We start from the raw sequence: 72,089 nt of genomic DNA on the forward strand, positions 1-72,089 counted from the left end.
TTCTGCTTTTGCTTTCTCGTGGCCTGCTCTTGTCTCTGAGCTTGAATCCACAAGGTGCAGTTAGGAAGGAGGGGAAGGAAGCAGGACCGATGAGTAGGACACAGGTGGTGGAGCCAGAGGAGCGAGTTTGATCCAGCACTTCCTTCACTAGTGGAGTCAGACACCCCGTCAGTCACAGCAGAGGGGCTCACCGTCCCTGGCATTTCTGTTCCATGCAATAGCAGCCAGCACTGACTGACCACCTCCCTGTGCCCGGCACTGAGCTGGGTCCAGTAGGTGGCAGAGATGAATAAGAGATGGCCTCTACCCATGCCCGGACACAGTGTTGGGCTGTGGTTATGGCATGCCTGTGGGATCAGACAGACCCTATCCCTTACTAGCTGTGTGAGCTTTCTCCTCAGAAAAATTTTAAAATGTTGCCATTTTCCGCAAAACTCACAAATTATTACTATCAATATCTCACCTTCCCAGGGTGCTTACTGCGCTAGGTTAGGTGCCCGCATGGCCTCACCTAATTCATCTCTTAGGTTTAACATGTGGGGAGACGGAGCATGATGGCTGAAAAGAGGTGCCTGGGTGTTTTCCTCCCACAGAAAAGGACCAGAACAGCTAACAGATAGCTAAGTACTGATGCGAGTGTCTGTGGGAGAGCCCAGGAGTGCCACATGATATCGCACATCGTCCACACTGGTGTAAAAATCTGGGAGCGCCAACAGCAGGTAGTGTCCCATGATGTTCTCTTAGGAATATTCTGAAGCTGCGTTGACCCTGAGTATCTCCTTCAGCATCTACGACAGAAAAATGAAATGTTTACTGCATGTACGTGGAACTTCACAGTTGACAAAGCCCTTTCACTAGCATCATCCCATGTAAACTTCATAAAGCTGTAAGGGGTTGGTAGAGGAATTTTTTAAAAACCTAGATGGACAGGCCGAGACGTTGAGTGGCTTACTGAAGGTCACATAGTAAGTGGCAAATCATTTTGCTCTGTGTCTAGGGTCCTTTCCTCAATGTAGGGTTGTAACAAAGCAAGAAATAAGTCTTTTGAGGACGGCCATTAACTCCTCTGAATATGGGTAAACTTTTCATTACACATTTAGAGAGAAAGCTCAAAATGCCAACCTTCCTCTGAGAGTGGGAAAACATTAATAAATAGGGGCCATAGCTTTTACATATCCAGATATTAGAGTCATTCTAGCACGATTGGCTAGACTTAAGGCATGGTAGTTAGTAGAAAAGTTCCAGATTGAAAATAACTTGCAAAAATGTACATCTGTATATGTGTGTGTGTAAATCGACTTACAAAATATATTGCTGTAGGTGTTTGTGCCATTTCTTATTTACCCATTCAAGCTGATGTTTTCACAGCTGCTTTTATCCTGTCCCCACAGTTCATGCCACCGTATTATTTTTAATCACCTTATGCCTCATGTTCAGTGAATTGTAATCATTAACTAACACTATTTCATCAATAAGGCACATTCATGAATAAAAATTAAAGGTTATTTGAACATGATTCCAGGAAGAGTTCTGTCTCACATTTAGTGTTTGAACCTCGTATCTATCACATGAAGCATGAGACCTCCTTTTATTCAAAAGAACAATTTTGCATTTACTGCAAGCAAATAGTATAAAAGGAGTAAAACACTTCCCTTCACTGTGTGAAAGTGTGTGATATTTCCTTTGAGTTAGTAAGAAATCTCCTAGATTTAGAAGTTCTGGATCTTCTCCTCTTATAAATGAATGTCTATCCTTTACTGTTCCATAGTTTTTATCTCAGACCTTTGGCGTATTTCATAGACAGGGAAATACAGACAGTGGAAATAGGTGTAGAAGTAGACCACTTAAAGCCCGATCGTTCATCATGTGTATGTTGGGGGCAAGTGTAGGGTCCCCTCCACTGAGTTTCAACGACTGAGAGTTACAAAGAACAAAAACTTCAGAAAGTCACAAGGAATATATGTCCTCAATGAAAAAGAGACCATAGTGGAATGATTAAGAAGGAAAGTTTATTGACTTCAATTCCCCAGGAGATATTCAGCACCTTATTGAAAGAGCTGTCTGGTTTGGATTTAACGTTTGAATGAAAGTGATTTCACATCAACATTGGTTTCTTCTGGAAAGCCCCCATGTTATGCATGTTATTGATTAATTGATCGATTGATCGATTGATGGCATCTCTGAAGAACAGAGTTAATGAGGTTGACCAGTTGGTGTTCCACGTGACACAGGATGGAGGAGGCAGAAGATGCCACAAGGGCAGACATCTGTACGGTCTCAAAATGTCAGGATGGTGCGGATACTGCAATAGGAAAGAAAAGATATTGTGTTGACATTTAGACGATTCACAGTCTTCCATGGGAGAGTCCAAGGAGCCCTTGAGGTGTCCCAGTGAAAATCTCTCTGTTTTTCCAGCCACTCCATTCTCATTTCTTTGCATTTAGGTCAAGTCAAGTAAAAGGGCAGTTCAACTTTTCCTGCTCTGTCTTGTGTTTTCTCCGATCTTAAGCTCACTCGTAACATCCTGAGTGGCACTGTCATTTAGACTTCAATTCTATGTTATCATCCTTAGGGATTCATTTTTGAAAGCCCATGTGCCTGGCATAATGAGGAATATAATCAACAATGACTACTAATGTGTAATAACGTCCTGCTATTTGCAGATCCTTTTCTTGCATTTTTCAGACCTCAGCCTAAACAACAATGCTACCAGGTGGGCTGTCATATTATTTTCATGTAGAGATTATAAAAGCTGAGACTTAGAGTTGTAACTTGCTCCAGGTCACACACCTCATATGTGGTGTTGAGATTGAAAGGCAGAAACAATGTTGCACAAATTAAGAAGGTAGATAACTTGCAGGAAGGAAGTGATAATTTAAGAATGTTAGGACCATGTTGAAGGTCTAATAGAGCTCTGATACAAAGATGATTAAGGATTCTTAGAAGTAGATAATAAATTTGATTTGATTAGCTCTGAGAGAGTAAAAGATACGTAGATACAGTAGAAAATACAGGACAGTGTACAGAAGAAATTAAAAATAATCTGTAACCCCACAACCTCAGAATAAACATGGTAATATATACTTGAATTTTTATCTATGCTTTCTAGAGATACGTGCATTTTTTATTGTTCTATTTGAAAATACAGAAATATATTGTCTACCGAATTTTAATTTTCTATTTTATGGGTCTAATATGACATCCTGATAATTTCCCAAAGCATTGAAATTATTTCTTTTTACTGACATCATTGATTTTTAATACATTGTTGGAATTTATTTAAACATTCTGTTAATGTTGAACTATTAGGATTATGCCTATTTTTGATACTATATTTCAGGTAAAGATGCTTAAGCATATATACACATAAATATATCTATAAACATGTGCTAATTTTTGTAAAACACATTTCTAGAAATACAATTGCCTGGATGAAGTGTCTATGGTTTTTCAGGTTTTGTGATACAAATTACCAATTGCTTTTCCACTACATTGTAACAATTAATATTACTAGAAGCAGTATGTGAAAGTGCCTGTGTCGCCTTACCCTTACCAATATCAAATATGACTATTTGTAATCTTTTCTTATTGACAAGATTCATTTTATTTTAATATGCACATTCAACTATATGACATTCTGAAGAAGTGAATTTAGTCAAGATCAACAAATTCTTTTGCTGCTCAACACTGCCATTTGGTTTTATCATCTCCATATTTGCCATCATCTTTCCTATCTGAGGATTGTGATGATGATGATGAAGACGATAACTGGCACTGGATGATTAGCGTGTTTCACCTTCTTCTGGATGCACTCTTGAGAAATATTGTGGTTTAATAAGAAGTGAATCGACTTTGCCAGCAAACAGATCTACCTGCATTTGTGGCTCCCCTGAATACCACCTGCGTGATATTAGCCAAGTCATGTCCTTTCTGACTCCCAGTTTTCTCCTCTCTAAGATAGTGAAATTGGGACTGGCATATCAGACTTGTTTGGGAAACAACTGAGACGCTGCCAGTTAGACACTTAGTGGAGCAGCTGGCGCTATGTGGGTGCCAGTTCCTCTCCTTCCTCGGTAATATGTGTCCGATGAAGTATCTGGTTTACTCTGCTATGTGAGTGCCTAGGAAATACTGTCTGAAGTTGAAAACCTCGTGGAGAGAAGTTCTGGGTAGCAGATAAAGCGTGGACCACTGAGCTAGAAGGCAAGGTTAGATTGAACTGCTTGTCACTGGCAGTGCCTCATGCAAACGCAGGTGACAAAATTCATCTTTTAGGTTGTTGCAGTATTAAGTGTTGGAGGCAGGAAATAGAATTGGCTTATTTCATTCTAAGCTTTGGAGAAAACGTAACACTTAAATCTTTAAAACAACGTTTTGTGCCCTTCTGTTTATCATAACTTTGCTTTGTGAAAAATTTGTTGTAAACTGCAAAAAGAAATAACAATCATAGTATTTTTTCAATGGGAAACTGATAGCATCTGTATGGAATGCAATCCTAATGTACTTTCACCCACTCCCACAATGAAAAATATGGGGCTATTGTGAATATGATTTAAATTTATAGCCATTAAATATCAGTCTTATTTAGGTGGCCAGGCAGAGGCCTCAGTGACTCTATGTTATAATTATGATTGTGTGACAGTTCTTTTTAATCAAAGGTGTGTGTTCTCTTGTAAAGAAGGCTGAGTGGCTCTGGTCATTCACAGTCGCTATAACTAACATAATCTGACGTCAGCAGAATAGGACACACAAAACACTGTTCTCAGCCTCTCACAGTGCGATGTTAGAGGTTTCACATGCAGAGACTGAACCGGTGACGGAAACCAAGACGCTCCGGTTTGTTCTCATCCTCTCCATTTTCATTCTCTGTTCGTCAAACCCCTCCCATAAGAAGAAACTTAAAATCTACCTCTTTCCAGAACGAAGCAGGTCAAATCCTTCATTTATTTTTTCAAAAGGTAAAACATGGGTTATTAATGGATCCAATGAAAACTTCTTAGCCATAAAATCAGCCACGAGTTTAGGAACTGAATCTTTACTCTTAAAACCTGAGAAGAAGACAACGTCACTGTTAGATTCTTCTGGGAAAACGTAGGAGATTTGCAGATGCGACTTTTGAAATAAAATTAAGATAAAAGTTTATAAAAAGTGCTGCATTCCACAGACTACTATACTGAGGATTATGATTGATAGAGTGCTTCTATATCCTTTGAAGTCTTCAGAAGACTTTTAAAAAATCCCCCCAAATAAGCAAGAGTCCTTAGTTACTAGGCCTGTTATAGAGAATTTACAAAGATGTGATTATGCCCCAAATTAAGGAGTGCTGTACAAGGAGTGTACACATGTATTATCGCTTTAGGTTTATTGGGGAATTTTGGTGCCTTATGCAGTTATGAGTATAAAAAGAGGTGATGCTGAAATGACCTAATTAGTTTGTGGGAACACCAGAAAAACCTGTCCTAGTACCTTCTGTCTGCATTAGTTCCACATCTAGTTGATTAAGAGCCTATAGGTATAACAGGAATTTTAAGTTGGTTTTGACCACATTGCTTTTCAAAACCTGGACTGCCATTTGTAAAAGAAAAAAGTCTGATATTAATAAGAATTTGACCATTGAGCCTAACTACATACCACCAAAAATTGCTCCTTTCCAGGTGCGTCCCGTCAATAGCAGCGCTGGGTTCACTGAGAGGCTTTGGGAATCAGGAGGTACTCCTACAATGACACTTGTGCCACATGCCTCATGACAGCATAAGAGGGCAGCCAGCTGGAATAAAATCATTAGTTAGCATCTTTAAAGTGGACTCTCTGACAGTCCCTACTCATGCTACACAGAATCATGTGCTATTGACCTAGCTAGAGTGTCAATGTGTGCAGGGAAGAGATTATGTCTTTTGCTTCTTCATTTCCCTTGGTGCCGAGGATAGTGCTGTGGCTTTAGGAAATGCCCGGAAAGCATTTTTTGAACGAAAGAATGGATTAATGAATACTGGTGTTTTAACTCATTTCTTAGAAAGGGGCAAACTTCATGACAAATGTGTATAATTCTGGTTTCTGAAATAGGGCGCTGTTTCATCACCACGTGATTCTCAGGCAGTACAAGGAGTTGGTTCATTCATTTTTCATTCTTTTAATAGGGAGAGATTTTGAACATGGTACTTTGAACCAGGTATTGTGATGGTGAACAAGATATTATGGTCAAAAATGTTCTTTTATCCGTTTGATGTTCTCCCTTCTTCATGGACTGCTATTCTACTCTCCGCTTCTAGGACATGTTTTAAATGTTGTATTTCCCTCCCCAAAATGTATACTGGTTTTACTTTAAACTGCATCTATTAATCTGGAATCTCAAAATATAGTTGACAAAGACTCCTCCCCGTAGCCAGGGTTTTGAGCATATTCTGTAGTAAGAAAATGATTTAGGATCCCCGAATTTACATAATGATTAGTCCTTTGGGTTTGAATTACGACATTTCAACGAACAGATATTCCCAAAACTTGTGGCTATCAGATATTTGGTTTCTTCCAGTAAAGTAACAATCCAGTTCCCTATGAGAAAATGTAGGGAAAACAATTGAAAACGACCACAAGGAGAAAAGCGACAGCCTCAGAAATAGGTGGTCTCTCTTGGAACTTCACTCGTCTGTGGGTATCGTCCCAGCGCAGGCTGCTGCAGCTTCCCCTCAGGGTGCTGCTCCCATTACTAGCACTGCTGGGACTTGCTGGAGAACCTCAACAATGGGGACGTGTCGGTCTCTGGGGACTTTTCAACAGGATCCTGGAGAATTTCGATTAGGTGAAGGATAGCTAGAAATATGTCCCCCATCAAAATTGAATGTTTTGTAATTGCATGAAAGTAACACCGTGTATACTTAAAGATGTGTGCACTGCAAGATTGGAAATAGCATTTCCTATCAATAATGCCAGCTGACATTAATTGAGAGCTTACCACATGACAGATGGCACTGTGCTAAGTATTTTATACACATAATTTCTTGTAATTCACAAACACTGCAACGGGACATGTATCTCTAAATTTGGGGGCTAGTAAAATTTCTTGACTTTTGAAAAGTCTTTAGTCCGACATAGAGATTGGGTCCAGCCATGTGGAAGGCATGGTGCTTTCTAGGTGGCAAAACATAGTGATACATGAAAGCAGTCACTTTCTTTAGGACATGTTTTCCTTAAATATCACTTGGCCTCAAATCTCTTTTTTTTTGTGGATGGACAGTGTATGAAAAATCCCCCCAAATTCATTAAAACACATGAAAATTAGCATAACATTTTTTGTTAAGTATGTGGGAAAAAATAAAACTTGCCATATGAGAAAAGAATTTATGTTGTTTATATTTACTTCCATTGGAATGTTTTCACTAAAAATTAATAATGTAAATTTTTAAGGGCTTAATTAAAAATAACAAGCCCTTTTCTCTGTTTAAAGAAGAAATATTATTTGAGACAGGATAGCTTATTTTGCAGAATGAAAGATTTCTCATTAAAAACATGAAACAATCCAGGTAACAAAAAAGGGATGAAAAATTGACATTCATCTCTTAAAAATATTCTTTATGCGTAATATTTATATTCTACTTCTTAAGCATACTCCAGATTGCAGAAGGAGTAATCTCTAGGCATGTCATGGTACATACCATGGTGTCAAGCCGACCAATGACTTCAAAGGAAAAATCCACACCTCCATCGGTCATTTCCTTTAGCACCTCCTGGATGGGTTCCTTGTAGTCTTGAGGGTTGATGCACTCGGTGGCCCCCACCTCTCTGGCCTTTGCAAATTTGTCCTTGTTGATGTCCACTGCAATGATTCTGGATGCTCCGGCTGCTTTACAGCCCATGATAGTGGACAGACCCACTCCTCCCAGGCCAAACACAGCACAGGTGGAGCCCTTGGTGACCTGTGCTTTCAAAAAATGCACAGATGGATCAAGTAAAGACTGTTACAAAGTACCTAAGCTTTATAAGTAGCCATGTCTTGTCCATTATCAGGAGCTACTCAGACTGTGACGTTCAACCTACTGTCAAACCTCTCTGGGCTTTAGTTGGCTCGTGCTTAAATTGAGGAGGTTGAATTAGTTCAGTGGTTCTCATAGCTTGCTGCATTTAGATTCATCTCAGTGAGGAGCTTTACAAAATCTCAGTGGCCAGGTCATAGCCCATCTGAATCTGTGTAGTTGGAACACAGTCCCCAAGTAACTCCAATGGGAAACCCAGGCTGGGAACGAGTGGGCTGGATGATCTTTGAACTCTACAATCTTGAAGAAAATCTCAATGGCTAAAATCCATCTGTAGCTAGCTTCACTGTCTCATGCACACACAAAGGCAATTTTCAGAAGATGAAATAAGTGGAAAAGGTTACTCCAGGTGACTGAAAAACAATCTAATCAAACTCTCAACAATTCACGCTTCGATTGATTAACTTTCAGTAGTCATGGCCAATATAATGAGAGCAGAAATCAGCTTTGATGCATTGAAGAGTTGTCCTTAGCTTAATGCAAAGCCTAAATTGGGGACATTCAATGTGTAACTTTAAAATAATGAGAGGGTACTTCATAAAGCACAAGCAACAAAAGAAAATGTGAACAAATTATATTAGATCAAACTAAAAGGCTTCTGCACAGCAAAGGAATCAATAGAATGAGAAGACAACCTACAGAAAGGGAGAAAATATTTGCAAGCCATGTATCCATTAAGGGCTTAATATCCAGAATATACAAAGAACTCAAACAAGTATATGGTAGAAAAACAAATAATCCAATTAAAAAATGGACCAAGGAGATGAATAGACATTTTTCAAAGGAGGACATACAAATGGGCAACAGGTACAAGAAAAACTGCTCAGCATCACTAGTCATCAGAGAAATCCAAACCAAAACCACACTGAGATATCATCACACCCCGGGTAGACTGGCCATTATTAAAAAGACTGAGAATAGCAAATGCTGTTGAGGATGCAGGAAAGGGGAACTCCTCTACACTGTTGGTGGGACTGTAAACTGGCACAGCCATTATGGAAAACGGTATGGAGGTTTCTCAAACAACCACAGATAGGGCTACCATGTGATCCAGCCATCCCACTGCTGGGTGTATACCCAGAGGAACGGAAACCATCATGTCGAAAGGATACCTGCACTCCCATGTTCACTGCAGCGCTGTTTACAAGAGCCAAAATATGAAACCAACGTAAGTGTCCATCGACAGATGACAGGATAAAGAAAATGTAGTATATATACACAGCGGAATACATAAGAATGAAATTCTGGCATTTGCAGCAACATGGATGAGTCTGTAGAAAATTATGTCACTTGAAATAAGACAGACAAAGAAACAGAAATACTGCATGTTCTCACTTATAACTGGCTGCTAGGAAGGAAGGCAAGGAGGGAGGAAGGGAGGAAGCGAGGGAGGGAAGAAAGAAGAAATGAAGGAAAGAATGAAAGGAAAGACAATAATATGTTGAACTTTCAGAAGGAGAGAAAAAACCTAAGGATACTAGAGATTGGGGGGAGGCAGGGAGGGGTTTGGCAAGTTTTAGGTAGGGTAAAGGGCATAAAGAAATACCATGTCTTGTAAGAATGAATATGGTATTAATAAATAAAAAATTTAAAATAAAAAAAACTTCTTGGAAAGGTTTGTATTGTCTTTAAGTTCTGTTTTTCCGTAATCTTTTTGACGTACCTTCATGCAGCTTGAGACCAATGTGATCTTCATGGGTCTTTATCCCTGCTTTTTAAAATGTACTACTGAAAATAGTGCAACAAAAGTTGTTCTATTTTTTTAATAATGAAAGAAATTTATTATCATGAGTACTGTCAGCTTCTGTTGTGTGGGCAAGGTCACTTAGGCCCCGTGCTCCATCTGAAGAGGCAATGGCCTCAAGGGACTTAGTACTAAAGTCACAGAAATTTAGAAAAGATGTGATCTAAGTTGTTTACATTGGCTAGGAACTGTTTAGTGAACCTAGTTGCCTCTGGTCATCCTTTAGAATGGGTAAAATGCTGTTCCTGTTCTGTGTGATCTCGCTGTTACATTCCCTTAAGGGTGTCTATGCACTCATTCATTCACCCAGTGTTATTAAATACTATGAGGTACAACACCACTTTCTACCTTCTTTAGAAAAATACGAGGCTTGTGACTGTGATTTAAAAGTGCTAGTGATTAAGTATTAGAATTTAACATTCAGTAGATCTGAGAAATATATTCTAGTCTCAGTTCTTATAGTAACCAGCTGTGAGATTTTGGGAAAATAGCTTTGTGTCTGTGGACCTCAGTTACATAAAATGAAAGATACCACTAGGCTTTCAATGATCTGGAAGAGGAGCCCTTAAAGAATCTTACCTTGAAATTTACCACTTCTGAAGTGTGTGTACACGCATGTCTGTGTGTGCGTGTGTGTGACAGTAGGGGAGGACATGTACGAGTGACATCCCATAATGAGTGAAATAAAAGTACCTTTAAATATTCATTTACTTTCCTCCCAGGATTCCACAGAGTGGTGGACCTTCACTTTGGAGGTGCATCAAGTATTTATTTGGAATCTACTTTTGATCCTAATTCTGGGAGTGGGAAGCCATGGACTAGATGCTCCTCAAAGGCAAACGCACCATTTTATTTACTTTTGCTGCCTCAGAACTTAGCAGAACGTTCTGCACCCAATGCATGTAGAGGTGCTCTCTAATTGCAGAATGAATGACTAGATGAGTTCCCAGCCCCCAAATTTAACAGTCCCAGAGAGAACAAATATAGAAGAATAGTTACTGAAAATGAAATCTTTGCTTTTTCTTAACTAAGTATGAATGGTGATTTTCTAGGATAGACTCTCAACTCTTTGGGGACCATTTTTCATATCTTCTTTTAAAAAAGTTTTTATTGAATCCAAATTGATTATACGTATTTTTTGGGTTCAACATTGAGATATGTTGATCAAATCAATATTACTAGCATATTTATTGTTACAAATCGTAATTACACTTTATGCCCTTTGTCCAGTGGGGGCCGTGTTTTCTATTCATAATCCATACCACACAGCTATGAAGTGTCATCCATGAGTCTTGTTAGCAATTGCTTCCCGTTATGTTTCTGAACAGTCTGAGTGCAACTGATTCTACGGCCCATTGTCATTCCTACCTTGGCAACTTTGACGGCAGACCCATAACCAGTTGAAAATCCACAGCCGATGAGGCAGACTTTCTCCAGCGGTGAGGCTGCATCAATTTTGGCCACTGCGATCTCATCCACCACTGTGTACTGAGAGAAGGTGCTGACACCCACGAAGTGGTGGGCGGGTTTCCCTCTGCAGGTGAACCTGGTGGTGCCATCCTGCATGGTTCCACGAGGCTTGCCTAGACTGGTCAGTGGAACACACAGACACACAAGGGCATGAGACAGGAGCATAACTGATGTGTAAACTCATGGGCTGTACAAGGAGAATATTAGAAACTTACTCATTTTTCAAGCAGAAGTTGCTTTCTGGGTTTTTACAAATTCTGCATTTTCCACACTGGGGAGTAAAGAGTGGGATGACTTTGTCACCTGGAAGGATATAAAAGAAATTCATCTTTGATTTCTATCCAGGAATTCATAGAGCAAAAGCTGAAAGCTAACATATATACATAAAATAGTGTGCCTTTTAAAAGTCCCCAGGACTTAAGGTCCAATTACAACTATGTCATTGGTCATTGCCTGCCAACATTGTTATCAGTTTATACGTGCCTGAAGAGTTCCAAAGACGAAATGCAAATGTGGAAAAGGTTATGGTTTTAAAAAATCATTTCTTGAATTAATAGTTAACTCTTATTGCTTGCCTATGTTTCTCCTTGGGCCTTTACACACATAATCTCATTTAATCCTATATTAATTAAACCTTAAAAATTCTCAGTGTGAATATAAGTTTTGGTAGCAAGAGGGATGCCACAATTCCACTTGATGTTGGGGAGAGCTGGTATTTGGTAGTATTTGGGTTACAATGAAAATGAGAATTTTAATAACCAATATTTGGCTTTTGAAAGTGAATGGAAACTTTCTATTTATTCACCATCAAACTGTAAAAATATGTATATTAACGTACCATATAATTTGGATAAATAAATACAGAAAATAAAATACATAATAATTTGTAACCACTCACATGTAACCACCTCTAAAGGTAATAGAACAGACACTGTTTATGGCCCGATGCCTTCTGCTATGTTTCTTTCACTTCCTTCCATCTACTCTGTTTCATTGGTTCCATGTTCAAGAAATAAAGGCTATATTGGAAGAGAAATTAGTACATGGGCTCCTCTTACCTCCTATGACAAGATCACATTGATTCGGTTATAGCCTCACAGACACTATTTTGTGAACTCTGCTCAGACTGTTTTCATACACTGATCTGGGGACTCAGAACAGAAGCTTCCGCTGTTTCCCTTGTCCCTCCTGTGATTCTGTTCGGGCCCTGACAGAAGACAGAGCTCAGCACCACTACCATGGACGTTACTAGATTACGAACTCCACAGTGGCAGGCACTGTGTCTCTTTGATCCTCATGTGCTCCCAGGCCCGAAGCTGGCACCGGGCATCTAGTAGATCCTCAATGCAGAATCGCTGCAGGAGAGAATGCACGAGTGTTGAATGCGTGTGTGCCTGAGCCGGGCAGGGAGAGAGGGAAGGAGGAAAGCCCTCAAGTCCCAGCTTGGCCACGACCGTGTGCAGGTTGATCCATTGCTCATTGCCTGTTTTCTCATCTCAGGTTCCTGCATCACGGCACGTCCCCTGAGTGTGACTTCTGTACCTGGTTTTACTGTAGTCACCCCTTCTCCAATGCTCTCCACGATGCCCGCTGCCTCATGGCCTAGAATCACAGGGAGAGGTGAGGCAATATTTCCACTAATTACGTGGTCATCTGATCGACATATTCCAGTGGCCACTATCTACAAAGTAAAGAGAAGATGATTAGACTCAAAAATGATTATGACACTCCAGTGAATATAACACACTCAGTTTCCTGAAATTGGTCTTCTGTAGAGTTTTCAGGTGTGTTACTCATAATTACTACTCTTCCTAAAACCAAAAGACTTAGTTTATCTCCAAGATTATCTAATTTAAAACATTCCTTTACCATCTTTTCCTTAATACAGCAATTTAGAATAACCTGTGAATTAATTGACCCTAAAATATTTTTCTTACAAAATATAAAAGAATGTGTGCATTTTTATAGAAGTAGAAATTATAGATTAACAACAAGAAAATATCTAATGTTAATTGACGTTGGATTTTTGATCCGTATCCCCTTGTATTTATTTTTTCTGTACAAACACATAAATTCTCTTTTATTTTACTGGATTTATACTGTACATAGTCTTTCATCATCACTTTAAAAAAATTTAACAATTTTTAATTATGTCTTTACTTGACAACAAATGTAATTCCACTGTCGGGATGGCCATGTACAAAGTGCCTCTAAGTAAATTTTAGTGTGTTTTTTAATGTGAATTTTCTTTTATCTGAATTTCTAAAACCTAAAATTAAATGGAATTAAAGTAGTTGCTTTACCTTGATACGAACTTCATAGGCCTTAGGAGGTGCGACCTCCACCTCCTCAATGGAAAAGGGTTTCTTTACCTCCCAAAGCACAGCTGCTTTGCATTTTATTACCTGGAAAATTAAACAGAGAGATGATACCAGTAGTTCCCCACTTTTTTGTCTTTTACACTGTGTACATGCAACATTGAACCCCGAATCTGGTACCCAACAAATGCTCCATAGAAGTGAACATGTCTGATTACAAAGAGAATAAAAATACCTTTTAAAAAAAGGTGGGAAGCAGTATATGGACCAATTGAAACCACACACTGTACCCCACCAATATGTGCAAGTGACTGCTAAATTAAAAAAAATGTAAAACAATAATATAAGAGAAACAGAATCAAGTGTAATAAGACATTGAGATAAAATAGAATATGTACTTGCGCACCATATTTATGATTTTTTCTCCAAAGCTGTTTATTCCTGATATTTCCTAATGCTGTCCTGAAATTGGTTGATTATCCATAACTTTAGCTTGTAGGTGAAGTTGTAAGTCACCATGATTTGAGGACAGAGCCAGGGTCTGTTCACATAAAATATGTTGCTCCTTTGCTCAACGTTCTGCTGAAGCCAAAGGATCTAACGGTTACGTCCTTGCCTTCCTGCCTAGGGTGGCTTCTCTTTGTCTCTCTGCCTATTCTCCTCCTTTGATCTGCTCTGTTCACCACTTCTGTGTGCTATTCGTTTGCACCTCTCATGTGAAACTTAGCTTTGGCAGCCTGTTTTGTTATCTAATTTATGTGTGGAGACTCCTTCCAGATTAGATTTGAGCCAAGAATTGCAGAGGTTAAAGCTCACGGCGTGTGTGTGTGTGTGTGTGTGTGTGTGTGTGTGTGTGTGTGTGTTCGCGCGCGCGCGTGCGTGCACATGAACACACACTCACCCACACACATACATTCCAAAACTGGAGACCGTGTGTGAATTTCTTGCTAACACAGCGTACTCATAGACGTTCTTAAAGAGAAACGTTGAACCTCTATTTTCAGGACTTGGGAATGTACCATTAAATCTGTCTTCTGTGTTGTAAAGCATGTACATTAAGAGAGCTTTTTTCCAGTGAGAATTGACATAATTGCACATATGATTTAAAATTCAATGGAAATTTATTCTTGTCCAGTTCATTTTCAATTCAATATCTTTGTCGATTTTTTCCACACTACAGGGTGTTCGCCATGGTCCATGATAAAATATGAGAGCTCTTGGAAATAATATACTGACTCGAGTAGTGGGTAGGTCCTGAGTATCGGGTGCCTATGATTGGCAGGCATGTCGTGGTCTGATTCAGTTGAGTCACACACTTTAAAGATATTTAAACCTCACAAGGAGTCACAAAACTGGCTGTCCAGAGAATTAAGATGAATCCAGCCTTGCATTTTCACCACCCCATGGTAGGGAAAAGTTAAGAAAGGTCAAAGAACAACCACCACAACAATATTGATAGCAGTTACTATCATTTGTTCACTTATTTCTATGTACCAGGCACTAGTCTATGTGCTTCATGATTTTAATTTATGAAGTTCTCAGAACGACCTCACGAAGCAGATGTTAGTGTCCATCACTTGAGGACAAAATGCAGGAAGGTAAACGTACATGAAGTGTTATCCGAAGCTAAGTCACTGACGTTGCACCAGAGCGGGGAGCACTGACCGCCTCTCTCAGCACTTACCATTGTCATTACTACCCCTGGCTCACACTTCTGCTCTATGAACTCATTGTTTCTTTCAAGCTGAGTTTTGGGGGATTTAGTTTTTTCTTTTCATAGCTATTTTTCATTGGGAGGAGAATATGACATTGTAGATACTAATCAGTAATGAATAAAAATAAAGTGAGTTAGAATGAGGACACGGACAATCACAGACTCCCGATTTCCAGTCAATCTTGTTGATAGGAGCCTGTTGTGCCTCACAGTATATGTATGGAAACGTCAGAACCTTTAAACGGAGTTATCATAGTGAGTTATTTTACTGCATGAGCCACTCCTAACACAATAAGTGTTCTGAAAACGGTTGCACAGACTTCTGTAATTAAGCGAAGAAAAAACATTAGTTGATTATACTGAATGGCCATATGCATTTCTCTGTACTTGTAAACACATTGAACAAATAAATATATTTTATGGAATGCTTAGAACCAAAGATCTGTGTTCCTAGTGCTGATAAGTGATTTAAATTGTATTAGCATTAAGTTTCTGTAAAATCATGGTGACTTTTGTATGGAGCAGATACTGTTCAGTTGTTGAATAGGATTTCTGTGAATATTGCCTGAATTGTGCATAACGAGCTTCTTTTAATCAAAACGTGCATGTTGATGTCTTGTTAAACTGATGATTCTAATGCTTTGAGAACAATATGACTTTTGTAACAGATTTTACAGTAAGGTTAAAAGGATATTCTAAAATCCTCTGAATCAGCTTTATATTTTAAAAAATTAATTCATTATAAGATAATGAATTCCTTATAAGATAATTTATTCTTTGTAGTTTGTCTATCATTTGTATTCTGAGACAGTTTTTAGACTGTTATGGACAAGCTCATAATAATGAAAAGGTAATAGTTAACTTTTACTTTTTTCCTTTACAAACGTTTTCCTAACTGGAGCATGAGACATTCAATGGAATCTATTCAATGGAATTATTCTCCTCAAACTTATGTCAGACTTAACTTTTCTATGTTCATAAAAAGAATATGATTACAGAGAATCATTTAAATTATGGTTTGTTAATATGAAGATAACTTCTTGATTAGAGACTTCTAACTTTTGGTTTGCAAATAGACACAATTCCCTTGGAATAAACTGTTACTTTAACTACTGAAAATTTGTTTAATGTGAGAAATAAAGACTTGAATAGATACAGATTCTATGCATTCTGGCTAAAGTTATTTAGATATTGTAGTTCAGTATACAGTACATATTGTAACACAGATTGCATACTGTATTTTACTATACCTTGTTTCTAATTCAGATAATAATTTAAAATTATTTATCAAATACTGTATCCCTTTCTTTATTATGTTAATCACAATATATATTCAGTAGTAAAATCTTTTAGCTTACTTTTCCTGCTGTGCTCATGTTGTTTCCGTGTTCCTGCACACCAGGAGATGAATCCTGCAGATGTCCTCCTGGACCCAGCACATGAATATATACTGCACAGTTAAGTTGTTTGCTTGCCCAATTGCACATGTGATCTGGTTCTCTAAGCCACACCCATCAGCTATTCTCCGACCAAGTAAAATCAGGAAGAAAAGGGCCCTGAATTAGACTTCTACCTTAACTCTGTAACATGTCCTTTCATTTTCACTAGGTTAAATATTTCCCTACATGTAAACTTTAATCTCTCCCCTCTCTCACCCCTTATATCTCTCTATCGTCAGATAGCATGTTTTTCCTCTCTCCATGTTACATAAGTTAGGTAACATGGAGAAAAGGTTCTGTTTTCCTTTTCCCTTCGCCTGCTCTAATCTTTGAGTTTGAATCCACAAGGTGCAGTTAGGAAGGAGGGGAAGGAAGCAGGACTGATGAGTAGGACACAGGTGGTGGAGCCAGAGGAGCGAGTTTGATCCAGCACTTCCTTCACTAGTGGAGTCAGACACCCCGTCAGTCACAGCAGAGGGGCTCACCGTCCCTGGCATTTCTGTTCCATGCAATAGCAGCCAGCACTGACTGACCACCTCCCTGTGCCCGGCACTGAGCTGGGTCCAGTAGGTGGCAGTGATGAATAAGAGATGGCCTCTACCCATGCCCGGACACAGTGTTGGGCTGTGGTTATGGCATGCCTGTGGGATCAGACAGACCCTATCCCTTACTAGCTGTGTGAGCTTTCTCCTCAGAAAAAATTTAAAATGTTGTTATTTTCCACAAAACTCACAAATTATTACTAGCAATATCTCACCTTCCCAGGGTGCTTACTGTGCTAGGTGAGGTGCCCGCATGGCCTCACCTAATTCATCTCTTAGGTTTAACATGTGGGGAGACGCGGCATGATGGCTGAAAAGAGGTGCCTGGGTGTTTTCCTCCCACAGAAAAGGACCAGAACAGCTAACAGATAGCTAAGTACTGATGCGGGTGTCTGTGGGAGAGCCCAGGAGTGCCACACGATATCGCACATCGTCCACACCGGTAAAAATCTGGGAGCTCCAACAGCAGGTAGTGTCCCATGATGTTCTCTTAGGAATATTCTGAAGCTGCTTTGACCCTGAGTATCTCCTTCAGCATCTACGACAGAAAAATGAAATGTTTACTGCATGTACGTGGAACTTCACAGTTGACAAAGCCCTTTCACTAGCATCATCCCATGTAAACTTCATAAAGCTGTAAGGGGTTGGTAGAGGAATTTTTTAAAAACCTAGATGGACAGGCCGAGACATTGAGTGGCTTACTGAAGGTCACATAGTAAGTGGCAAATCATTTTGCTCTGTGTCTAGGGTCCTTTCCTCAATGTAGGGTTGTAACAAAGCAAGAAATAAGTCTGTTGAGGACAGCCATTAACTCCTCTGAATATGGGTAAACTTTTCATTAGACATTTAGAGAGAAAGTTCAAAATGCCAACCTTCCTCTGAGAGTGGGAAAGCATCAATAAATAGGGGCCATAGCTTTTACATATCAAAATATTAGAGTCATTCTAGCATCGTAGGCTAGAATTAAGGCATGGTAGTTAGTAGAGAAGTTCCAGATTGAAAATAACTTGCAAAAATGTACATCTGTATATGTGTGTGTGTAAATCGATTTACAAAATATATTGCTGTAGGTGTTTGTGCCATTTCTTATTTACCCATTCAAGCTGATGTTTTCACAGCTGCTTTTATCCTGTCCCAACAGTTCACACCACCGTATTATTTTTAATTACTTTATGCCTCATGTTCAGTCAATTGTAATCATTAACTAACACTATTTAATCAATAAACCACATTCATGAATAAAAATTAAAGGTTATTTGAACATGATTCCAGGAAGAGTTCTGTCTCAAATTTAGTATTTGATCTTCGTATCTATCACACGAAGCACGAGACCTCCTTTAATTCAAAAGAACAATTTTGCATTTACTGCAAGCAAATAGTATAAAAGGAGTAAAACACTTCCCTTCACTGTGTGAAAGTGTGTGATATTTCCTTTGAGTTAGTAAGAAATCTCCTAGATTTAGAAGTTCTGGATCTTCTCCTCTTATAAATGAATGTCTATCCTTCACTGTTCCATAGTTTTTATCTCAGACCTTTGGCGTACTTTATAGAAAGGGAAATACAGACAGTGGAAATAGGTGTAGAAGTAGACCACTTAAAGCCCGATCGTTCATCATGTGTATGTTGGGGGCAAGTGTAGGGTCCCCTCCACTGAGTTTCAACGATTAAGAGTTACAAAGAACAAAAACTTCAGGAAGTCACAAGTATATATATCCTCAATGAAAAAGAGACCATAGTGGAATGATTAAGAAGGAAAGTTTATTGACTTCAATTCCCCAGGAGATATTCAGCACCTTATTGAAAGAGCTGTCTGGTTTGGATTTAACGTTTGAATGAAAATGATTTCACATCAACATTGGTTTCTTCTGGAAAGCCCCCATGTTATGCATGTTATTGATTAATAGATCGATTGATTGATTGATGGCATCTCTGAAGAACAGAGTTAATGAGGTTGACCAGTTGGTGTTCCACGTGACACAGGATGGAGGAGGCAGAAGATGCCACAAGGGCAGACATCTGTACGGTCTCAAAATGTCAGGATGGTGCGGATACTGCAATAGGAAAGAAAAGATATTGTGTTGACATTTAGACGATTCACAGTCTTCCATGGGAGAGTCCAAGGAGCCCTTGAGGTGTCCCAGTGAAAATCTCTCTGTTTTTCCAGCCACTCCATTCTCATTTCTTTGCATTTAGGTCAAGTCAAGTAAAAGGGCAGTTCAACTTTTCCTGCTCTGTCTTGTGTTTTCTCCGATCTTAAGCTCACTCGTAACATCCTGAGTGGCACTGTCATTTAGACTTCAATTCTATGTTATCATCCTTAGGGATTCATTTTTGAAAGCCCATGTGCCTGGCATAATGAGGAATATAATCAACAATGACTACTAATGTGTAATAACGTCCTGCTATTTGCAGATCCTTTTCTTGCATTTTTCAGACCTCAGCCTAAACAACAATGCTACCAGGTGGGCTGTCATATTATTTTCATGTAGAGATTATAAAAGCTGAGACTTAGAGTTGTAACTTGCTCCAGGTCACACACCTCATATGTGGTGTTGAGATTGAAAGGCAGAAACAATGTTGCACAAATTAAGAAGGTAGATAACTTGCAGGAAGGAAGTGATAATTTAAGAATGTTAGGACCATGTTGAAGGTCTAATAGAGCTCTGATACAAAGATGATTAAGGATTCTTAGAAGTAGATAATAAATTTGATTTGATTAGTTCTGAGAGAGTAAAAGATACGTAGATACAGTAGAAAATACAGGACAGTGTACAGAAGAAATTAAAAATAATCTGTAACCCCACAACCTCAGAATAAACATGGTAATATATACTTGAATTTTTATCTATGCTTTCTAGAGATACGTGCATTTTTTATTGTTCTATTTGAAAATACAGAAATATATTGTCTACCGAATTTTAATTTTCTATTTTATGGGTCTAATATGACATCCTGATAATTTCCCAAAGCATTGAAATTATTTCTTTTTACTGACATCATTGATTTTTAATACATTGTTGGAATTTATTTAAACATTCTGTTAATGTTGAACTATTAGGATTATGCCTATTTTTGATACTATATTTCAGGTAAAGATGCTTAAGCATATATACACATAATATATCTATAAACATGTGCTAATTTTTGTAAAACACATTTCTAGAAATACAATTGCCTGGACGAAGTGTCTATGGTTTTTCAGGTTTTGTGATACAAATTACCAATTGCTTTTCCACTACGTTGTAACAATTAATATTACTAGAAGCAGTATGTGAAAGTGCCTGTGTCGCCTTACCCTTACCAATATCAAATATGACTATTTGTAATCTTTTCTTATTGACAAGATTCATTTTATTTTAATATGCACATTCAACTATATGACATTCTGAAGAAGTGAATTTAGTCAAGATCAACAAATTCTTTTGCTGCTCAACACTGCCATTTGGTTTTATCATCTCCATATTTGCCATCATCTTTCCTATCTGAGGATTGTGATGATGATGATGAAGACGATAACTGGCACTGGATGATTAGCGTGTTTCACCTTCTTCTGGATGCACTCTTGAGAAATATTGTGGTTTAATAAGAAGTGAATCGACTTTGCCAGCAAACAGATCTACCTGCATTTGTGGCTCCCCTGAATACCACCTGCGTGATATTAGCCAAGTCATGTCCTTTCTGACTCCCAGTTTTCTCCTCTCTGAGATAGTGAAATTGGGACTGGCATATCAGACTTGTTTGGGAAACACCTGAGACGCTGCCAGTTAGACACTTAGTGGAGCAGCTGGCGCTATGTGGGTGCCAGTTCCTCTCCTTCCTCGGTAATACGTGTCAGATGAAGTATCTGGTTTACTCTGCTATGTGAGTGCCTAGGAAATACTGTCTGAAGTTGAAAACCTCGTGGAGAGAAGTGCTGGGTAGCAGATAAAGCGTGGACCACCGAGCTAGAAGGCAAGGTTAGATTGAACTGCTTGTCACTGGCAGTGCCTCATGCAAATGCAGGTGACAAAATTCATCTTTTAGGTTGTTGCAGTATTAAGTGCTGGAGGCAGGAAATAGAATTGGCTTATTTCATTCTAAGCTTTGGAGAAAACGTAACACTTAAATCTTTAAAACAACGTTTTGTGCCCTTCTGTTTATCATAACTTTGCTTTGTGAAAAATTTGTTGTAAAATGCAAAAAGAAATAATAATCATAGTATTTTTTCAATGGGAAACTGATAGCATCTGTATGGAATGCAATCCTAATGTACTTTCACCCACTCCCACAATGAAAAATATGGGGCTATTGTGAATATGATTTAAATTTATAGCCATTAAATATCAGTCTTATTTAGGTGGCCAGGCAGAGGCCTCAGTGACTCTATGTTATAATTATGATTGTGTGACAGTTCTTTTTAATCAAAAGTGTGTGTTCTCTTGTAAAGAAGGCTGAGTGGCTCTGGTCATTCACAGTCGCTATAACTAACATAATCTGACGTCAGCAGAATAGGACACACAAAACACTGTTCTCAGCCTCTCACAGTGCGATGTTAGAGGTTTCACGTGCAGAGACTGAACCGGTGACGGAAACCAAGACGCTCCGGTTTGTTCTCATCCTCTCCATTTTCATTCTCTGTTCGTCAAACCCCTCCCATAAGAAGAAACTTAAAATCTACCTCTTTCCAGAACGAAGCAGGTCAAATCCTTCATTTATTTTTTCAAAAGGTAAAACATGGGTTATTAATGGATCCAATGAAAACTTCTTAGCCATAAAATCAGCCACAAGTTTAGGAACTGAATCTTTACTCTTAAAACCTGAGAAGAAGACAATGTCACTGTTAGATTCTTCTGGGAAAATGTAGGAGATTTGCAGAGGCGACTTTTGAAATAAAATTAAGATAAAAGTTTATAAAAAGTGCTGCATTCCACAGACTACTATACTGAGGATTATGATTGATAGAGTGCTTCTATATCCTTTGAAGTCTTTAGACTTTAAAAAAATCCCCCCAAATAAGCAAGAGTCCTTAGTTACTAGGCCTGTTATAGAGAATTTACAAAGATGTGATTATGCCCCAAATTAAGGAGTGCTGTACAAGGAGTGTACACATGTATTATCGCTTTAGGTTTATTGGGGAATTTTGGTGCCTTATGCAGTTATGAGTATCAAAAGAGGTGATGCTGAAATGACCTAATTAGTTTGTGGGAACACCAGAAAAACCTGTCCTAGTACCTTCTGTCTGCATTAGTTCCACATCTAGTTGATTAAGAGCCTATAGGTATAACAGGAATTTTAAGTTGGTTTTGACCACATTGCTTTTCAAAACCTGGACTGCCATTTGTAAAAGAAAAAAGTCTGATATTAATAAGAATTTGACCATTGAGCCTAACTACATACCACCAAAAACTGCTCCTTTCCAGGTGCGTCCCGTCAATAGCAGCGCTGGGTTCACTGAGAGGCTTTGGGAATCAGGAGGTACTCCTACAATGACACTTGTGCCACATGCCTCATGACAGCATAAGAGGGCAGCCAGCTGGAATAAAATCATTAGTTAGCATCTTTAAAGTGGACTCTCTGACAGTCCCTACTCATGCTACACAGAATCATGTGCTATTGACCTAGCTAGAGTGTCAATGTGTGCAGGGAAGAGATTATGTCTTTTGCTTCTTCATTTCCCTTGGTGCCGAGGATAGTGCTGTGGCTTTAGGAAATGCCCGGAAAGCATTTTTTGAATGAAAGAATGGATTAATGAATACTGGTGTTTTAACTCATTTCTTAGAAAGGGGCAAACTTCATGACAAATGTGTATAATTCTGGTTTCTGAAATAGGGCGCTGTTTCATCACCACATGATTCTCAGGCAGTACAAGGAGTTGGTTCATTCATTTTTCATTCTTTTAATAGGGAGAGATTTTGAACATGGTACTTTGAACTGCATATTGTGATGGTGAACAAGATATAATGATCAAAAATATTCTCTTATCCATTTGATGTTCTCCCTTCTTCATGGACAGCTATTTTACTCTCCGCTTCTAGGACATGTTTTAAATGTTGTATTTCCCTCTCCAAAATGTATACTGGTTTTACTTTAAACTGCATCTATTAATCTGGAATCTCAAAATATAGTTGACAAAGACTCCTCCCCGTAGCCAGGGTTTTGAGCATATTCTGTAGTAAGAAAATGATTTCGGATCCCCGAATTTACATAATGATTAGTCCTTTGGGTTTGAATTATGACATTTCAAAGAACAGATATTCGCAAAACTTGTGGCTATCAGATATTTGGTTTCTTCCAGTAAAGTAACAATCCAGTTCCCTATGAGAAAATGTAGGGAAAACAATTGAAAACGACCACAAGGAGAAAAGCGACAGCCTCAGAAATAGGTGGTCTCTCTTGGAACTTCACTCGTCTGTGGGTATCGTCCCAGCGCAGGCTGCTGCAGCTTCCCCTCAGGGTGCTGCTCCCATTACTAGCACTGCTGGGACTTGCTGGAGAACCTCAACAATGGGGACGTGTCGGTCTCTGGGGACTTTTCAACAGGAGTTTGGTTAGGTGAAAATAATTTGGTTATTTGAAAGATAGCTAGAAATTTGTTTAGGTGGTCTGGTTTGGTTAAGTGAAAGATAGCTAGAAATATGTTCCCCATCAAAATGGATGGTTTGTGATTATATGAAACTAAGATCATATATATTCAAAGATGATGTGTGCATTGCAGTATTGGAAATAGCATTTCCTATCAATAACACCAGCTGACATTTACTAAGGGCTTAGCACATGACAGGTGGCATTTGGTTAAGTATTTTATACACATAATTTCATGTAATTTACAAACACTGCTAAAAAATATGTTTCTAGTAATTTGGCGGCTGGTAAAATCTGTTGACTTTCTGAAGTCTTCAGTCCAGCATAGAGATTGGGTGCAAGCCACGTGGTAGGCTCTGTGCTGTCTGGGTGGTAAAATAGAGTGATACACGAAAGCAGTCACTTTCTTTAGGACATATTTTCCTTAATTTAAGTACTACTTGGCCTAAAATGCCTCATTTTTTTGGGCCAGATAAATGAGAAAAAACCAGAATTCATTAAAACATATAAAAATTATCAAACTAGTTTTGTGAAGAATGTGGGAGAAAATAAAACTTGCCATATGAGAACAGAATTGATACTATTTATATTTACTTGAGTTTGAATGTTTTTACTAAAAATTTATAATGGAAATCTTAAGGGCTTAATTGAAAATAACAAGCCCTTTTCTCTGTTTAAAAAGGAACTATTAGTTGAGACAGGATTGTTTATTTTACAGAATGAAAGATTTCTCAAAAATAAATGAAACAATCCAGTTAACAAAGAAGAGATGAAAAATTGACATTCAACTCTTAAAAATATTCTTTATACATAATATTTACATTCTGCTTCTTAAGCATACTCCAGATTGCAGAAGGAGAAATCTCTAGGCATGTTATGGTACATACCATGGTGTCAAGCCGACCAATGACTTCAAAGGAAAAATCCACACCTCCATCGGTCATTTCCTTTAGCACCTCCTGGATGGGTTTCTTGTAGTCTTGAGGGTTGATGCACTCAGTGGCCCCCACCTCTCTGGCCTTTGCAAATTTGTCCTTGTTGATGTCCACTGCAATGATCCTGGATGCTCCAGCTGCTTTACAGCCCATGATAGTGGACAGACCCACTCCTCCCAGGCCAAACACAGCACAGGTGGAGCCCTGGGTGACCTGTGTTTTCAGAAAATGCACAGATGGATCAAGTAATGATTGTTACAAGCTGCCTAGCTTTGTAAATAGCTGTGCCTTGTCCATTATCAGGAGTTACTCAGAATGTGACAGAATGTGATGTTCATCCTGCTGTCATACTTCTCTGGGCTTCAGTTGGTTCATAATTAAATTGAGGAGGTTGAACTAGTTCAGTGGTTCTCATACTTCTTTAAACATTAGACTCATCCCGGGAGCTTTAAAAAATTTCAGTGTCCAGTTAGTAGCCCCCCAGAATATCTGTAGATGGAACACAGTCCCTGTAGAACTCCAGTGGGAAACCCAGGCTGGGAACCAGTGGGCTGGGTGAACTTTGAACTCTAAAGTCAGTGACTACAATCTTGAAGAAAATCTCAATGGCTAAAATCCATGTATAGCTAGCTTCACTGTCTCATGCACACACAAAGACAATTTTCAGAAAATGGAATAAATGGAAAACGTTACTCCAAGTGACTGAAAAATAATACAACCAAACTCTCAATAATTCACTCCTTGGCTGATTAACTTTGAACAGTCATGACCAATATGATGAGAGCAGAAATTAGCTTTGACACATTGAAGAGTTGTTTTTAGCTTAATGCAAAGCTCAAACAAGGGAAATTCATCATATAACTTTGACATAATGGGAGGGTACTTCAAAACGTTCATGGAAAGATTTGTATTGTCTTTTAATTGTATTTTTCATAATCTTTTTGAAGTACTCTTATATGTCTTGAAACCAATGTGATCTTCATGGATCCTTATCCCTGCTTTTAAAAATGCACTAATGAAACTAATGCAGCAAAAGTTGATCTGTATTTTAAGAGTGAATTAAACTTATTATCATGAGTACTGTCAGATTCTGCTGTGTGGGCAAAGTCACTTAGACCACCTGCTCCACCAGAAGAGACAATTGTCTCAAGGGACTCAGTGCTAAAGTCATAGAAATTTAGAAAATATGTGATCTAATGGTTTACATTGCCTAGGGACTGTTTAATAAACCTAGTCATCTCTGGTCAGCTTTTAGAGAAGGTAAAATGCTGTTACTGTTCTGTGTTCTCACTGTTACATTCCCTTAAGGGTGTCTATGCACTCATTCATTCACCAAATGTCATTAAATACTTTGAGGTATAATACCACTTTCCACTTTCCTAAGAAAAATGCGAGGCTTGTGTCTGTGATTTAAAAGTGCTAGTGATTAAGTATTACAATTTAACATTCAGTAGGAGATCTGAGAAAGATATTCTAGTCTCAGCTCTTATAGTAACCAGCTGTGAGATTTTGGGAAAATAGCTTTGTGTCTGTTACACAAAATGAAAGATACTATTAGATTTTCAACGTTCTGGGAATAGGGGCCCTTAAGGAATGTTGCCTTGAAATTTACTACTTCTGAAGTGTATGTGTGTGTATGTCTGAGTGTGTGTGTGTGTTCATGCCAAAGGAGGACATGTACCAGTGAAATCCCATAGTAAGTGGAAGAAATGCATAGTTGAAGATCCGTTTATTCTCTTCATAAGAATCCACAGAGTGGGCAACCTTCAGTTTGCAGGTGTATCAGGTTAGGATTTGGAATCTACTTTTGATCCTAATTCTATGAGTGAGAGCCCATGGACTAGATGCTCCTGAAAGGCAAACACTTCATTTCATTTACTTTTGCTGCCTCAGAACTTAGCAGAATGTTCTCTACCTAATGCATGTGGAGGTGCTCTCTAACTGTAGAATGAATGACTATATGATTTCCCAGTCCCCAAATTTAATAGTCCCAGAAAGAACAAATATAGAAGAACAGTTACTGAAAATTAAATCTTTACTTTTTCTTAATTAAGTATCAACAACTTTTCATCTGTGATGAATCGTGACTTTTCAAGGACAGACTCTCAATTCTTTGGGGGCCATTTTTAAATTCATAATCCATACCCCACATCAATGAAGAATCATCTCTGAGTCTTGTTAGCAATTTCTTCCCCTTCTGTTTCTGAACAGTCTGAGTGCAACTGATTCTACGGCCATAGTCATTCCTACCTTGGCAACTTTGACGGCAGACCCATAACCAGTTGAAAATCCACAGCCGATGAGGCAGACTTTCTCCAGCGGTGAGGCTGCATCAACTTTGGCCACTGCATTCTCATCCACCACTGTGTACTGAGAGAAGGTGCTGACACCCAGGAAGTGGTGGACGTGCTTCCCTCTGCAGGTGAACCTGGTGGTGCCATCCTGCATGGTTCCACGAGGGTTGCCTAGACTGGTCAGTGGAACACACAGACACACGAGGGCATTTCAGGAGCACAACTAATGTGCCAACTCATGAGCTATGCAAGGAGAATATTAGAAACTTACTCATTTTTCAAGCAGTAGTTGCTTTCTGGGTGTTTACAAATTCTACATTTTCCACACTGGGGACTAAAGAGTGGGATGACTTTGTCACCTGGAAGGATATAAAAGAAATTCATCTTAAATTTCTATCCAGGAATTAATAGAGCAAAGACTTAAAGCTAATGTGTATATGTATATAATAGTGTGTCTTTGAAAAGGCTCCAAGACTTAGGGTCCAATCACAACTATGTCATTGGTCATTGCCTGCCAATATTGTTATCAGTTTGAGTTTTTATATGCCTGAACATTTCCAAAGAGGAAATGCAAATGCGGAAAACAAAATGGATTTGAAAAATTTATTTCCTATATTAGCAGTAAACTCTTATCGCTTACCTTTATTTCTCCTGGGGCCTTTACACACATAAACTCATTTAATCCTATATTAATAAACCTTAAGTATTCTCAGTGCAATTATAAATATAAGTTTTGGTTGCAAGTGGGATGACATAATTCCACTTGATGTTGGGGAGAGCTGGTATTTGGTAGTATTTGGGTTACAATGAAAATCAGAATTTCAATAACCAATAATTGGCTTTTCAAGGTGAATATTTTTATTATAAAGTGAATGCTTTTTTCCAAATCTTAGTTCATTTTTGAAGAAAACTAACAAAAGTAGAACAAAGAAGAATTCAAAAATTTCTTTAAAAGGCCAACCGTCAACAATGAATTAGGAACTTTCTTTTTTTTAATGAGTATTTATTTATTTATTAATTGTATTGTATTGTATTGATTATGTGTATTCATGGGGCACCAGGTTGACCTTCCTCACTTGTAAACAAGAGGTGATGATTAGATCAATACTATCAGCATGCCCATTACCACAAATTGCAATTGTTCCACGTGTCTCTTACCCATCCTCTCTCTGAGGTCCCTTTTGCTCCTCCTGTTGACCCCCGACACTTTCTTTTGGGATAAGAAAGAACTGATCTTCAAGAGTTTTTAGCTAATAATTTATGATTATGTATTTTTCTTACTAAGATGGAGAAAGAAGGGATTAATATAAGGCGTCATATTATAATTAACTTATTTCTAACTAAAAGAAGTAATAAGAGCTGAAACTCAAGCTAGACAGATTATTATGTTCTGTTCACAGTTTAAGTATTTGTTAAAGGGGAAGGAGGAAACTACTGGATAAAGTGATTTTTAGAATAAAACATCATTTTTACTTTTAATCATTGGTGCTACCTATACCACCAGACTAAGAAAAATGCTTGGCCCATCACATCTTATAGACAAAATTTATGTAAGGATGATGGCATGGAAACTTGCTATTTATTCACCATCAATCTCTAAAAATATCTATATTAATGTACCATTTAATTAGGATAAATAAATACTGAAGATAAAATATGTAGTAATTTGTAACCAGTCACATTTAACTATAGCTAAAGGTAATAAAGACATTGTTGATGGCCAGATGCCTTCTGCTATGTTTCTTTACTTCCTTCCATCTACTCTGTTTCATTGGTTCCATGTTCTAGAAACAAAGGCCGAATTGGAAGAGAAAATTAGTACATGGGCTCCTCTTACCTCCTATGACAAGATGACATTGATTCAGTTATAGCCTCACAGACACTATTTTGTGAACTTTGCCCAGACTGTTTTCATACAGTGATCTGGGGACTCAGAACAGAAGCTTCTGCTGTTTCCCTTGTCCCCCCTGTGATTCTGTTCGGGCCCTGACAGAAGACAGAGCTCAGCACCACTACCATGGATGATACTAGATTACGAACTCCACAGTGGCAGGCACTGTGTCTCTTTGATCCTCATGTGCTCCCAGGTCCGAAGCTGGCACCGGGCATCTAGTAGATCCTCAATGCAGAATCGCTGCAGGAGAGAATGCACGAGTGTTGAATGCGTGTGTGCCTGAGCCGGGCAGGGAGAGAGGGAAGGAGGAAAGCCCTCAAGTCCCAGCTTTGCCACGACCGTGTGCAGGTGGATCCATTGCTCATTGCCTGTTTTCTCATCTCAGGTTCCTGCATCACGGCACGTCCCCTGAGTGTGACTTCTGTACCTGGTTTTACTGTAGTCACCCCTTCTCCAATGCTCTCCACGATGCCCGCTGCCTCATGGCCTAGAATCACAGGGAGAGGTGAGACAAAGTTTCCACTAACTACATGGTCATCTGAGCGACATATTCCAGCGGCCACCATCTACAAAGTAAAGAGAAGATGATTAGAATCAAAAATGATTATGACACTCTAGTGAATATAACATACTCAGTTTCCTGAAATTGGTCTTCTGTAGAGTTTTCAGGAGTTTTACTTGTAATTCCTACTCTTCCAAAAAACAAAACATTGAGTTTATCTCCAAGATTATCTAATCTAAAACAATCCTTTACCATCTTTTTCTTATTTCAGCAATTTGGAATAATCTGTGAAATAATTGACCCTAAAATATTTGTCTTACAAAATATAAAAGAATGTGTGCATTTTTATAGAAGTAGAAATTGTAAATTAACAAGAAAATATCTAATGTTAATCGACGTTGGATTTTTGATGTATATCCCCTTATATATATATTTTTTCTGTACAAACACATAAATTCTCTTTTATTTCACTGGATTTATACTGTACATACTCTTTCATAATCACTTTTTAAAAAATTTAATTTCTATTTATATCTTTACTTGACAGCAAATGTAATTCCACTGTCGGGACGGCCATGTAGAAGGTTCTTCATAATACATTTTTGATGTTTTTACATTTTGATGTTATTACCTGAAAATTTAAAACCTAAAATTAAAGAGAGGTAAAGTAGTTGGTTTACCTTGATACGAACTTCATAGGCCTTAGGAGGTGCGACCTCCACCTCCTCAATGGAAAACGGTTTCTTTACTTCCCATAGCACAGCTGCTTTGCATTTTATTACCTGGAAAATTAAACAGAAAGATGATACCAGTAGTTCCCCACAATAGTGTCTTTTCCACTATGTACATGCAACACTTAGCCCCATATCTGGTACCCAACAAATGTTTCATAGAAATGAACATGTCTGCTTTATGAAGAGAATAAAAATACCTTTTAAAAAATGTGGAAAGCAGTATATGGACGAATTGAAAGAACACACTGTACCCCACAAATATGTGCAAGTAGATGTTAAAATTTAAAAAAGTAAAGCAATAATATAAGGGAAACGGAATCAAGTGTAATAAGACATTGAGATAAAATGGAATATGTACTTTTACACCACATTTTATGTTGTTTTCTCCAAAGGAGTTTATTCCTGATATTTCTTAATGCTGTCCTGAAATTGGCCCATTATCCATAATTTTAGCTTGTAGGTGAACTTGTAAGTCACCATGATTTGGGGACACGGTCAGTGTCTGTTCAGACAAAATTTGTTGCTCCTTTGCTCAATGTTCCGATTAAGCCAAAGGATCTAACAGTTACATCCTTGCCTTCCTGCCTAGGGTGGCTTCTCTTTCTCTCTCTGACTATTCTCCTTTTATTTGCTCTGCTCACCACTTCTGTGTGCTACTCATTTGCATCCATCATTTGAAACTTAGCTTTGGCAGCCTGTTCTGTTATCTAATTTATGTGTGGAGACTCCTTCCAGATATATTTGAGCCAAAAATTGCAGAGGTTAAAGCTCACGGCGTGTGGGTGTGCATGTGTGTGTGTGCACATAAACACACACTCACCCACACACATACATTTCAAAACTGGAGACTGTTTGAATTTCTTGCTAGCACAGCATACTCATAGACGTTCTTAAAGAGAAAAGTTAAACATATTTTCAATGCTTGGGAATATACCATAAAATCTGCCTTCATTGTTTAAACCATTTACATTAGGAGAGCTTTTTTCCAGTGAGAATTGACATAATTGCAAATATGATTTAAAATTCAACGGAAATTTATTCTTGTCCAGTTCATTTTCAATTCAATATCTTTGTCGATTTTTTCCACACTACAGGGTGTTCGCCATGGTCCATGATAAAATATGAGAGCTCTTGGAAATAATATACTGACTCGAGTAGTGGGTAGGTCCTGAGTATCGGGTGCCTATGATTGGCAGGCATGTCGTGGTCTGATTCAGTTGAGTCACACACTTTAAAGATATTTAAACCTCACAAGGAGTCACAAAACTGGCTGTCCGGAGAATTAAGATGAATCCAGCCTTGCATTTTCACCACCCCATGGTAGGGAAAAGTTAAGAAAGGTCAAAGAACAACCACCACAACAATATTGATAGCAGTTACTATCATTTGTTCACTTATTTCTATGTACCAGGCACTAGTCTATGTGCTTCATGATTTTAATTTATGAAGTTCTCAGAACGACCTCACGAAGCAGATGTTAGTGTCCATCACTTGAGGACAATAAAATGCAGGAAGGTAAACGTACATGAAGTGTTATCCGAAGCTAAGTCACTGACGTTGCACCAGAGCGGGGAGCACTGACCGCCTCTCTCAGCACTTACCATTGTCATTACTACACTTGGCTCACACTTCTGCTCTATGAACTCATTGTTTCTTTCAAGCTGAGTTTTGGGAGATTTAGTTTTTCCTTTCTCTAACTATTTCTCATTGGGAGAATATGACATTGTAGATACTAATCAGTAATTAATAAAAATGAAGTGAGTTAGAATGAGGACACAATCACAGACTCCCGATTTCCAGTCAATCTTGTTGATATGAACCTGTTGTGCCTCACAGTATGCATAGAAACGTCAGAACCTTTAAATGGAGTTATCATAGTGAGATACTTGACTGCATGATCCACTCCTAACCCAACAAATGTACTGGAAATGATTGCACAATCTTTGGTAACTAAGCAGTTAAAAAACATGAATTGACTATGCTGAATAGCCGTATGTATTTCTCTGCACCTGTAAACCCATTGAACAAAGAAGATTATTTCATGGAAGGGTTAGAACCAAATATCTACATTCCTAATAAGTGATTTAAATTGTATTAGCATCAATATCCAAAAGACTGTGAACGATAAATGCTGGCGAGGTTGTGGAGAAAAAGGAACTCTCATACATTGTTGGTGGGATTGCAAAATGGTGCAGGCTCTAGGGAAAATGGTATGGAGGTTCCTCAAGCAATTGCAGATAGATCTACCACATGACCCACCTATTCCACTGCTGGGAATATACCCAGAAGAATGGAAATCATCAAGTCGAAGGTATACCTGTTCCCCAATGTTCATCGCAGCACTCTTTACAATAGCTAAGAGTTGGAACCAGCCCAAATGTCCATCATCAGATGAGTGGATACGGAAAATGTGGTACATCTACACAATGGAATACTACTGCTATAAAGAAGAATGAAATACTGCCATTTGCAACGACGTGGATGGACTTAGAGAGAATTATATTAAGTGAAACAAGTCAGGCACAGAAAGAGAAATATCACATGTCCTCACTTATTTGTGGGAGCCAAAAATAAATAAACAAATACACAAAAAATGGGGGTGGGGAGGGAAGAAGACACAACAATTACAATTCCTTGAAGTTGATACGACAAGCAAACAGATATGAGGTTGTTGGGAGAGAGGGGGGAAAGGGAGGTGGCAGGGAGGTTTTGGTAATTGGCCACAATAATCAACCACATTGTATATTGAAAAAATAAAATAAAATAAATTGTATTAGTATCAAGCAGCTATATAATCATGGTGACTTTCATATGGAGAACATACTGTTCAGTAGGATTTTTGTGAAAATTGCGTGAATTGTGCCATACTGGACTCCTTTCAACCAGAATGTGAGTTTTGACATTGTCTTGTTTAACTTATGATTCTAATGCTTTGAGATCAATATGCCTTTTGTAAAAGATTTTATAGTATGGTTAAAAGGATATTCTAAAATCCTCTGAATCAAATTCTTCTCCTAAAACTTCTGTCAGACTTAACTTTTCTCTGTTCATAAAAATAATATGATTACAGACAATCATTTAAAGTATGATTCCTAAGTATGATGATAACTACTTGATTAGAGACTAATAATTTTAGATTCACAGTCACAACTCCTTTGGAATAAACGGTCACTTCAACTACTGAAAATTTGCTTAATGTGAAAAATAAAGACTTTAATAGATACAGATTCTATATATTCTGACTAAAGATATTTAGATATTGTAGTTCAGTATACAGTACATATTGTAGCACAGATTGCATACTGTATTTTACTATACCTTATTTCTAATTGAGATAATAATTTGAAATTATTTATCAAATACTTTATCCCTTTCTTTATTATGTTAATCACAATATATGTTCAGTAGTAAAATCTTTTAGCTTACTTTTCCTGCTGTGCTCATGTTGTTTCCGTGTTCCTGCACACCAGGAGATGAATCCTGCAGATGTCCTCCTGGACCCAGCACATGAATATATACTGCACAGTTAAGTTGTTTGCTTGCCCAATTGCACATGTGATCTGGTTCTCTAAGCCACACCCATCAGCTATTCTCAGACCAAGTGAAATCAGGAAGAAAAGGGCCCTGAATGACTTCAACCTTAACTCTGTAACATGTCCTTTTATTTTCACTAGGTTAAATATTTCTCTACATGTTAACATTAATCTTTCCCCTCTCTCACCCCTTATCTCTCTCTCTAAGATTTCATGTTTTTCCTCTCTCCGTCTTACATAAGTCATTCGGAGTTCTGTTTTTGCTTTCTCGTGGCCTGCTCTTGTCTCTGAGCTTGAATCCACAGGTGCAGTTAGGAAGGAGAAGGAAGCAGGACCGATGAGTAGGACACAGGTAGTGGAGCCAGAGGAGCGAGTTTGATCCAGCACTTCCTTCACTAGTGGAGTCAGACACCCCGTCAGTCACAGCAGAGGGGCTCACCGTCCCTGGCATTTCTGTTCCATGCAATAGCAGCCAGCACCGACTGACCACCTCCCTGTGCCCGGCACTGAGCTGGGTCCAGTAGGTGGCAGAGATAAATAAGAGATGGCCTCTACCCATGCCCGAACACAGTGTTGGGCTGTGGTTATGGCATGCCTGTGGGATCAGACAGACCCTATCCCTTACTAGCTGTGTGAGCTTTCTCCTCAGAAAAAATTTAACATGTTGTTATTTTCCACAAAACTCATAGATTATTACTAGCAATATCTCACCTTCCCAGGGTGCTTACTGTGCTAGGTGAGGTGCCCGCATGGCCTCACCTAATTCATCTCTTAGGTTTAACATGTGGGGAGACGGAGCATGATGGCTGAAAAGAGGTGCCTGGGTGTTTTCCTCCCACAGAAAAGGACCAGAACAGCTAACAGATAGCTCAGTACTGATGCGAGTGTCTGTGGGAGAGCCCAGGAGTGCCACACGATATCGCACATCGTCCACACCGGTAAAAATCTGGGAGCTCCAACAGCAGGTAGTGTCCCGTGATGTTCTCTTAGGGATATTCTGAAGCTGCTTTGACCCTGAGTATCTCCTTCAGCATCTACGACAGAAAAATGAAATGTTTACTGCATGTACGTGGAACTTCACAGTTGACAAAGCCCTTTCACTAGCATCATCCCATGTAAACTTCATAAAGCTGTAAGGGGTTGGTAGAGGAATTTTTTTAAAAACCTAGATGGACAGGCCGAGACATTGAGTGGCTCACTGAAGGTCACATAGTAAGTGGCAAATCATTTTGCTCTGTGTCTAGGGTCCTTTCCTCAATGTAGGGTTGTAACAAAGCAAGAAATAAGTCTTTTGAGGACAGCCATTAACTCCTCTGAATATGGGTCAACTTTTCATTACACATTTAGAGAGAAAGCTCAAAATGCCAACCTTCCTCTGAGAGTGGGAAAACATTAATAAATAGGGGCCATAGCTTTTACATATCCAGATATTAGAGTCATTCTAGCACGATTGGCTAGACTTAAGGCATGGTAGTTAGTAGAAAAGTTCCAGATTGAAAATAACTTGCAAAAATGTACATCTGTATATGTGTGTGTGTAAATCGACTTACAAAATATATTGCTGTAGGTTTTGTGCCATTTCTTATTTACCCATTCAAGCTGATGTTTTCACAGCTGCTTTTATCCTGTCCCCACAGTTCATGCCACCGTATTATTTTTAATCACCTTATGCCTCATGTTCAGTCAATTGTAATCATTAACTAACACTATTTAATCAATAAGGCACATTCATGAATAAAAATTAAAGGTTATTTGAACATGATTCCAGGAATAGTTCTGTCTCACATTTAGTGTTTGAACCTCGTATCTATCACATGAAGCATGAGACCTCCTTTTATTCAAAAGAACAATTTTGCATTTACTGCAAGCAAATAGTATAAAAGGAGTAAAACGGGCCGAGCCCGTGGCGCACTTGGTAGAGTGCTGCGCTGGGAGCGCGGCGACGCTCTCGCCGCGGGTTCGGATCCCATATAGGACTGATCGGTGCACTCACTGGCTGAGTGCCGGTCACGAAAAAACGACAAAAAAAAAAAAAAAAAGAAATATTTAAAAAAAAAAGGAGTAAAACACTTCCCTTCACTGTGTGAAAGTGTGTGATATTTCCTTTGAGTTAGTAAGAAATCTCATAGATTTCGAAGTTCTGGATCTTCTCCTCTTATAAATGAATGTCTATCCTTCACTGTTCCATAGTTTTTATCTCAGAGCTTTGGCGTATTTCATAGAAAGGGAAATACAGACAGTGGAAATAGGTGTAGAAGTAGACCACTTAAAGCCCGATCGTTCATCATGTGTATGTTGGGGGCAAGTGTAGGGTCCCCTCCACTGAGTTTCAACGACTGAGAGTTACAAAGAACAAAAACTTCAGGAAGTCACAAGGAATATATGTCCTCAATGAAAAAGAGACCATAGTGGAATGATTAAGAAGGAAAGTTTATTGACTTCAATTCCCCAGGAGATATTCAGCACCTTATTGAAAGAGCTGTCTGGTTTGGATTTAACGTTTGAATGAAAGTGATTTCACATCAACATTGGTTTCTTCTGGAAAGCCCCCATGTTATGCATGTTATTGATTAATTGATTGATTGATTGATTGATGGCATCTCTGAAGAACAGAGTTAATGAGGTTGACCAGTTGGTGTTCCACGTGACACAGGATGGAGGACGCAGAAGATGCCATAAGGGCAGACATCTGTACAGTCTCAAAATGTTAGAATGGTGCGGATACTGCAATAGGAAAGAAAAGATATTGTGTTGACATTTAGACAATTCACAGTCTTCCATGGGAGAGTCCAAAGAGCCCTTGAGGTGTCCCAGTGAAAATCTCTCTGTTTTTCCAGCCACTCCATTCTCATTTCTTTGCATTTAGGTCAAGCCAAGTAAAAGGGCAGTTCATCTTTCCTGCTCTGTCTTGTGTTTTCTCCAATCTTAAGCTCACTCATAACATCCTGAGTGGCACTGTCATTTAGACTTCAATTCTATGTTATCATCCTTAGGGATTCATTTTTGAAAGCCCATGTGCCTGGCATAATGAGGAATATAATCAACAATGACTGATAATGTGTAATAACTTCCTGCTATTTGCAGGTGCTTTTAATGCATTATGCTATTCAAATCTCAGCCTAAACAACAATGCTATGAGGTAAGTTCTCATATTATTTTCATGTAGAGACTATAAAAGCGGAGACTTAGAGTTGTAACTTGCCCCAGGTCACACATCTAGTGTGGGGTGTTGAGATTCAAAGCTAAAAACAAAGTTGCACAAGTTAGAAGATGATAGATAACTTGCAGGAAAGAAGTGATCATTTAATAATGTTAGGACCATGTTGAAGGTCTAATAGAGTTTTGATACTGAGATGATTAAGGATTCTTAGAAGAGGATAATAAATTTGATTTGTATTAATTCTAAAAGACTTCATTCTTGTGAAGATTAGAAATGTAGCATTTACACTGGAAATAACACCTGTTTAAAAATCAACTTTTAGAAAAAGATAATCTTCTTGTCTCCTTAAAAATGTTTTCATATATATGTGTATGTAGTACATGTATATAATAACAAGATAGATAGATAATGTAGAAAATATAGGAGAGTGTAAAGAGGAAAGTGAAAATAATCTGCAATCCCACAACCTAAGATAAACATGTTAATATATTCTTGAATTTTTATCAAGTTTTTCTAGACATGGTGCATTTTTTATTGTTCTTTTTGAAAATTTGGAATTATATTGTATATAGAATTGATATTTCTATTTTATTAGTCTACAGTGACATAATGACAATTTCCCAGTGCAGTGAAATTATTTCTTTTTAATGGCTTCATTGATTTATAAAGCTTGTTTGGAATTTATTTAACCATTCTCTTAATGTTGGACTTCTAGGATATTTCTGATATCCTAGAATATTTTTGATATTATAAATAACAGGTAAACATGCTTAAACATGTGTTTAAACATTTGATTATTTATGTAGAACACATTTCTAGAAATGCAATTACTGGGGCAAAGGGTCTAAGAATTTATAGGTTTTCTATAGCAAATTACCAAATGGCTTTCCCTAAAAACTGTAGAATTAATATTAGTAGAAGTACTATATGAAAGTACGTATGTCACCTTACCCTTACCACTGTTGACCATTACAGTTTTTAATCTTTGCTTATTCTTAGGATTTATTACATTTTATTTTATTATTTTTATTTTTATTTTTATTTATTTATTTATTTATTTATTTTTTAAATTTTATTTTGTCGATATACATTGTGGCTGATTATTGCTCCCAATCACCAAAACCTCCCTCCCTTCTCCCTCCCCCCTCCCCCCCAACAATGTCCATTCTGTTTGCTTGTCGTATCAACTTCAAATAATTGTGGTTGTTATATCTTCTCCCCCCCCCGGTTTGTGTGTGTGTGTGTGTGAATTTATATATTAATTTTTAGCTCCCACCAATAAGTGAGAACATGTGGTATTTCTGGATTTATTACATTTTAATATGCACATTCAACTATATGACATTGTCATGAAGTGAATTTAGTTAATCTAACAAATTCTTTTGTTGCACGACACTGTCTTCTGGTTTTGATCATCTCTATATTTGCCATCAACTTTCCAACCTGCTGGAATGATGAAAGTTATAACCAACATTTGATGACTGTGTTCTATGCATGGTTTAATAGAAAGTGGATTGGCTTTGCTAACAATCAGATATAACTTGGTTTTTGGCTCCCCTGACTACCACTTGCATGATATTAGCCAAGTCATGTCCTTTCTGAATCCCAGTTTTCTCTTCTCTAAGATAGTGAAATTGGGACTGGCATATCAGACTTGTTTGGGAATCACATGAGATAATGCAGGTAGACACTTAGTACAGTGGGCCAGTTTATTCCTCCTTCAATAATATTCGCCAGATGAAGTATCTGTAATACTGTGTTATGTGAGTGCCTAAGAAATGCTATTTAAAATTGAAAACCTCATAGAAAGAAGTGTTGGGTAGCAGAAAAAGCATGGAATATGGAGCTGAAAAGCGAAGATTTGACTGTTACTAGTTATGCCTCATGGAAATGAGGGTGACAAAATTCATCTTCTTAGGCAGTTGCAGTGTTAAATGTTAGAGGTGGAAAATTCTTTGTAATCTGAAAAAAGAAATAACAATCATTTTTAAAATGAAAAACTGGTAAGATTTGTATAGAAAAGAATTCCAGTGTAGATTCACCTGCTTCCATAATGAAAGTTTTGGGGTTGTTGTGAATATGATTTAAATTTACAGTCATTAAATTTCAGCCTTATTTAGGTGGCCAGGCAGAGGCCTCAGTGACTCTATGTTATAATTATGATTGTGTGACAGTTCTTTTTAATCAAAGGTGTGTGTTCTCTGTTAAAGAAGGCTGAGTGGCTCTGGTCATTCACAGTCGCTATAACCAACATAATCTGACGTCAGCAGAATAGGACACACAAAACACTGTTCTTAGCCTCTCACAGTGCGATGTTAGAGGTTTCACATGCAGAGACTGAACCGGTGACGGAAACCAAGACGCTCCGATTTGTTCTCATCCTCTCCATTTTCATTCTCTGTTCGTCAAGCCCCTCCCATAAGAAGAAACTTAAAATCTACCTCTTTCCAGAACGAAGCAGGTCAAATCCTTCATTTATTTTTTCAAAAGGTAAAACATGGGTTATTAATGGATCCAATGAAAACTTCTTAGCCATAAAATCAGCCACGAGTTTGGGGATATCATCCTTACTCTTAAATCCTGAAAAGGAGACAATATCATGGGTAGATTCATCCACGAATAAGTAGTAGAATTGGAGAGGAGACTTTCCAAATAAAATTAAAATGGAAGTTTATAAAAAGTGCTTCATTCCACAGATTGCTATTACTGAGGTTGATAAGAGATAGAGTGCTTCAATACCCTTTTGAAGTGCTTTGGCTTTTAAAAATATCCCCCAGATAAGCAAGAGTCCTTAGTTATTATCTCTCTCATAGAGAAATTATAGTACAGATGATTATGTACTATTATTAATCATAATCATTTAATTATGATTGATGTTAAGGAGCAAATACAATAGTTACTTATATTTGGGCAATGAGTATAGACATAAATGATTGCTGTAGATTTCCAAGTGTAAAAAGAATGGTTCTGAACTGTCCTAATTAGTTTATGGGGACACCAGAAAGTTTATCTTGGTAACTTCTGTCTGCATTAGATCCACATCTAGTGGATTTAAAGTCTATAGATCCAACAGGATTTTCAACTTATTTTTACCCCGTCGCTTTTCAAAACCTGGATTATCACTTGGAAAAGGTAAAAAATTCATAGGCTAGTTAGAATTTGGCCTGAAGCCTAAGTACATACCACCAAAAACTGCCCCTTTCCAGGTGCGTCCAGTCAATAGCAGTGCAGGGTTTATCGAGAGGTCTTGGGAATCTGGAGGTATCCCTACAATGACACTTGTGCCATATGCGTGGTGGCAGCATAAAAGGGCAGCCAGCTGGAATAAAATCAATAGTTAGTATCCTTACAGTAGACTCTTGACAGTCCCTACTCATGACAGAAATTATCATGTACTACTGACTTAGCTAGATTGCGAATGCGTGAAGGGAAGAGATTATGTCTTTTGCTTCTCATTTTCCTTCCTGACAAAGATAGTGCTATGGCTTTAGGAAATGTCCACAATATTTTTAAAGGCAAAATGAATGAATGAATTTTGTGTTTTTAATTCTTCCTTGTAATGTAATAAAGGGGCAAACATCATTATAAACATGCAGAAGTCTAGTTTCTGAAATAGAGCACTGTTTCCTCATCACATGATTCTCGGGCAATCAAGGAGTTGCTTCATTCATTTATTAGGTGGGTATTTTGAATGTGGTACTTTGAACCAGGTATTGTGATGGTGAACAAAATATAATAATTATATCATCATATTTTGTCTCTCATCCAGTTGATGGTTTCCCTTTTTAATGGATCCCTATTTTACTGTCCATTTCTAAAATGGACATGTTGAAAATGTTTTATTTATCTCTCAAAAATACATACTGCTTTTATTTTAAATACACCTATTATTATGGAATCTTAAAAGACAGTCTAGAAAGCGTGTCCCCTGTAGTCAGGAGTTTGAACACATTCTGTATTAAGAAAATGGTTTAGGATCTCTTGATATACATAATGATCAGTCCTTTAATTTTGAATTATGACATTTCGAAGACCAGATATCCTCAGAACTAGTGGCTATCAGACATTTGGTATCTTCAAATAAAATAACAATCCATTTCCCCATATGAAAGTGGAGGGAAAACAGTAGAAAAAGAGCATAAAGAGAAAAGCTATAGCCTTGGAAATAGTTGGGTTATCTTAGAACTTCAATCATCTCTGTGTACTCTCCCAGTGCAGGCTGCCAGGGGCAATTTTCCCCTCAGGGTGCTGCTGCCCATTACCAGCACTGCTGGGACTTGCTGGAGAACTTCAACAGTGGGAACTTGTTGGTTTCTGGGGACTTTTTCACAGGATTCTGGAAAAATCTTGTTAGGTGAAAGATAGCTGGAGATGTGTTCCCCATAGAAATTAATGATTTTGGTAATTATTAGAAAGTAATAACATGTATATACAAAGATGATGTGAGCACTTCAAGATTGGAAATAGTATTTCATGCCAATAATACCAGCTGACAATTACTGAGATCTTTACCACATGACAGATAGCACTGTGCTAAGGATTTTACATGCGTTATATCATGTAATCCACAGACAATGCTATGAGATATGCATCTCTAAATTTGGGGGATGGTGAATTCTGTTGACTCTTTAAAGTCTTCAGTCCAACATAGATATTGGTTGCCAGCCATGTGGTAGGCATTGTGTTGCCTGGGTGGTAATACATAGCGAGGCATTAAATTAGTCACTTTCTGTTAATACTTGCCCTAAAATTCCTTATTATTTCTTCTGGCCAAAATATGACATGTGAAAAAGAACTGGAATTCATAAAAACATATAAAAATTGTTAAACTATTTTTGTTAAGAACGTGGGAGAAAATAAAACTTGCCAATTTGAGAATAGAGTGTGTACTATTTATCTTTACTTGACTTTGAAATTTTTTACTAAAAATTTATAATGGAAATTTTTAAGGGCTTAATGGAAAATAACAAGCTTTTTTTTCTCTGTTTAAAGATGAAATATAATTGAGACAGGATTGCTTAGCTTACAGAATGAAAGATTTCTCACAGAAATAAACAATCCAGGTAACCAACAAGAGATGGAAAATTGCCATTTATCCTTTAAAAATATTTATTTTATATTACATATATATTATATATATTATATTATAAATATAATATTTATATTCTGCTTCTTAAGCATTCTCCAGATTGCAGAAGGAGAAATCTCTAGGCATGTCATGGTACATACCATGGTGTCAAGCCGACCAATGACTTCAAAGGAAAAATCCACACCTCCATCGGTCATTTCCTTTAGCACCTCCTGGATGGGTTTCTTGTAGTCTTGAGGGTTGATGCACTCGGTGGCCCCCACCTCTCTGGCCTTTGCAAATTTGTCCTTGTTGATGTCCACTGCAATGATTCTGGATGCTCCAGCTGCTTTACAGCCCATGATAGCAGATAGGCCCACTCCTCCCAGGCCAAACACAGCACAGGAAGAGCCTGGGGTGACCTGTGCTTACAGAAAATGCGCAAATGGATCAAGCAATCAATGATTGTTACAAAGTGCCTTAGCTTTATAAATAGCCATGCCTTGTCCGTTAGCAGGGGCTAACTGTGATGTTCAACCTGCTGTTAAAACTTCTTTGGGCTTCAGTTAATTCATGTTTAGATTTGAGGAGGTTGAACTAGTCCAGTGGTTCTCAAACTTGCTGCACATTAGACTCATGAGAAACATCAAAAAATCCCAATGAAATCAGAATCTGTGTAGGTGGAACACAGCCCCCAGGTGACATTAATGGGAAACCCAGGCTGAGAACCAGTGGGCTGGATGATCTTTGAACTCTAGACATCAGTGACTACGATCTTGAAGAAAATATCCATGGCTAAAATCCATCTACAGCAAGCTTCACTGTCTCATACATACACAAAGACGATTTTCAGAAAATGAAATAAATGGAAAAGGTTACTCCAAGTGACTGAAAAATAATCCAATCAAACTCTCAACAATTCACTCCTTGGCTGATTAACTTTCAGCAGTCATGACCAATATAATGAGAGCAGCAATTAGCTTTGACACATTGAAGAGTTATCCTTGGCTTAATGCAAAGCCTAAACAGGGAAAATTCAGCATGTACTTTTAAGATAATGAGAGGGTACTTCAAAACATTCATGGAAAGATTTGTATTGTCTTTTAATTCTATTTTTTTGTAATCTTTTTGAAATACTCTCATACAGCTTGAGACCAGTGTGATCTTCATGCGTCTTTATCCCTGCTTTTTAAAATGCACTAATGAAAATAATGCAACAAAAGTTGGTTTATATTTTAATAATGAATGAAATTTATTATCATAAGTACTGTCAGCTTCTGCTGTGTGGGCAAGGTCACTTATACCACCTACTCCATCAGAAGAGATAATTGTTCAAGGGACTTAGTGCTAAAGTCACGGAAATTTGGAAAAGATGTGATTTAAATAGTTTACATTGGCCAGGGATGGTTTAATAAACCTAGTCCTCTCTGGTCAGAGTGGATAAAATGCTGTTACTGTTCTGTGTGATCTCACTGTTACATTCCCTTAAGGGTGTCTATGCACTCATTCATTCACCCAATTTTATTAAATACTATGAGGTACAAAACCACTTTCCACATTACTTAGAAAAATATGAGGCTTGTCACTATGATTTTAAAGTGCTAGTGATTGAGTATTACAATTTAACATTAAGTAGGAGATCTGAGAAAGATATTCTAGTCTCAGCTCTCATAGTAACTAGCTGTGAGATTTTGGGGAAAAGGTGTTGTGTCTCTGGGTCTCAGTTACAGAAAACGAAAGATATTACTGGATTTTCAATGTTCTAGGAAGAGGAGCCCTTAGAGACTTTCTCCTTGAAACATACCACTTCTAAAGTGTGTGTGTGTGTGTGTGTGTGTGTGTGTGTGTGTGTGTTCATGGCAGGGGAGGAGAAGCACCAGTGAAATCTCATAAGTGGAGCAAATGCATCATTAAAGAGTCATTTACTTTCCTCCCAGGAATCCACAGAGTGGGTGACCCTCAGTTTGCAGGTGTATCTGGTAAGGATTTGGAATTTACTTTTGATTGTAATTCTGGGAGTGGGGGACCCATGGACTAGATGCTCCTCAAAGGCAAATGCTTCATTTCATTTACTTTTGCTGCCTCAGAACTTAGCAGAACGTTCTGTACCTGACGAATTTGGAGGTGCTCTCTAATTGTAGAATGAATGACTATATGAGTTCCCAGCCCCCAAATTTAATAGATCCAGAAAGAACAAATATAGAATAATTACTGAAAATGAAATCTTTACTTTTTTTTAACTAAATATCAACAACTTTTCATCTGTGATGAATGGTGACTTTTCAAGGACAGACTCTCAATTCTTTGGGGACCATTTTTCTATTCATAATCCATACCCCAAATCTATGAAGAATCATCTCTGAGTGTTGTCAGCAATTGCTTCCCTTTCTGTTTCTGAACAGTCTGAGTGTAACTGATTCTATGGCCCATTGTCATTCCTACCTTGGCGACTTTGACCGCAGACCCATAACCAGTTGAAAATCCACAGCCAATGAGGCAGACTTTCTCTAGTGGTGAGGCTGCATCAATTTTGACGACTGCAATCTCATCCACCACTGTGTACTGAGAGTAGGAACTGGTAGTTAGGAAGTGATGGACGGGCTTCCCCCTGCAGGTGAACCTGGTGGTGCCATCCTGCATGGTCCCACGAGGATTGCTTAGACTGGTCAGTGGAACACATAGACACACAAGGGCGTGAGACAGGAGTGTAACTAAAGTGAAAATTCATGGGCTGCGCAAAGACAGTATTAGAAACCTACTCGTTTTTCAAGCAGAGGTTGCTTTCCGGGTGTTTACAAATTCTACATTTTCCACACTGGGGATTAAAGAGCGGGATGACTTTGTCACCTGGAGGGATATAAAATAAATTTTTAAATTTCTATCCAGGAATTAATAGAGCAAGAACTTGAAGCTAACATGTGTATATTAGAGGAATGTGTTTTTAAAAAGTCTCCATGAATTAGAGTCTGATCATAGCTATGTCATCGGTCATTGCCTGCTAGTTATTGGTTTGAGTTTATACATGCCTGAAAATTCCTAAGAGGAAATGCAAATGCAGAAAACAACATGGATTTCAAAAGTTATTTCCAGTGTATTAGTGGTTAACTTTTATTGCATGCCTGATTTCTCCTGTGGTTTTTACAACCATCATCTTATTTTATCCTTAATTAATTAAACCTTAAATTTCAGTGCAAGTATAAATATAAAATTTTAATTGCAAGTGGGATGCCATAATTCCACTTGATGTTGGGAAGAGCTGGTATTTTGTAATACTTTGGATTACCAAAAAAGTGGGTATTTTGATAACCAATTCTTGGTTTTTCTATGCTTATACTTAACATAAAGTGAAGGCTTTCATCAAAATCTTGTTCCATTTTTGAGGAGAACAACAAAAATGAAACAAAGATTTTAAGAAATTCCTTTGAAAACCTCAGCCCTCAACAACGAGTTAGGCACTTTCTTTTAGAATAAAAACTGATTTTCAGATGTTTTTAGCTGATGACTTATGAATTACCTCCTTTTCCTGCTTTGGTGAAGAAAGCAGTGGGGAAAAGTAAGGGTGTCATTTTATTCCTAAATTCTTTCTAACTAAAGGAAGTACTAAGATCTGAAACTCAAATTAGACAGATTATTTTATTCCTTGCTGTTCATAGTTTAAGTATTTGGTAATTGGGAAGGTTGAATCTTCTGACTAAAGTAATTTTTTAGAATTGAACATAATTGTTATTTTTAATCATCTATGCTACCTATCCCACAAAACCAAGGAAAATGCTTGGCCCATCCCATCTTATAGATAAGCTTTATGTAAAGAGGATGGCATGGAAACTTTCTATTTATTCACCATTCATCACTAAAAATATGTATATTAACATACCGTATAATTAGGATAAATAAATACAGAAAATAAAATACATAGTAATTTGTAACCAGTCACATGTAACCACCGCTAAAGGTAATAGAACAGACACTGTTTATGGCCCGAAGCCTTCTGCTATGTTTCTTTCACTTCCTTCCATCTACTCTTTTTCATTGGTTCCATGTTCAAGAAATAAAAGCCATATTGGAAGAGAAAATTAGTACATGGGCTCCTCTTACCTCCTATGACAAGATCACATTGATTCGGTTATAGCCTCACAGACACTATTTTGTGAACTCCGCCCAGACTGTTTTCATACACTGATCTGGGGACTCAGAACAGAAGCTTCTGCTGTTTCCCTTGTCCCTCCTGTGATTCTGTTCGGGCCCTGACAGAAGACAGAGCTCAGCACCACTACCATGGACGTTACTAGATTACGAACTCCACAGTGGCAGGCACTGTGTCTCTTTGATCCTCATGTGCTCCCAGGCCCGAAGCTGGTACCGGGCATCTAGTAGATCCTCAATGCAGAATCGCTGCAGGAGAGAATGCATGAGTGTTGAATGCGTGTGTGCCTGAGCCGGGCAGGGAGAGAGGGAAGGAGGAAAGCCCTCAAGTCCCAGCTTGGCCACGACCGTGTGCAGGTTGATCCATTGCTCATTGCCTGTTTTCTCATCTCAGGTTCCTGCATCACGGCACGTCCCCTGAGTGTGACTTCTGTACCTGGTTTTACTGTAGTCACCCCTTCTCCAATGCTCTCCACGATGCCCGCTGCCTCATGGCCTAGAATCACAGGGAGAGGTGAGACCATGTTTCCACTAACCACATGGTCATCTGTGCGACACACTCCTGAGGCCACCATCTGCAGAGTAAAGAGAAGATGGTTACATTCAGAGAATATTATGACCGTCAACTGGATTTAACACATTCAATTTCCTGAAATTGAGCTTCTAAAGAGTTTTCAAGAATTTTGCTCATAATTCCTACTTTCCCAAGTACAAGAGATTCAGTTTTCCATAAGATTTTCCAGTCCAAAGCTCTCCTTTATCTTCCTGTTCTTAATTGAACAATTTAGAATAATCTGTGAAATAATTGATCCTGAAATATTTATCTTACATAATAAAAAAGAATGCATGCCTTTTACATAAGTAGAAATTGCAGTATAACACCAAGAAAATATCTAATGTAAATTGATTTTGAAATCTTAATATATATCTTTTGTTCTTTTCTTTTGTACAAGTGTGCAAATTCTTCTTTATTTTACTAAAATTATACTGTACATACTCCTTGGTCACTTTTTTAAAATTTAACAATTTCTGTTTGTATTCTACTTGACAACAAATATAAATTCATTTTCTGGATGACCATGTACAAAGATGACCAAGTACAATGAATCTTTGTTTTTTTCCATTTTTAATATTCTCTGAATTTTTAAAAAGCAAAATTAAATAGTAGTAAAAAAAAAATGTTCCACCTTAATACGAACTTCATGGGCCTTAGGAGGTGCAACCTCTACCTCCTCAATGGAAAAGGGTTTTTTTAGCTCCCATAGCACAGCTGCTTTGCATTTTATTACCTGGAAAATTAAACAGAATGATTATACCAGTAGTTCCCCACTCTTGAAGTCAGGGATTATGTCTTTTCTTCTTTATAAACGCAGAATCTAGCCCCACATGGTGACTAAAAAGTGCTCCATAGAAGTGACCATTCCTGGTTTCCTAAGAGAACAAAAAGACCTTTTTCAAAATGTGCAAAGCATGAAAAAACAAAACCAAAATGTGTAAAGCAATACTATAAGAAAAGAAAAACAGAATTAAATATAATAAGACATTGAGATAAAATGGAATATGTAATTTTAGATCATCCTCATGTTTTTCTCCAAAGGTGTTTATTCCTGATATTTCCTAATGCTGTCCTAAAATCAGTTGGTTATCCATTATTGTTAGCTTGTAAGTGAAATTGTAAGTCACCATGATTCGAGGACAGAGTCAGTGTCTGTTCACAGAAAGTCCGTTGCTCCTTTGCTCAATGTTCTGCTGAAGCCAAAGGATCTAACGGTTACGTCCTTGCCTTCCTGCCTAGGGTGGCTTCTCTTTCTCTGCCTATTCTCCTCCTTTGATCTGCTCTGTTCACCACTTCTGTGTGCTATTCGTTTGCACCCCTCATGTGAAACTTAGCTTTGGCAGCCTGTTTTGTTACCTAATTTACGTATGGAGACTCCTTCCAGATTAGATTTGAGCCAAGAATTGCAGAGGTTAAAGCTCATGGGTGTGTGTGTGTGTGTGTGTGTGTGTGTGTGTGTGTGTGTGCGTGCACATGAACACACACTCACCCACACACATATATTTCAAAACTGGAGACCGTGTTTGAATTTCTTGCTAACACAGCGTACTCATAGACGTTCTTAAAGAGAAACGTTGAACTTCTATTTTCAGGGCTTGGGAATGTACCATTAAATCTGTCTTCTGTGTTGTAAAGCATGTACATTAAGAGAGCTTTTTTCCAGTGAGAATTGACATAATTGCACATATGATTTAAAATTCAATTGAAATTTATTCTTGTCCAGTTCATTTTCAATTCAATATCTTTGTCGATTTTTTCCACATTACAGGGTGTTCGCCATGGTCCATGATAAAATATGAGAGCTCTTGGAAGTAATATACTGACTCGAGTAGTGGGTAGGTCCTGAGTATCGGGTGCCTATGATTGGCAGGCATGTCGTGGTCTGTTTTGGGTGAGTTACACATTTTATCTTTAAACCTCACAAGGACGCTACCGGGACAGTGTTACTGAATTGTTGACCTCATTTTACATAAAAGGATTGAGGCTCAATTGACTCAGTGATTGAATAATTTCGCCAAAGTCACAAAGCTGGCTGTCTGGAGAATTAAGATGAATCTATCCTTACATTTTCCCCACCCCACGGTGGGGAAAGTTATGAAAATGTCAAAGAAAACAATCAGAACAATATTGATAGCAGTTACTATCATTTATTGACTTATTTCTATGTACCAGGCACTAGTCTATGTTCTTTATGATTTTAATTTATGAAGTTCTCAGAACCACCTCATGAAGCTCTCGTCATTTAGCACTTGAGGACAATAAAATGCAGGAAGGGTAAACGTACATGAAGCGTTATCTGAAGCTAAGTCATTGACGTTGCACCAGAGTGGGGAGCACTGACCGCCTCTCTCAGCACTTACCATTGTCATTACTACACTTGGCTCACACTTCTGCTCTATGAACTCATTGTTTCTTTCAAGCTGAATTTTGGGAGATTTAGTTTTTCCTTTCTCTAACTATTTCTCATTGGGAGAATATGACATTGTAGATACTAATCAGTAATGAATAAAAATAAAGTGAGTTAGAATGAGGACACAATCACAGACTCCCGATTTCCAGTCAATCTTGTTGATAGGAGCCTGTTTTGCCACACGGTATGCATAGAAACGTCCGAACCTCAGACTGAACTTTCATAGTGAGTTATTTTACTGCATGATCCACTCCTAACCAACAAATGTACTGGAAACAGTTGTATAGGCTTTGATAATTAAGCAATTAAAAAACAAGAATTGGTTATATTGAAAGGTTGCACCCGTTTCTCTGTACCTGTAAACACATTGAAGAATAAGTATAACTTTATGGAATGTTTAGAAGTAATTATCTGTGGTCCTAGTGCTAATAAGTGATTTAAATTGTATTAGCACTAATTTTCTATAAAATCATGGTGAATTTTGTATGGAGAAGATACTGTTCAGTTGTTCAGGAGGATTTCTGTGAAGATTGCCTGAATTGTGCATAACGGGCTCCTTTTAATCAGAATGTGCATGTTGATGTCTTGTTTAACTTTGATGATTATAATGGTTTGAGATCAATATGTCTTTTGTAAAAGATTTTATAGTAAGGTTAAAAGGATATTCCAAATTCCTCTGAATCAAATTCTTCTCCTAACACTTTTGTCAGAGTTAACTTTTCTGTGTCCATAAAAATATTATGTTTTTGTTTTCGTTTTTGGTGGCTGGGTGGTGTAGGGATCTTAACCCTGGACCTAGGTTTTATCAGCACCATGTTGTAAACAAGTAAGCTAACCAGCTAGTCTATAAAAAGAATATGATTACAAAGAATAGCACATTTAAATTATGAACACTTAAATGGCATATTTATATTATTCTTAATATAAAGATAATTTCTGTTTAGAGAGTTCTAACTTTAGATTTACATATAGTCAACATTACCTTGGAATATACACTGACTTTAACTACTAAAATTTTATTTAATGTAAGAAATAAAGACTTCAATAGGTACAGGTTCTATACATTCTTGTGAAAGATGTTTAGAAATAGCATATTTTCATTGTTGCTCAGTATACTTTGTGTATTGTAGCACAGATTGCATATTGTATTTTAGTGTATCTTATTTCTAATTCAGATATGAATTTTAAATTATTTATTAAATACTGTATCCCTTTATTAATTCTATTAATAAAAATATATTTCCAACAGTAAAATCTTTTTTGCTTACTTTTCCTGCTGTGCTCATGTTGTTTCTGTGTTCTGTTGAGATCAGGAGACTGGTGAATCCTTGTGGACTTCCTCCTTGCTTCAGAGCATGAATATATATTGCACAGATATTTTGTTTGCTTGTGTAATACCCAATTCAACATGTGATCTGGATCTTTAATCTGCACCCATCAGCTATTCTCAGACCAAGTCACATCAGGAAGAAAAGGGCACTGAACCAGCATTCAACCTTGACTTTGTAATATGTCAATTTTGAATAACATTTTGTTTTCATTAGGTTAAATATTTCCCTACACATAAATTTTAATCTCTCTTCCCCTCTCTCTTTCAGATTTCATGTTTTTCTTCTCTGCATCTTACATAGGTCATTCAGAGTACTGTTTTCCTTTCATCTGTTCTAAGCTCCAACTTTGAATCCACAAGGTGCAGTTAGGAAGGAGAAGGAAGCAGGACCAATGAGTAGGACACAGGTAGTGGAGCCAGAGGAGCGAGTTTGATCCGGCACTTCCTTCACTAGTGCAGAATCAGACACCCAACCAGTCACAGCAGATGTCCTGGGCATTTCTGCTCCACACAATATCAACCAGTAGTGACTGACCACCTCCCTGGCCAGGCACTGAGCTGGGTCCAAGGGGGAGGCAGTGATGAATAAGAGATGGCTTCTACCCATGTCAAGAGGCAGTGTTGGGCAGTGGTTAGGACATGCTTGTGGGATCAGGCAGACCCTATTCCTTGCTAGTTGCATGAGCTTGGACTTATTATTTAACTGTTCTTTGCCTTAGTTTCCTCATCTGTAAGATGAGGATGAAAAATCATACCACTTCAAACCACTGTTTTGTGAATAAATAAAATAATCCATTTAAAGCACCTATCCCAGATCCTTGTAGGTAGGACAATCTTCACCAAATACTCACTACAATCACTATACATGAGAGGAAGCTCACATGTATATTGGGGGGAAAGGGCATACAAGCAAGCAAGTCAGCATATCTGGGCAGTGCTGTGTCACAGAAGGATATTTTGGTTGAAAAACTCAAGGAAGCTTGGTAGAGAGCAGACTTCTACATTGTAGATTAAATAATGATTATTTTGACAAATAGATAAAAAAAATTCTCATTTGGGCATTTTAGTTGTTTTTTGTTCAATGCCACAAGTATGAGAAAGAGAATACGAGTTTGGTTTTTAATAAATATCAAGACTTGTAGTGACACTTGAGAGTCATAGTGCATTTAATTACTTAATTATATGTAGTCTGTCAACATATATTCATAAACGTAAACTATGTTTTTCAGAATTGTCAAGGGAACAACATTTTTGTTTGTCTGTTACCACCTTTAATTACACAGGTGTAGAAAGCCTAACTATCTTCAGAGGTGTCTCAAAGCCGGTAAGTGGCAGCAGCAGGATCCTAAGACACATTCCTCTGATTCTGAAGCCCATATTCTTTTCACTACTCTGTGGGAAAGGAGCAGGACAGGACAGAGTTTAAGACATTCAGCTATCTCCCCACAAAGGTAGCCTCTATATTTTGTGAGGCCTAAGAAAAAACACTGTAACTGGCAAGGATCTCAGAATCATACCATCCAAATTCTTCCTTTTATGGGCCAAGTGACTTGGCAAAGCAATGTGGTTAATATTTATTTTGAAAAAATTGGAAAGGAAAAATATATAACTGTTCTGGTGGGTGCATGAAGAGTCAAACAGCTTTCAAATATTTTGGTGTTGAGGCAGGATAATGAGTAAAAAATTTAAGCAGCTATGGAAATGTGTTTAATCTACCTAAATCCAACACCATAAATCAAACATTTCACTTTGACAATGAAGCCAAAGTTGGTGAGAGAGTTAAAGTTATCACCTTTTTCTCAGTTAGAAAATATTTTTCCATCCTTGACACTGATTCTGACATAAAGGGCAAATATAGAATATTGAAAATGTTTGTTCATAGAGCTCCCTGTGAAAGGTCTTGGGGAATAATCTCAGAGAAACCGAAGGCGATGCTATACAGATGCTCTTGGCAATTTCCTCTGAATGCCAAATCAGAAAAATCTAAATGCTCAGCAAAGAAACTGACATCATCAAGATAGAAGAATAGACAACTCCCAGTGTCTCCCCCCTGCAACTGATCAATTTACAACTTTTAAAAAGCAAAAACTGTCATCCTGGGATCACTGAAGCTTGGGGGAAGTAGATGAAAGACCTGCAGAATTCAGGAAGGTGTGAGAGGTCATGGTGAGAAAAAGGAGGAACTATGTTTAACATTCCAAACCCTGGCCACTTCTGGACCAGTGTGGTATGCGGGGTGGGGTGGGGGGGGAGAGTGGCTCCCAGCACATGAAGTGGCAACCAGAGGTTGGCAAAGCTGCAGAAGCACACTTTGCATGAAGTTACTTGGAATTCGCAAGAAAGAAGGGTGTTTTGAAGTGCACCATACCATCTCCCAGTCCAGCAAAACCCACTGGCAATCTTCCCCTGGACCCACATAGAAGTGAAGGGCCACAGCTGACTGGAGGAAGGAATCACCCAAAGGTCAGTGAGTCTGCTGGGGACCCACGTCTAGCTTGCCCTGTGGGAAATATTTGAAGTGTGGGAAGGGTGAGGCTGACCTGTCAAGGGAGCATTGAGTGCAGCATAGGCAGATGATCTGCCTTCTAATCACACTGTGCAGACCAGTCAGGGCAATAGCATTGCAGGGGTTGCAGTCTGCAAGAAAGACTGAGTCCTAGGTGGAAATTTACACACAGTCCATTCGTGTCTGTGGTGACCTCACAAGTCCTGGAAGTGTCTAAAAGGCCTGCAATTAAAATCTGGTACAAAAAACCTTCTCCAGTTTGAGAATAAGCAGCAAAACAACATTTTGGCTCAAGCACAGAGCTCATTTTCCAGTACTCACAGGAAGTTCCTCCAATTTGGGAATTAAACACAGGAAAGCAAATTACTTCCAGTGCAGAGTTTAAGTGGTGGTCATGGTTAATAATTCATGAAAGAATAGACAAAACCCCCCACAGGCCATAGACAAAACTCTGATATAAACCAGCAAAGGGCTAACACCACCAAAGAACACCTGTAAAACCTAGAAGAGGTAGCAGTCTCCTCAAATGTCCAGGCATCAATGTAAAAACACAAATTGAGAAAGAGCAGAGACATATGAAACCAACAAAGGAAATAAACAAATCACCAAGAAATGGACCAGAAGAACAGCAGATTTATAAAATATTTGACAGAGAATTCAGAATAACATCTTAAGGATGTTCAGGGAGTCACAAGAAAATACAGATAGAAAATTAAATGGTATCTAGAAAATAATTCAGGAGCAGAAAAAGAAACTTAACACAGGAATAGAATAAATTAAAAAAAATAGAAATTTCAGAAATAAAGAATATATTATTTGAACTGAAAAACTTGATAGAAAGCTCCATTAGCAGAATTGATCAAGCAGAGTAAAGAATCAGTAAGCTTGAAGACTGAGCATATGATATTATCCAAACAGAGGAGCAGAAAGAAAAAAAATAAGAAAAAAATGAAACAGAAATAAAACAATCATGGGACTCCTTTAAGTGAAATAACCTCCACATTATTGGTATAACCAAAAGGAGACAAAAAATGAAGAAATCTAGAATGCACATTTAAGGAAATAATGTGTATTAGTCTATCTCTGTTGCTTATAAAAGAAATACCTGAAATCTGGGTAGTTTGTAAAGAAACAATATTTATTGCTTACAATTTCAGAGGTTGGGAAGTCCAAAGTCCAAGGAATACATCTAGTGAGGGCCTTTTCTTAGTGGCAACTCTACAGCAACACAAAGTATCACATGGAAAAATGGCAGAAGTGGAGAGAGAGAGAGATAACCCTCTCTCTGTCTCTTCTCTTAAAGCCCTCAGAAACATGCCCATTATCACCATTAAACCATCAATGGATTAAAACTTTTATGAGGGTATGGTCCTCACACTCTTAATCATCTCTTCCAGGCTCCATTTTTCAGTTACCACAACAGTATTTCCCATCTTCTTAACACTGTCCCAGTGAGGGTTAAGTTTCTAGTATGTGGACTTTGGGAGACACAATTCAATCCACAGCATAATGGCTGAAAATTTTCCACGTACACAGAAAGATGATAGCATCCAGATACAGGAAGCTCAGAGGTCACCAATCAAATTCAATCTACAGAGGAACACCCCAAGATGCACATAATCAAATTATCAAATACCAAAGACAAAGAAAGAATACCAAAAGCAGCAAAAGAAAAGAAACACATAACATTCAATGGAACCCCAATATGTCCCTCAGAGGATTTCTCAGTAGAAATCCTACAGGTCAGAGAAAGTGGGAGGATATATTCAAAGTGCTGAAGGAAAAATATTGTCAGCCAAGAATTCTGTACCCAGCAAAACTAACCTTCAAATATGAAGGAGAAATAAAGTCTTTTTCAGACAGATAAAAGCTAAGGGAATTCATCAATACTAGATCTGCAGTATAAGAAATGCTAAAGGGAGTTCTTCAGTCTGAAAGAAGATGATTCTAAAGACTATCAAAAAAGCATTTGAAGGTACAGAACCATAGAACTTACAAGGAAAGTAAGTACACAATCACAGAATAATGTTTTAAGAGTGGTGAATAAACCACTTATATCCTTAGTATGAAGGCTAAAGGAACAACCTAACAAGACCAATACAAATACAATAACAAGACCAATACAAATACAATACAAGACATAACAAATACAATAACTGTATAAGAGATAGTCAATACTAAAAGATGTAACTAAAAATGATAAAAGGTCAGAAAGTGGTTGGGGTGGGGAGAAGGATGCCAAAGCATAGAGTTGGCTTTGGGTTTTTTTCCTTATACATCAACATTAAATTGTTATTAGTTTAAAATATTTTTTTGTTACTATACCATGTTTTTTTAAGCCTCATGGTAACCAAAACAACAACAAGAACAACAACAGCAACAATAACAACAAAACACAAATAAAAGACATACTAAATACAAAAAGCGAGAAATCAAATTGTACTGCTAGAGAAAGCTACTCAACTGCAAAGGAAGAGAGTAAGACTGGAAAAAAGGATCTATGAAAGTCCCTATATATCAATAATAACTCTAAATGTAAATGGATTATATTACCCAATTAGACACAGAGTTTCTGAATGTATTATAAAACAAGAATCAACAATATGCTGCCTATGAGAAACCCACTTCACCTATAATGACACATATTGACTAAAAGTGAAGGGATGGAAAAAGTTATTTCATGCAAATTAAAAACAAAAAAGAGCAGGGGCAGCTATTCTTACACCAGATAAAATAGACTATAAGCCAAGGAAAGTAAAAAAAATTTATAAGGAAGGTCATTATATAATGATAAAGAGATCAATTCAACAAGAGGATATGATTCTAAATATATATGCACCAAACACCAGAGAACTCAGTTATATAAAGCAATTACTATCAGACCTAATGGGAGAAATAGACTACAACACAATAATAGATGTGGACTTTAGCATCCCACTTTTGGCAAAGGGCATATCATCCAGACAAAAAATTAACCAGGAAACATCGGAATTAATCTACTATAGGCTTGCTGGATCTAATGAACATTTATAGAACATTTCATCCAACAGCTGCAGAGTACAGAATTTTCTCAGCAGCACATGGAACATTTTCTAGAATAGATAATATGTTAAGTCACAAAAGAGGTCTCAACAAATTAAAAAAATTGAAATTATATCAATTATCTTTTCTGACCAAAACAAAATAAAACTAGAAATCAATAACAAAAGGATCACTAGAAACCATACAAATACATGGAAATTAGACAACATGATCCTAAACAATGAATGGCTCAAAGAAGAAATCAAAAAGAAAATTAAAAAATTCCTACAGACAAATGAAAATGAAAACACAACATAACAGAACCTATAGGATACAGCAAAAGCAGCTCTAAGAGGAAAGTTTACAGCAATAAATGCCTATATCAAAAAAGAAGAAATATTCTAGATGAACAACCTAATATTATACTTCCAGGAACTAGGAAAACAAGAGCAAACCATATCCAAAAGCAGTAAAAGGAAATAAATAACAAAGATCAGAGCAGAAGTAAATGAACTAGAGATTTAAAAAACTACAAAAGATCAATGAAACAGAGTTTTTTGAAAAGATAAACACAATCAATAAACCTTTAGCTAGACTAATAATGAAAAGACAGAAGACTCAAATAAATAAAATTACAAGTGAAAAAGGAGACAGTACAACTGATACCACAGGTACAAATGATCATAAGAGACTATGACAAACAACTGTATGTTAACAAACTGGAAACCTAAAAGAAATGGATAAATTCCTGGACACATACAACTTACCAAGGTTGAATTATGAAGAACTAGGAAACTGAAACAGACCAATAGTGATTAATTAGATTGAAGCAGTAACAAAAAGTCTCCCAAAAAAGGAAACCCCAGGAGCAGATGGCTGCACTGCTGAATTCTACCAAACATTTAAAGGAGAATTGATACCAATTCTTCTTAAACTCTTCAAAAACTTGAAGAGGAAGAAATACTTCCAAACTAGTTCAATGGGGCCAGCATTATCTTGACAGCAATCTGGAAAAAGACACAACACAAAAAGAAAACTACAGGTCAATATTCCTGATGAGCACACATTCAAAAGTCCTGAACAAAATACTAGCAAACCAAATCCAACAACACATTAAAAAATCACTCACCATGACAACGTAGGATTCATCTCAGGGATGAAAGGATGGCTCAGAATAAGCAAATCAACAAATGCGATACATCACATCAACAGAATGAAGAAAAAAACCCACAAAAGATGATTTCAACAGACTCTGAAAAAGCAATTGATAAAATCCAATACCCCTTCATGATAAAAACACTTAACAAATTAGAGAAAGAATGTACCTCAATACAAGAAAGGCTATATACTTTAAACTCACAGCTAATATCATACCTAATGGACAAAAATTGGAAGCTTCTCTTCTAAGATATGGAACAAGATAAAGATACCCACTTTCCCCACTCTTATTCAACATAGTACTGGAATTTCTAGCCAGCACAATAACACAAGAGAAAGCAATAAAGGGCATTCAAATTGGAAAGGAGAGAGTCAAACTATCCCTATTTGCAGATGATGTGATACTATACATAGAAAATCCTAAAAACTCCATCAAAAAATTGCTAGGACTAATGAATGAATTCAGTATGCTGGCAGGATAAAAGCCCAACACAAAAAAATTAATAGCCTTCCTATATGTCAATAGTGAAAGAGCTTGAAGAAGAAATCAAGAGAATAATCCCATTTACAATAGCTAGCAATAAAATGAAATATCTAGGAGCAAATTGAACCAAAGATGTGAAAGACCTCTACAATCAAAACTATAAAACATTGGTGGAAAAGCACTGAAGAGGAAACAAATAAATGGAAAGATATCCCATGTTCTTGGATCAGAAGACTTAACATTATCAAACTGTCCATATTACCCAAAGCAATCTACACATTCAATTAATCCCTATCAAAATACCAATAACATTCTTCATAGAAATAGGAAAAAATATCTTAAAACTAGTATGGAATCACAAAAGACCCCATATGGCTAAAGCAATCTTGAACAGAAAGAACAAATTTGGAGGCATCACACTTCCTGACTTCAAAATATTCTATAAAGCTATAGTAACAAAAATAGCATGTTACTGGCATAAAAACAGACACATAGACCAATGGAACAGAATAGAGAACCCAGAAATAAACCCATGCACTCACAGCCAGTTGATTTTTGTCAAAGGTACCAAGAATATACAGTGGGGAAGGAATAGCCTCTTCAATAAGAAAAATTGGATATCCACATGCAGAAGATTAAAACTAGACATCTATCTCTCCTCATATGCAAAAATAAACTCAAAATGGATTAAAGACTTAAATTTAAGACCTGAAACTGTGAAACTACTAGAAGAAAATATAGGGGAAATGCTACACGAAATGGGAGTGGGCAGTGCTTTTTGAGCAAGACCACAAAGGTACAGGCAACTAAAGCAAAAATACACAAATAGGTCTACATCAAACTAAATAGCTTCTACACAGCAGGAGATACAATCAACAAAGTGAAGGCACAAGCTACAGAATGGGAGAAATTGCTTGCAAGCTACATGTCAGATAACAGGCTAACAGCCAGAATACATAAGGAACTCAAACAATACAATAGCAAAAAGCCAAGTAACCCAATTAAAAAATGGGCAAAGGATCTAAACAGATATTTCTGAAAAGAAAAAATCCAAATGGCCTCAGGCACATGAAAAAATGCTCATAATTACTAATTATCAAGAAAATGCAAATCAAAACCACAATGAGCTATCATTTCACTCCAGCTATAATGGCTATTATTAACAAGACAGGTAAGAACAAATGCTGGCAAGTGAAAGAGAAGATGGAACCCTCCTAAATTGTTGGTGGGAATATATATTTGTGTAGCCATTGTAGAAAACAGTATGGAGTTTTCTCAGAGAACTAATAATAGACCTACCTTATAACCCAGCTATCCCACCATTGGGTATGTACCCAAAGGAAATGAAATCAATATATCAAAAAGACACCTGCACTCCCATGTCCATTGCAACACTGTTCATGGGAACAAAGAGATGGAATCAACCTAAATGCCCATCAAGGAATGAATGGATAAAAAACAGAACAGGGCCGAGCCCGTGGCACTCGGGAGAGTGCGGCGCTGGGAGCCCGGCAACGCTCCCGCCTCGGGTTTGGATCCTATATGGGAATGGCCAGTGCACTCACTGGCTGAGTGCCAGTCACGAAAAAGACAAAAAAACCAAAACCAAAAACAAAAAAAACAACAAAACAAAACAAAACTGTGGTAAATATACATAATGGAATACTATTCAGCTATTAAAAAAATTAAATCCTATCACTTGCAGCAACGTGGATGGATCTGGAAACCATCACGTTAAGTAAAGTAAGTTAGTGTAAGAATGCTGGTGAGAACTTACTCCATCCTTGTGGCCTTTGGAGCTCTGGCTTTAATACTTACAATCTTTTCCCTGCACAGGTTGCTTAGCAACGGAAGAAGGAAAAGTAAGAGAATGCTCCAAAGATAAGCAGCAGGAGGTTGCAAGGCGCCCGGGGATCTTTCACTTCTACAGTCTTTCTCTCTTTGGCATAGCTCCACGTGTGTCCCTGAGTCCCTTATAAGCTTCAACGCCTTTCCCCCAAGGTTGTAGAGAAAGCAGCTGTACAGCATCAGGATAGATAGTCTGCCTAATCCATTCCCTGGAAGTAACCTCCCATCAAAACGACAATAATAATGATAATAAACTCCTTGTAAACCATACGGAGTTATCTGTTTCATTCTTTGGTCTCAGGATATCTTCTCAGTTTGGTAAGCATTATACTGTTAGATCACACTCAAACAGCCTCAGAGAAACCAACACCACATGATATCATTCATATGTGAAATCTAAAAAAAAAGAGAAAAAAGAAAAGAAGTGGTTCTCATAGACATAGAAAGTAGAACATGCTTACCAGAGACCAGAGGCCAGGAAGGTTGGGAGTAGGGTGGTGGCAGGAAGGAGAAGTGATAGACTAACAAGAACAAAACTATGCTATCTACCCTAAGAGAACTATTGTGCAGTATATGCATGTATTGAAAAAACACACTGTAGCTCATAAATATGTACGAGTAAATGTTAATACAAAAAATAAAAATTAAACAAAATGCTCATTAAATGTTTTAGTGTAATATTGTAGATCTGTATAATGAAATGCTATGCAAATGGTCATTTTTAAGATAATGCAGAAAGAAAAATATTATATAATGATTTTAAAATAATGCTACATGGTATGAATCTCATAATTTCAACAATATAAAAATACATACTATGGAGGGATGCAAACTTTAAATTAAAAATAATTGTTTAAGGATAAAGAATCTATGGTGATTTCCATAGGATAGTATTATTTTAATTGATCATCACATTATATCACTAATAATAGCCAAAATTTATTGAGTGATTACTTTATTAAGTGCTTATATCTTTTAACTTAATTCTTATTAGGAAGGTGTATCATAAGTCACATTTTATGAAGAAACTGAAGGTAAGAGATTAGGCAAATTGTCTGAGAAAGATTCTAAGAGGTTTTATCCAGAGTTCAAGTTCCTAACTAAGCAATAATAATAATAATGATAATAATAATATTAACAACAACAACAACAACAACAACAACAACAACAACAACAGTTAGCAATTATGTGGCACTTGGTGTGTGCCAGGCAATGTTCTAAGTGCTTTGCATTTACTAACTCATTTAATCCTCAAATCAACTCTATGAGGTAGATACTGTAATTATTTCTTTGTATAGGTGAGGAAACTAAGGGCCAGAACCAAGTCCTCTAGCCATGTGTGGTAGAATGAGAGTTAGAACTCAGTTCACCTCCCAATTCTGCACTCTTGGCTTTTTAGGGCTCTTGTCTCAGGTCTTAGAGGAGATAGTTAAGAAGTACAGAAGAAGAGATAAAATTTTAAGGAAAAATTAAAGTACCTGTGATAGTTCCAAAACAACTCCAAACATTGTAGCCTGAATGAGTGGGAGAAAAGTCATTTTATTGACTAACAGAGGAGGTAGATTTGAACATGTTAAATTTTAGGTAACTTTGAAATATTCTGAGTGGAATGTCCAGTTGGATGCGGGGAAACGTGAGAATGTCCATATAAAATGACTCAGTATGTGGATTTGAGACCTATTTTTTAAAAAGGTGGTGATTTTTAACTCTCAATAGGAACTAATTTCTTGAAAAATTTTAGAAGAGCAGGTTTCAGGAAAATTGGCAGTAAAAAGTGCAGACATGAACAACAATCGGAAAACTACATGGAAAATTACAGAACACAGAGTCATGAAGAGAAGAGAACTCTGCTGCAGGAAGTCAAGAGGGTCCCGGAGATCATTCATGACCGTGGAGCCATGGTGGGCCTGCAGCCAGAATGCCCAGTAACCGGAGAGGCGAGAAAGGGGAGCAAATCATTCTTTAATAAGTTTGTCAGTGAAGGGAAGGAAGGAAAGAAACAGGAGAGCAGCTGGAGGAAAAACTGGATTAAGTGGGAGTTTCTCTCACAGCAGTTAGTGGTCTGTGCAGAAGCTGTGGCAGTCGGGAGAGATCGAGTGAGGATGAAGCCCCTGATGGGGCTGGAGAAGGGCGTGCCAGAGGAAATGAGGCCCCTGTGCTAGGAAGGGCCAGGTGGAGGAGTTTAACTTTCTAAAATGGAAATGCCCTATATGTGGCAATTAGAGGGGAGGAGGGATGGGTGTGTGTTAGTACTAAAGTAAATAAATGTCAGTGCTATGCTGTTTGTTTACCTACAGTCTCACACAGTTTACCCTTTTATAGTCTGCTCTATGCTGCTGGAGCTATGACTCTCAGAATTTAATTTCTCACACTTCCTTGCCACCTGGCTTCACTAACAGCTCTGCCAGTGACAGGCACTAGAAGAGGGGAGAGGGGACTTCCTTTCTGGTTCCTATTAGGGTCACTCCATGTCACACAGTTGGCTCCATCCTCCAGCCACCCGAGGCCCTCCCAGCGTGAGAGCCTTACCTCACCGCTCAGAAGGATCAGTAGCAGCTGGGCTGGCTCTTGTCCCTTTAAGTACAAGCTGTGCTTTCTGAGTATCCACTCTAGGGTTTTTTTAGAGGTCCACGCCCCAGCTCCACAGGGCCCTTCCTCTGAGGCCTGAGCTCTGGAAACCCCACCATCTGTTCTCTTGTTCTCCCAGCCTTCAGGGGGAGTACTATTCTTAATGTTCTGGGTGATTTCAAAATGCCCTTTGTAATATTTTAGCCTTCCAACATGTCTATAACCAATTTCCTGTATAATCCACTTTGTTTGAAAGACAGAATTTTCTCTTTTCCTAACGGGACACAATTTCTCTTTTCCTAACTTGATACAAGTTCTTGGTTCCAGCAGTGGTCCCAGAAGCAGACCCTCAAGTAAACATACATGTTTACACAAATTGAATTGGTCTTTTTTTTTTTTTTTCATTCTTTCATTTTTTATTCTTTCTTTTTCTGAATTGGTGTCTTTTTAATGGTTGTAATTTGCTGAAATAGAAAGCACTGGAGTGAATATGTTTAAGAGACTTGAAAAGAAAGGAAAAGATCCAGAACAGTTGATGATGGAGAAGCCAAGAGAGATGACTAATAGGCCCATTGAGCTTTCGCACCAGAGATTTGATATTGCCCTGATCTGCACTGCTTTATACAACCTCCATTTGCCTTCAAGTATAAGCTTTTCAGAGCTCTTCCAAGGTGTTTGAAATGTAGTACCTTTCAAATCCTTGTACGATAGTCAGCCACAAACGAGTATACTGATTTGCACAATGCTATAAACATTGTTTTAAAATTTTCATTCATTTGGTATTTTATGAAACCTAGAATGTAACCAGCTCTTATTTTTCTTCTTCATCTTTCCAGTTTTTTGTTTTTTCCAGTTTTCACTTTTATCAAAATTATACATGCATATTGATAGTGTTTGGATGTGTTGTCCCCTCCAAAACTCATGTGCAAGTTTGATCCCCAGTGTGGCATTGTTGGAAACTGATTGAATCATGGGGGCAGATCCCTCATGAATGGATTAATGCTCTCCCTGGGGGATGGGGGATTAATGAAAGAGTTCTTGATCTATTAGTTCCTGCGAGAGCTGGTTGTTTAAAAAGACGGTGGCACCTCCCCTCTCTCTTGCTTCCTTCCTCGCCATGTGATCTGCTTGTACCGGCTGGCTGCTTGCCACTTTCCACCATGAGTAGAAGCAGCCTGAGGCCCATGCCAGATGCAGCTGTCCCAGAATTGTAAGCCAAATAAACCTCTGTTCTTTATAAATTATCCAGTCTCAGATAATTCTGTTATAGCAACACAAAATGGACTAATGCACATATACATGTGCAATTTTTTTTCTGCAAAGCTCCTTATGAAAACTAACAGTATTTTCTTTTCCCTTCTTCCTACACATTTACTCCTCTCTTGAAGCCACTGCTTTAAACTTTTGAGACTTATTATTTTGATTTTTCTCTCCATATCTCTAAGTAGTATGCATATATCGATAATTTGGTTTTTCGGTGGGCATTTCTATTGATTTCCTATTTTGTAAGGAGCGGAATTGAGGCAGTTACCACTAAAAAATGATCCCATTTCTCCATTTCTCAATATGAATAATTTATATTATAACAATGTAAATGCTATTTACAGATGAGCCATGTAGTTTGTAATGATTTTTTTCTCGTTACCTGAACAATTTTGTTTTAGGATTAAAGATAGACTTTAAAAATTTTAGCTCCGTTTTTCTTTATACTTATAACTAATTCAATTCCCAAATCATCATCAGTTGTCTAATTCTCCGCTCAAGGCATTCAGAAGCATCATGTACCCTATCAACTTGTCTTGTGCAGAAATCTCTCCCGAAGTCTTTGACTTGCTCTGCATCTGGGGAACACTTGAAGTTTTATAATAATCTGCTTTGAGTGGGTCTATTTTTAACCATTTGGGTTTTAAAAAAAGAAAATTAACTTCCTTCCATTCTAGAAAATTTACTTAAAATTGTTTTATTTTTGATCTTCCCTCCTTGCCTGCTCACCCTGCTTTTTCTATGCTTTCATTTTGCAACTCCTGCTACTCAGATATTGAATGCTTCGATTTACTAGTCTTCATTTTCTGTTTTTTTCCTACTTCTCCTTTTCCCATATCTTTGTGTTTTGCTCTACTTTTTGGAAGGTTTCCTGAATTTTATCTTCCAACATTTCTATTGAATTTTTAATATATGCTATCATACTTTTCATTATGAAGAGCTCATTTTTTTCAGTATTCTGAATAACCTTTTCTTTTCATAAATACACATCTTCTCATCTCTCTGAGTACACATATACATACAGTATATAGATAATATATATGCCCACATAATATACTTACATATATAAAATTATTTATACTCATTTACGGAGAATTTTAAAACATTTTCTATTCATATGTAGTCACTGTTACTTTCATTTTATTTTCCTTCTGCTATTCAATTGTTCTCTAACTTTCATATTGTTGGGTGTTCACCTAAGACTCCTTTAGAAGTTCTGAGCACATGAATGGTGTTTATTCACTACTGGATGCATTGTAGAGTGATTTGGTGGCCAGGAGATTTACTTGGAGAATCCACAATATCAGAATGTTTAGGTCCTTCCTCTTTTGCATTTCCCAAGGAAGAGACGATATGTGCCTACCTACCAGCATTCCGTGAACACAGTGGGGGATGAAGGTACTAAAAGAGAACCTAAAAACACAATGCACTATAGAAGCCAAGATGACAAACCACTTGGAGGGAATGGCAAAAATCCATGACTATTCAGGTTAATCCAGAAAATTGTCATTTTAATCTCTTAAGTCTATAAACCAGAGTACTTTAAACTCTATAACGTGATGATAAATGAAAGTGAAGAATGTATCAAATAACTCTCATTTATTTTTAGATTTTTAAACTGTTCAGCTTCTTTGAATTACCATCTGTTTTATAATCTTAGGTTCCACCCTCTTTATAGCCCAGTAAGAAACTAACATTTTATATCTCTGTGTGTAATATGCATCTTATACAGAGTCCATGGAAGACTTATCAAGGCTTTAGAGACAGAATAGTTTTAGATAGTTTTAAATAGTTTCTTTCTTTAGAGAAAAGAATAGTTTTATTTTGTCAATATTTACCCAAGCCTTTCTTTTCTATGGAAACAAGAATGAAAATGCTCAAGTTATTTTACAATTGCATATGAATCTTGGGAATGTAAATATTTAATTTTTCTTTACAACATTTTACATTATTATATTTTAATACACAATGAGCAATGGAACAAATTAAAAGTAAACAAGCCAGTGTTGTGGTTAAAGGTTTAATACCGTTCCAACTTCCTCCAATTCCACACCCTGAATTCATAAATGTTAACAGCTTGATTAATAAATTTTCCCATCTTTGTTTTCCTGTTCTTCCCACAGTTTTTGACTGTAGTTCTCTTTGAACTGATGATTCATTGTAACAATATCCTAATTGGTCTTCTCGTCTCTAATCTCTCTACATTATGCACCATTGTCATTTAAACTTTCCTAGAATTCCAATGGCTGATCATTCACTTTTTAACTAAATCTTTAATGGCTCTTTTCTACAGCAGAAGAGTAGTAAAGTCTAAATCTGACACTAAATGGTTTCCCATCCTAGCCAGTATTTTCCTTTAATTTTATCTCTCATTACTTGACAATTCCAATTCATTTATATATATATATATGAGAGAGAGAGAGATTGATTTGTCATAATGTTTCAAGTAAAATATTTAATTTTCTGTTTTCCCAAGGTTTTAATTCTAATTGTTACCCATGATCTTCACCTTTTCATTCCCCTTTTCCCCTAAAATATATAAGGTAGGGACTTCAACTTTTGGCCATGCTAAAGCTGGACTTGCCCTCCTGCTATAAACAACTAGAACTAGACAAAAGATATGAACAACAATATTCAGGCACTAGACAGCAGGCACTACAACACTGTGACCCCTGTGGAACGGGAAACCACTGAGGAGAGTCTAAGGATTGTTTCTGCCTCTTTCAGAGGCACTTTCTGAGTGGTGCTGTGGGAGGAAGAACACAAGCAGAGTGTGGGCATCTGCCAGAGCTGAGGAAAACAAGATGGAGAGGAGGTAAAGAGACTTAAGTTGACATAAAACAAATCAACAGGAGAAAGCACACAAATGTATTTAATACAAGCTTTATGGGTTAGCTTAACAAGGTTTATTTGTACAGATGTCCCTCAGCCTCAACTTCCTGTCTCTGATGATAAGAAAGGAACTCTGGTGAATTTACAGGGAGGACATCCCCACATTGGAACTCCATCCCTCAGCATTATGGTTTTAATGCATTCCCTCTAAAATTTGGGTCTTTTCAATGTGATGGAGCTTTTAAGAGGTGATTAAGCTATGAGATTAAGGCTCTCCCTTGCTAATGAGATTAAGGCTCTTATGAAAGAGGTTTTATGTAGCATTCAGCACACCCCAGGTACATCACAGTCAGCCTGACTAAATATTAATGATAAAGAAAAAATATTGAAGGAAGCCAGAGAAAAATAAAACGTTATGTACAGAGAAGCAAAGACAGTATTACAACAGACTATCCATCAGAAACTACACAACCCAAAAGAAAAAAAAGTACTGAAAAGAAACACCTGCCAACCCAGAATTCTTTACTCAGTGGAAATAGCTTTCAAATATTTTTTAGGGAAAGAAAACTTGAATTTATTTCCAGCACATATGCACTACAAAAAAAAAAAAAAAAAAAGTCACAGGAATTTCTTTAGGTAGAAGGATTATGATGCCAGATGGAAAATTGAATTTACACAAGGAAGTGAAGAATGCTGATATGCTAAAAATGAAGGTATATGGGAATGACTGTTTTTTCTTATTTCTAAACACCTTAAAGGATAATTGACTGTCTAGGACAAACCAGTAACAATGCTTTATAATGTACATAGAGGTAAACTGTATACAACAATAACACAGGTAATGGAGGGAAACACTGTTGGACGATTTTTACAATTTTTGTGAAGTTGTGTAATACTATTTGAAGATAGACTGTGATAAGTTAAGAATGTGTATTGTAAATACTAGAGCAACCACTAAAATTTTTTAAAAACTCAAAAGGTTTAATTAATAAGCCAGAATAGAAATAAAACGGAATTATAAAATTAACAAATAAAAAAAAAAGCAAGAAAAGAGTAAATAGGAAAGCAAACAGATAGGTAAGTAGAAAAATATCTAGTATGGGCAAGATGGCAGAATAGGACTCTCCAGTAATCGTCCTCCCACGGAAACATCAATTTGAACAACTAACTGTGTGTAAAAATACCTACACAAGAGCTAAGAAAACCAGATTAGAGATCATAATACACGGATATAGATCAAAATAAGAAAAGACACATTGAAGAGGGTAGAAGAAACAGCTTTACATGACCTGCATTTCCACTCCCCAGACATCAGACATCACAGCACAGAGAGAGATACCATCTGCTTGGGAGAAAGAGAGGGAAGAGGGCATAGGACCTCCCCTTGAACCTCAATACTGAGCCTGCCACAGTAAAATCTAACACCAGACAGGCTCTCACAGCACCAGATTCCCAGCCTGTAACTGTGGACTGAGCCTCCAGACCCATACCTGTGCCATGTTGGACCCCTGCAGCCCCAGGCTTCAGTCTGGCATGGTGGACTTGATCTACAGGCTGCACCACCACTAGGCCAACTTCAATGGCCCCAGGCTTCAAGCCTATACTTGGGGATACAAGATCCAGGCCCACCCCAGCATACCCAATCAACAAGTCCACCAAAGTGGACCTAGGCTCCAGGCTTTCCCACCTGCTGGCCCGGGCAAGCCTTCCCATGGACCGCAGCAGATGGCTTGCCCAGAATCTCCAGATGAGCTGATTGTTGAAGGGCTTTCCCAGACAAAGCCAGTCTGTGAACACTGGAATAAGTACCTACTTCTTCAAATGCCTGGATACATTGGATCACAAATCATCATCAAAGAAACATGACATCACCAAAGAGAAAATAAAGCACCAGCAACCAACCCTAAAGAATGGAGATGTATGAACTGCTTGACAAAATTTCAAAATAAACACAGGCAGCAAAAGCAAAAACAAGCATATGGGATTACATCAAACTAAAATGCTTCTGTATAGCCAAGGAAACAATCAACAGAGTGAAGAGACAATTTATAGAATGGAAGAAAATATTTGCAAACAATACATCTGGGAAGGAGTTAATGACCCTTACAAGAAATTCAAATATACAAGAAACTCGAACTTAATTGCAAGAAAACAAATAACTGTACTTAAGAATAGGCAAAAGGATATGAATAGACATTTCTGAAAAGAAGACATACAAATGGTAAACAGCCATATGAAAAAATTCTCAACATAAGTAAATATCAGAGAACCACAAGGTAAAACCACAGTGTGATATAAGCTCACACTTGTTGCAATGCCTATTATCAAAAAGACAAAAGATAAGTGTTGATGAGGATGTGGAGAAAAGCGAATCTCGTAATCTGTTGCTGGAAATGTAAATTAGTACAGTTATTTATGGAAAACAGAATAGAGGTTTCCCCCAAAATTAAAAATATAACTATCGTATCCAGCAACCCTACTTCTGGGTATTTATCCAAAGGAAATGAAATCAGTATGTCAAAGAGATATCTGCAGTCCCATGTTCATTGCAGCACTATTCACAATAGCCAAGACATGGAATCAACCTATGTATTCATCAATGGGTTAATGAAGAAAATATAGTATATATATATATATATATATATATACACAGTGGTCAGCCATAAAAGAGGGAAATTCTTTTTTAAATTAACTATCTAATTAATTAATTAATATTATTATTTTACATTCTAAGATTTGTTGCGGAGCAGTTGGGGTGGAGGGGAGAGATGAAAGGGGAAGGGGATAGGATGCGAAGATGAGGAAGTGGGATGGGGGTGCGGTCAAGGCCCGTAGCACCCCCCAAAGAGAAGGAAATTCTGTCATTTGTAACAACATGGATGAACTTGGAGGGTATTACATTACATGAAATAAGTCAAGCACAGAAAGACAAATACCACATAATCTCACTCATACGTGATCTAAAAAAGTTGAACTCATAGAAGTAGAGGAGAAGACACTTCCCAACCATTTTATCAGGTTAGTATTACTTTGATATCTAAGCCAGACAATACTTTACAAGAAAACTATAGACTTTATGAACATAGGTGCAAAAATCCTTAACAAAATGTTAGCAGATCAAACTCAACAATATATAAATATGATAATACATTATGACTAAGTGGGGTTTATCCCAGAAATGCAAAGTTGGTTTAACATTCAAATATCAGTGTAATTCACAGAATAAACATAACTCAGTAAAAGAGAAACATCCTATGATCATCTCAGTTAGATGCAAGAAAATCCAACATCCATGCATGATTAAAAACTGCTTTACAAACTATGAAAACCTATGTTAGCAACATGATGTTAAAAGACTGAAAGCCTATATATGGGACCAAGGTAAGGAATTCCACCCTCAGCAATTCAACATTGATTGTACTGGGGGTCCAAACTAGTCCATTAAAGCAAGAAAAGCAAATAAAAGGCCAAAATATTAGATAGGAAGAATTAAAACTGCTTTTATAAACAGAAAACATGATTTTATACTTCAGAACATCCTAAGGAATGTACCAAAAAACTCTGATGATTAAGTTTAGCAAGGTTGGTGAATACTAGGTCAATATACAAAAATCAATTATATTTTAATACAGTAGCAATGAAAAATTGGAAAATAAAATAATTATCATTTACAACATTATCCAGTATATGTAATACTTAGGGATAAAATGAAAAAATTACTCACAAGGATCATACCCTGAAATCTATTATACATTGCTGTCAGATATTACAGCATGTAAAAAAATGGAGAGATATACTATGCTTATGGACCAGCTGACTCAATATAGTTATAGTATCAATTTACCCCAAATTGATCTATAGATTTAACATTGTTCCAACTGATTTCCCAGCAGGCTGTTTTTGTACAATATGAAGAGCTTATTCTAAAACTTAACCTTAACATGTAGTTTAGGCTAATAAACATGTTGTGGTTTTGTGTGATGTTTGTGTCAGTAGCACACAGAATGTTTTTTGGATCCTAAGTCCAATAAAAAAGGTACACATATTTGACCATTAATTTCTTTAAACACCAATTTGGTTAAAGTTATAATAATACTGTACTTTCTACTCATTCTCATCCTAATAATTTTATCTGTTTTATGCAATGGCCAACTTCTAGATTACTGCAAGTTTATACAAATAAAACTTGAAGTACTTCAATGCAATTACCATTTTCAAATACTTCTGAACATTTAATTGATATTTTGTAATAATTTCCTAACAAAATTAAATATTTAAACATTATATAGCTATTAAATATAGACTTTGATTCACTCTAATTCAGCTGCTGAGGGTAATTTTCTTATGATTCTACCAAATCTTTTATTTTTTTATTTTATTTTATTTTTTTAAATTTTATTTTGTCGATATACATTGTAGCTGATTATTGCTCCCCATCACCAAGACCTCCCTCCCTTCTCCCTCCCCCCCTCCCCCCCAACAATGTCCTTTCTGTTTGCTTGTCCTATCAACTTCAAATAATTGTGGTTGTTATATCTTCTTCCCCCCCCCGTTTTTTTTTTTTTGTGTGTGTGTGTGTGTGTGTGTGTGTGTGTGTGAATTTATATATTAATTTTTAGCTCCCACCAATAAGTGAGAACATGTGGTATTTCTCTTTCTGTGCCTGACTCGTTTCACTTAATATAATTTTCTCAAGGTCCATCCATGTTGTTGCAAATGGCAGTATTTCATTCGTTTTTATAGCTGAGTAGTATTCCATTGTGTAGATGTACCACATTTTCCGTATCCACTCATCTGATGATGGGCATTTGGGCTGGTTCCAACTCTTGGCTATTGTAAAGAGTGCTGCGATAAACATTGGGGAACAGGTATACCTTCGACTTGATGATTTCCATTCCTCTGGGTATATTCCCAACAGTGGGATAGCTGGGTCGTATGGTAGATCTATCTGCAATTGTTTGAGGAACCTCCATACCATTTTCCATAGAGGCTGCACCATTTTGCAGTCCCACCAACAATGTATGAGAGTTCCTTTTTCTCCGCAGCCTCGCCAGCATTTATCGTTCAGAGTCTTTTGGATTTTAGCCATCCTAACTGGGGTTAGATGGTATCTCAATGTGGTTTTGATTTGCATTTCCCGGATGCTGAGTGATGTTGAGCATTTTTTCATATGTCTGTTGGCCATTTGTATATCTTCCTTAGAGAAATGCCTACTTAGCTCTTTGCCCATTTTTTAACTGGGTTGCTTGTTTTCTTCTTGTAAAGTTGTTTGAGTTCCTTGTATATTCTGGATATTAATCCTTTGTCAGATGTATATTTTGCAAATATTTTCTCCCACTCTGTTGGTTGTCTTTTAACTCTTTTAATTGTTTCTTTTGCTGTGCAGAAGCTTTTTAGTTTGATATAATCCCATTTGTTTATTTTTCCTTTGGTTGCCCATGCTTTTGGTGTCGTATTCATGAAGTCTGTGCCCAGTCCTATTTCCTGAAGTGTTTCTCCTATGTTTTCTTTAAGAAGCTTTATTGTTTCAGGGTGTATATTTAAATCCTTAATCCATTTTGAGTTGATTTTAGTATACGGTGAGAGGTATGGATCTAGTTTCATTCTCCTGCATATGGATATCCAGTTATCCCAGCACCATTTGCTGAAGAGGCAGTCCCTTCCCCAGTGAATAGGCTTGGTGCCTTTGTCAAAGATCAGATGGAAGTAAGTGTGTGGGTTGATTTCTGGATTCTCTATTCTATTCCATTGATTAGTGTGTCTGTTTTTATGCCAGTACCATACTGTTTTGGTTATTATAGCTTTGTAGTATAGCTTAAAGTCAGGTAGTATTATGCCTCCAGCTTTATGGTTTTTGCTCAGCATTGCTTTGGCTATGCGTGGTCTTTTATTGTTCCATATAAATGTCTGAATAGTTTTTTCCATTTCTGAGAAAAATGTCTTTGGAATTTTGATGGGGATTGCATTGAATTTGTATATCACTTTGGGTAGTATGGACATTTTCATTATGTTGATTCTTCCAATCCAAGAGCATG

At 37.4% G+C, this 72,089-nt stretch overlaps 3 protein-coding genes across 3 annotated transcripts; all 3 read right to left on the reverse strand.

The window, feature by feature from the left end:
* Nucleotides 1–1,987: 1,987 nt before the first annotated feature.
* Nucleotides 1,988–16,708, reverse strand: LOC134385909 (alcohol dehydrogenase 1C-like). The gene is made up of 9 exons (XM_063107621.1): nt 16,632–16,708; nt 13,545–13,646; nt 12,784–12,922; nt 11,457–11,544; nt 11,140–11,359; nt 7,650–7,910; nt 5,632–5,767; nt 4,910–5,048; nt 1,988–2,302 (listed from the first exon to the last, which is right to left on the reverse strand). Exons 1-9 carry the CDS (start codon nt 16,647–16,649, stop codon nt 2,278–2,280), a joined length of 1,128 nt encoding a protein of 375 aa, XP_062963691.1. The 5' UTR covers nt 16,650–16,708; the 3' UTR covers nt 1,988–2,277.
* A 2,282-nt stretch (nt 16,709–18,990) lies between these two features.
* On the reverse strand, nt 18,991–33,663 carry LOC134385919 (alcohol dehydrogenase 1C). Its single transcript, XM_063107643.1, has 9 exons — nt 33,601–33,663; nt 30,121–30,222; nt 29,366–29,504; nt 27,316–27,403; nt 27,001–27,220; nt 24,703–24,963; nt 22,631–22,766; nt 21,912–22,050; nt 18,991–19,305 (listed from the first exon to the last, which is right to left on the reverse strand). Exons 1-9 carry the CDS (start codon nt 33,616–33,618, stop codon nt 19,281–19,283), a joined length of 1,128 nt encoding a protein of 375 aa, XP_062963713.1. The 5' UTR covers nt 33,619–33,663; the 3' UTR covers nt 18,991–19,280.
* A 2,687-nt stretch (nt 33,664–36,350) lies between these two features.
* On the reverse strand, nt 36,351–50,330 carry LOC134385993 (alcohol dehydrogenase 1C-like). Its single transcript, XM_063107848.1, has 9 exons — nt 50,313–50,330; nt 47,266–47,367; nt 46,515–46,653; nt 44,695–44,782; nt 44,378–44,597; nt 42,097–42,357; nt 40,051–40,186; nt 39,309–39,447; nt 36,351–36,431 (listed from the first exon to the last, which is right to left on the reverse strand). The coding sequence occupies exons 1-9, from the start codon at nt 50,328–50,330 to the stop codon at nt 36,407–36,409; spliced, it is 1,128 nt and encodes a 375-aa protein (XP_062963918.1). The 3' UTR covers nt 36,351–36,406.
* Nucleotides 50,331–72,089: the final 21,759 nt, after the last annotated feature.

This window comes from Cynocephalus volans, chromosome 9 (genome assembly GCF_027409185.1).
Source record: "Cynocephalus volans isolate mCynVol1 chromosome 9, mCynVol1.pri, whole genome shotgun sequence".
NCBI classification, from domain to species: Eukaryota; Metazoa; Chordata; class Mammalia; order Dermoptera; family Cynocephalidae; genus Cynocephalus; species Cynocephalus volans.

Excerpts from the sequence above, each read along its gene's own strand:
- LOC134385919 (XM_063107643.1), bottom strand. Across the intron at positions 24,964-27,000 it reads CTGCCGTCAAAGTTGCCAAG|GTCACCCAGGGCTCCACCTG; the intron begins GTAGGAATGACT and ends CTGAAAACACAG. Across the intron at positions 22,767-24,702 it reads TTGGTCGGCTTGACACCATG|CTGGCTGCCCTCTTATGCTG; the intron begins GTATGTACCATA and ends ATTTTATTCCAG.
- LOC134385909 (XM_063107621.1), bottom strand. Across the intron at positions 12,923-13,544 it reads CCTATGAAGTTCGTATCAAG|ATAGTGGCCACTGGAATATG; the intron begins GTAAAGCAACTA and ends TTTACTTTGTAG. Across the intron at positions 5,049-5,631 it reads GAAAGGAGCAATTTTTGGTG|GTTTTAAGAGTAAAGATTCA; the intron begins GTATGTAGTTAG and ends TCTTCTTCTCAG.
- LOC134385993 (XM_063107848.1), bottom strand. Across the intron at positions 46,654-47,265 it reads CCCATGAAGTTCGTATTAAG|ATGGTGGCCTCAGGAGTGTG; the intron begins GTGGAACATTTT and ends TTTACTCTGCAG. Across the intron at positions 40,187-42,096 it reads TTGGTCGGCTTGACACCATG|CTGGCTGCCCTTTTATGCTG; the intron begins GTATGTACCATG and ends ATTTTATTCCAG.